Below are 71,481 nucleotides of genomic sequence, written 5' to 3' on the forward strand. Positions count from 1 at the left end.
GATGGACTGGCATGGAAGCACTTGGCGAGTGTCAAGGGATTTAAGTTCTTTGCTTGTGGAGAACATGAAGTCTGGGCTAAGGCTTTGTTTTAGGGTGAATCTGGTATAGAGGTGAGCTCCTGAGCGTGTGGCTATACCGAGTTGGGTGCATGGGGAAGAGTGTAAATCTCTTTTTCCAAGCCACACGAAGTCAGTAGGAGTTAGAGGCTGTGCCTGAAGGAATTTGGGCTTCAGCCATTTGTTCTGCAAAAGGGGAACCTTGTGAGTCATTACAGGTACACACAGATTGGGAACAGCAGAAACCTTCACGGGTGCAAAGCCCTGCCCTGGGCAGGCAGAGCCCCAGCAGCCATCCGGGCTGGACCTGCCTGGCCAGGGACAGCTCTGCAGGAAGGTCCCTGGGGACCGGGGGCAGCGAGCGGAGGGGAGCCCGCAGTGCCCTGGCAGCACCCAGGGCACCGGCATCACGGGTGGCATGAACAGGGTCATGGCCAGGATTAGCCACCTCTGCTCATTAGATCACATCTAGATGGTCTGTCCGGGTTTGGATATCGGCATTGACAAACTGGAGCGGAGGCCCTGAGGAGGTGGGAGACACCGGACAAGAACTGAAACAGGAGGGGTTCAGACTGGATGGAAGGAGAAGCTTTTTCCCCATGAGGATGCTCAAGCAGTGGCACAGGCTGCCCGGAGAGGATTTGTCATCTCCCTCCTCCAAGGTTTTTGCATCCTGACTGGATCAAGCCCTGGACAACCTGGTCTGATGCCAGACCTGTCCCTGCCTTGAGCAGAAGGTTGGACCAGAAACCTCCTGAGATCCATTCCAGCCTAAGTTATCCTGTGATCCTTAAGAAAAATGAGCTGAGTACTGAGATAGAAGCTGATTTTAATTTACTTCAATTGCTCAAGGTGAAAGAAATTCAGAAAAAAGGCAAACCAGTTGTAACTAATTCAATTCAAATTTCAAACTAAAAAAAAAATTAAATCACTTATTAACAGGCAGCTCTCTGTGTCACCTAGGTATTACAGATGGACAAACCGTAGGTATCCCCAGTTCTGATCCACCTGCAAATCCAGCAGTTGTCAACACATTGCTGTGATGATCCGATCCGATCCGACCCATCAGGGAGAGCGTCCCGAAGTCAGGAGCTATTGCAGTCACATCGGGATACGTGCTCCAGTCTGCTGCCAGACACACGTGAAAACACTCATCCCAGCAGTCACCTGTCAGAAACAGGAAAGTGGTCTAATTTCTATTTAAAATTGTCCATGAGCAAAGAAAAATTATAGGAAAAAAATCTGCGTGAATTATCTTTAGTTCAGCCCATTTTTTCCTCTTCAAATTACAGATCTGTCATTTATATAGGTTTTTAATTCAATTATCTTTAGCTCCACTTAACTGGAAACTCCTGGTCCGTGTAAAGGTACAGGACAAATATTGTCTTTTGGCAGCTCAGCCTCATCTCTCCTTGTCTTGACAAAGTGCTTAAAGAAACTACGGGTTTCAACCAGGCTCATTTATCTTGTTTATTACTTCAAGATACTCTGGGCAAGTTCATCAAAATGATTTCCAGATTTGACATTTTTTTGATCTTTCTTTCTCTTTCCTGCCTTAGCTGTGCTCACCATTGCAGGAACACACAGACATAAATTTAGGTATTTGTTTCTTTTATCGATGTGTGCTCATTTTTAAGCCGTGCTGGATTTTCCCTTGCTATAGCACACGACACTCAATAGTCAGAAGAGGAAAGCTTTATGTACTTTCCATTATTCGCTTTTCCTCCATTAAAAGTAGCTGCCCTGTACAACAAACTGCGGGACCAGCGTGGATTGCAAGGCATCATCACAGAGGTCTTCCGATTGTTCTGGCTTGTGTCCCCAGAAGCCTTTTTGCTCCCTAAATTTAGAAATTCCGCCCCCAGAAAAGAATTTTCATTCTGCAGAGGGTGCCAGCACTTTGAATGGGTTTTCATTTTTAAGGGAGACAAAAGGAAATGTTACATTTTCCCGTAAAAATGAAAGGATTGAAAAATGCCGCTTGCATTTATCAAAGTTTCCTCTTCGGTAATCTCCAAACATTTATTTTTTTTTCAGTGAAATGAAAAGAGTGTTGTTGCTGCTTTCGACTGAAGTGGTTACCCAGTCCGCAGCAGCAGCGGAGCTGTTTGGATAACCCATCCTATGATGTAATCCCGTTTATTTATGAGGACGGTACAAAATGTTCTGCCTTTGAACACGGGTAGAATAAAACAGCAGGAGACAGTGCTTTTTGCTCACCAGGCTGTCTCTCGCCGCCACTGCTGTGCAGATAAGCCCTGCTTTGTTTTGCTTTTTCCTTGGGGTCATGTTTTCCCGGCTGCCTCTGCTGCGTCTGTAGATGCTTAGCTCCTTCCCCGCAGCCTGTGCTGCCTGCACACAGCTCCACGGTCCGTTACCTTTGTTGTACAGTTCTCGGCAGAGATTCCCTAGGACACATCGGCTGTATTTGGAGTGTTGCTCTCATTCCCGCGGAGAAGCTACTCTCAGTAGGCTGGCGAAAAGCAGCAGTTCCCACAAGCATCCGTGGGGCTTAACCAACATCCTTTCCTTCACCTAGCAGTGTCATAAAATAAGGACTATTCAAATGTATAAAGTGTGCAATTATCTGCTACGCTAATTGCGTAATAGTATGTATCCTAATAAATAAAAATATACTTCCTGAAAACTGGCTAAGCCAGATACAAATTATATATATGCAGTACATAATTGCCTTTTCCTAGGTTGACCTAGCCAAGGGAGAGGGCCAGGGATCTGCTTCCTTTCCTCCCTGCCACCGCCTGTGGGTGGGGTCTAGATGTGTGTATTAAAACACATTTAAAATCCAGCTGCCTGTCAGGTTTGGGGGGCGCGGGAAGGCAGCGCAGTATCTTCATCCTCCAGCACGTCCTGTGAAATGACAGCGAGGGTTAACAGACTTTTGCGCACGAGGTATTCCAAATTGCTCTACGTGATCGGATGAATTTTGAAGTGCTTCCCCCCACATCATAACGGCTGCCATTTCCCGGAAAGGGCACGTTTGATCAAATATCTGTTACTCTCCTGCTGAACGGAGCTTGCAAATTACTAATGATTCTGGCAAAAGAACTTTAATTTTGTGCCAGTGGGAGATTTCAGGTTAATTAAATAGTCTCGTTGCTTCTGTGTTTCACCAAGTAACTGCTCTTGGCTGAGACCTAGAAACTTACAACTTGAAGCCCTAATAGTGTCTTGACCTGAACTTCATCAGGCCAAGCAAATGTCCCCAAGTGTCTGAGCAAGTTCTGAAACTCATTTTAAAGAACTTTAGGGCTATGCTAGGACAATAGTTTGCTCCAGGCGGTGAAAGACACCCCTTGAAGCTTGCAACCTTTGTTAGGCTTTAAGCAAATGTCCAAAAATGTAAGAAGAGCAGCAAAAACCTGCTGCTGAAGCAGACGTCATCAAAATCAGGATCCCAGCCTCACCTACGGTGGTGGGTGAACGAAAGAGAAAGGCCAGGAAATCCCTGAGCAGAAGGTAAAAAATCCGGAGCAAGCTTTTACCTGCAGGCAGCAAACGCTTTCCGTCTGCAGCGCAGACTCCTGCAGAGGAGACGGGTGCTGTGGGAAAAAACTGATATACGTGGTGTGGCCAGCGGACCTGCAATCAAATCCAGTCCTGCCTATACATTAACAGTGGTGCTCTATCACAGTGTGCTCTCAGTTACGATATGAGGCTCAAATATGATGGTACATCATGCAGGTCACACGTCATCTACATATCCCTGGGGATGGCTACAGGCCTTGGCCATAGGATTCGTAGAAGAAGTGTCACTGCCAGTGTTGCACTCAGCTATCTGCTTAGGAGGGAAGGTCCTCTTCTGGTTTTGCTAGATGATAATGAAGATGAATATGAATGAAATCATATAATGAATGGGAAGTATAGGGTTTTTTTTCCTGGTCATTCATCTATGGAAAAGATGAGTAATATAAACTGTTGTTTACCGACTTATGTGTTTCGTTGCTCTTAAATAGCACTGCTAAGTTGTTCTTACCATGGCATGATCCAGGTAGCACCTCCTTCCATTTCCATTAGTTCATGACCCAGAATTGGTCCAGGTCCTACCTCAATTCCTTGACCAGTATGTATGTCAGACCACGCAGCTGTGAAAGACTCTCAGAAAAAAAGGCTTTTTTTTGGGGAAAAAAAAGAACCATGACTGATTCTTTTTAGAAAAACAAGAACTCACAAATAAGATGCCTTGTTCGGTGGGGAATGATGATGGTCAGCCAGATGTGCTGATTCACCCACGTGGTGCCATCCTTGCAGTACAGGGGTTTGTGTTTCAGACACGGCTGAATATGGCATAAGCTTTAGTTGAAAATTGGCATTGAGTTGGCTAAAACCTCCGGTTTTCTGATTTGTACAGAAGACCCTGAATTTCTTTAGCTTTGTGTTTCTGGTAAATGGCCATAATTAAAAATTCATTTCATGCAATTTTTAAAAAAGACCAGTTAAATGCCAGCTCATGTCAAACCTTCTACCAGCTCATTGTCCACAAAAGTCCATGAAAGTGCAGTGAGGGAATTTCAAAGTCTTACAGTAAAATTTTGGTGGTTCTCTCCACCCTGTGCAGTGATGTTCTGACAGATTTGGGGGCCTGGGCGAGGAGAGTGGGGCCCGGAGAGATGGGAAGGGTCAGGACTGGGGGCTCGGAGAGCCACATTTGCATAGGGGGAAATCTGTGGCAAGATGAATGTCAGGAAGCATTGGGGAGACAAAATATTGGGATTTTTCTGGGATGACTGGGAGGTTTTGTGGACAGGGTGCCTGGAGGGATTGGGTATGAGAACAGAGGAAGGCAGATGAGAGACAGGCTCTGGGGCAGGGGAGGAGTGGCTAAAGAGCTCGGTGCTAATTAGTGATCTATAGGTGATGCTGAAAGTGCTCCCTCCGCTTCCCACCCCATAAGGGATGCTGGCCTCTCGCCCCTATTGCTGGTAGAAATACAGGAATCCCATGGGAGGACAGGCCTCCGCATCTGTTTTTACCTCCCGATTCAGATCTTCACGTGCATAAAGTAGACCGGCTGTTTAAATCTGAATCTCCGCCAGCCTCAGCCAGCAGTTACAGCCCCTCCCGGGTCTGTACCCCGCTAACGGGAAGCAGAACGGGGCTCCAGAGCTGTGGCTGGTTTGCCTGAAGATCCAGTAACAAACTCTTAAAAGTTTAGGCCAGAGTTTAGCACACATGGCTGTCTGAAGGTTTTAGATTGCATTTTGTAATGTCTCCAACCCTCGATGAAGCAGAACGGTGAATCAAGAACAACTGCAGAATATAAGAAAAATGTTGCTAAGATATCCAGAGGGACCTTTGTCTGTAATCTTTGCCACCGGTATTATTTTATTCTAATTTGGCAAAATCACATTTCAATTAACAAGAAAAAAAAAAGAATTTGGACTAAAATAATCATGATAAAAGCAATCCAGGTGCTGTTCTGAGAAATGCAGATGAAGAGAGGATTTAACGGGAAAAGGGCAGGAAAGTAAATAATAGAATAGATATCCCTGGTGAACAAACCCTGTTCCACCATTTACAGTGCAAGGGTAATAACAATAACAGTAAATATTCTATTCATTTTTTGTAGGCTTTTTGCTTATACTGAGACGAGAGATGGGAAGGGCTCAGAAACAAAAAAGACTGCATGCCATTTCTTTCTGCAGCTTTCTCGCTGTCTCCTGAAGAAAAAAAAAAAACAAACCTCTATATTGTGGGTCTCTGCCAACGATTCACCTCTTTGCATAACTAAGCCCTTCCATTAGTGCCTGTCTCTGTGCTGGCACGGTGGCTGCGCCTTAGGAAAGCGGTGAGCAGGATGAGAGGTGCTCTCACTCAACTCCACGGGGTGTGCAGCACGAAGACCTGCCGCGCCTGATTGCTCGTTAATACCGCGCCTTTAGGGCAGCACGGCTCCCGGCTGGCAGGTGACAAAATTGTTGGAGGTGCGTGTGGAAGCCGGAGCCAAGAAATGGAGGGGGACAGGTGGAGGTCTGTAAATAAGGACACTTGGAGCCTGCCCGTGTGGTGCAAAAGCCGTTGCCAGCCAAGGAGCGAGCGGCGCCCGTGCACGTCTTGTCCCTGCGCCGAGCAGCAGGTAACCGCGGCTCGGGCTGATGTTGCGAGCTGCGATCAAAAGGAGCTAATTTGGTCGGTTTTTGCTGGAGAAGTTCACAAGACACGCGAAGGCCCCGGGGCCGGCCCATTTCTGACCACTGCGGTTTGTACGAGTTCACGGCCATTTCGGATCCCCGTCCCCCCCACCGCGGTGCCTGCAGCCCGCGCTGCGCCGCTCTGGCACGCAGCGTCCCTCCTCTCAGCAAGACTTGCTCCTCAATCTGCCCGTTTGTAAACGTCAGATCTAGGCCTGACCTTAGGAAAAAAACCTCAGTGAGTGTAGGACTTGTGAACAGCACTGTCTGAACACGTTACGGTTGTTTTTCTGGAAGCCGGCTTGCATTTAGCTAGCTAAAAGTGGACTGAATATCTGTAATTCCAGTTTTTGCGGTGGCATTTCTGATGCCTTTGCTCTGGTAACTGGATTAACGTTGCTACGTCATATTTTCATCTTTTGGCATCTACCTTTGCTAATTGTTAAAAGTCAAGATCGACTGTTTGGATTTGAAGTGCAGAACAGCGCAGGACTGATTTTTCTTTGATGTCTGCCTCGTGAAATCTGCTGTGTTGGTTCAATATGACTTGTGGGCCATTTCAATTTGATAGTATTCTGTTGGGTTTTTTTTTTTCATTGATGTAGATGACTACATGCTGTGCATGGCAATGAAGAATTCAACCCGATCTGTATAATAGGCTCAGTAGGTATATTAGACCAATATTATCACACAATATGAATTTTTATGCAAGTCCATTAATGAAGTACGTGTATTTGCTCTGTTTATACATAGTGTTTTTCAGTGTGTCATAGATCATTCTCTGCATAACTGAAATGATTATTGCAGACGTGGAATCAAATAAATGTTCTTCTTAAAATTGGCCCACTTGATTTTCCTCATGAAATTTTCTTCTGTCTTAATGGGAATAAATTTCCAGTCAAGCCAGTCTCTGAGGACATTCAGTAAGGACACTGAAAAGGTCTATCCTTTGCTAGGAGTAAACTAGCTAACTAACAACAGTTCTTCAGAAAAGGAGCTGGGAATTACAGTGGATCGTGCTTTTAAAAAAAAGGCAAACATTATATGTGGATGTTGAAATAGGAGAATTGTTCATAAGAGAACTGGAATAAGGCTTTGCTGTGTTTAGTGGCAGTTGTTGAGCACCACACTTCGAGACAGATGAGAGCTAATCAGAGGGAGTCCAGAGGCAGAGAACAAGAGTACAGGTTTAGAAATCATGACCTACAAGGAAAGATTAATTGTGTTTGCTAACTTTTGAGAAGAAAAGACATAAGGGAGACATGATAGTCCAATCTTCCAGTACGTCTGCTGCTGCTGAGTAGTTTCTTCTCCACGCCAGGGCAAAAAGTTAACTGGCTTGGATGATAGCAAGGGAAATTTAGGCTAATCATAAGGCTACATTAGGCTTATCATAAGATTTCTAATGGTTTGAAATAGGTGTTGGAATAGATTGTCTGAAGAGGTTATATAATCTCTGTCACTGGACGTTTTTAAGACCAAGGGCTATATATGCAAGAGGAATACAGCAGAGGTGCAGGTGGTCCTTACTGGCCTAGGGACATGATTTTGCAGCCCTTCTTCAGTGTTTCCATGCATCTCATTCTGCAACTCATACATACCTCTTTGTACGTACAAAAATCATTTGTATTTTCACTTTTGTCTCCCCAATTTTGACACGTAGCTTTTCTTTGTGCTTTGTAAACTTTGCTCAGAGATCATTTCACTTAAATAACATTCTCAGTGGCCTTTTCAGAATGGCTTTTTCTGGGCAGAGGAGTTGATCTGTCCAGCTATTTGTGAAGAATGGAGAAGCTGTATTTCAGATTTTTGGAGGAGGGCTCTGGCCTTGTCTGTGTTGACTGTGTATTGTTGCTGCTACCGTGATAAAATAATTACATACAGATTTAGTGAAGAATCAATCATGCATAAGTTTCCATGTTGCTATCTTCATGAAAAAGAGTTTTGCTTAAATAATAAAGTGAATCTCATCTGACAGTAAGAAGCTATCTTATGATGACAGCAAACAATATGTTAATGTCTCCTCAGCTATTTGGAATATCTTTCTTGTATCTTTATCTTTTTTTCACCGATTAAAGTTTTCTTTCTCTGAGCACAAAAAATAAAATTTTCCGTTGTAATAACAAATTCTCTGATGACATGAAAACATTATTAAACAGCTTCAATAACCTCTAGAAACATAAAAGGAATATAGGAGAAACATTCCTTTACAAAAGTCAATTGGAGGTAGGTTTTTGATACTGTTTGTCAAATCTATCTTGTTTCTAAAGTGTGATGTGAGTTAATATTGATTGCCATTTTAAAGCGTAGCTTGTCGGCTTCTTTGTTCCACTAAGCTGCCAGCATTGTCATTCTCAAGGTTTATTTTTTCAGTGCTCTCGGATCACTGAGGCTACTGGAGCATGTCAGGGCTGGTAATAATACAACTAGCTGATAAACAAAAACTGTCAAATATCAGCAAGGGAGAATGAAGGGGAACAGTAAAATCTCCACCTGTGTCTAGACTGTGAACATATTAAAAGCACTAATTAAAATTTCTGTAAAGAAAAATACCTATAGTAACAGCACCAATCTTTCCATGGTTTTAACTCTTTCTCTAAGACGCCAATGATGAGTCACGTCTGTCAAGTATTTGATTTTGGATTTTGCTATCTGACTAGTAGAATTATAAATTCCAATAACAATAATAAAAAATAATCCTTACTACCTACCACTGTTCTTTTCAAGCATGAAAATCTGCTGCACTACCCTTAAATGGAAAGGATTTATCTTTTGGCAGTTCCTTGTTTTCTCCGGGCTCTCAGGTGCTTGTACCTGGAAGTGCCCTCGGTATGCCGTTCTATGAGTGGGGAAGCCATGCTAGACCTTTTTTGTTGTTTCACATTGCAGTATATCTGATTCGTGCACAGCTGGAGCCCTTGTGACTCAGACCCTCAGTTCTACAGGCAGAGGGGCATGAGAGATGCTTCCCGTACAGCATTTCACAAACTCTGATCTTATAACGAGCACTCCGTGAAGGCGGGAGGGCAATCAGAGCCCATTGTAGAATTTGGTCTAAAATGCCAGAAAGACAACAGACCCCAGACTTTGCAGTACCGCTTCCCTGGCAACCCACAAGTAAATAAATAGCTAGGGATGGTGCTAAAAATGTTGCAGTCCTGCATGTGGACCTGTAGATACGCAGGAACTGGGAGTTCCTTCTTCTCAGCCCCGAGTTGAAAGCATTTCCTTCATAGGTGAAATAAAAGATTCACAAATAAAACCATCTCTGCCTCACCCTGTCAAATGTCTTGATACACTCGACACGCACTCCTACAAAATGCTCAAAATGTTGTGCTTCTGTTGCATTCTGTTGTGCTTCTGTTTTTCAAGGGAAGGTTGTTCAGCTGGAAAATTTCTTGGCTGGCAGAACCTCAGGAGGTCATGCAGCACATCGCTGTCCGGCCAAGTTACAGCTTCAGCCTCTTTCCTCCCCAGATCTGTTTTGTTTTTTTTTTTTTTTCCATCCATCAGGAGAGTTTGCTTCTTATACAGGTAAGGTACAGGAAGGCGACACTTGCCTGTGCAATGTGAAGGCTTTATTAGCACATATACTTTGCACTGTCTGTTGATTAATGGGGCAAACAACCCTAAATTCCATATGGATGCAAACTTTATATTACTTTGCTGCCCTCGGAGAAACATCATCCTAAATGAAAAATATCACAACATGATCTGTGTATGCATAAAGTGATTTATTTAAAAGGCACAATGTATTAACAGTGCTTCAACCCATGTGCTCTTTCTTTGGCGGAGAGGAATTGCTAATCGGCAGATGGTCTTGTGAATGCAATTTGCACTTGCTTTGCCAAGTGACATGAAACTCAACTCTCTACCCTTGTCCCCCTGAGTTGTCTTGTTAAAGCGTATTTGGGCTGCAGGAGTTGATCTGCAGCAGTCAGCTGAGGCACCGGGATGATCAAATGTGTGTGAAAATATTGAGGAGTTTTCCTGCTTATGGGAACTTTTAAAGACACTGCCAACATTTGCTCTGTATGCTTAATCCTATTTAAATAGCAACGTGTCAAACATACCTAGTCATCAGCTAGCAGGTGTCCCTACAGAGATTTTCAGCTTTAAGTTTTCCTGCATCTTGGTGCAAGGATTTTTCCAAATATCGACTTTTAGTTTTCAAGGTTACCGATGATGTGCTCAGACACATGAGTTGTTCAGGCTACCTCAGAAAAAAAAGCTCATTAAGAAGACAAATGCGTTTATCAGGCAAATCATCTAGCTGACTATATACTTTCGGTTTTACCTGTAAGACATTAAGTTTGAATAAATTCACGTTTTCCTGTAATTACATATGCAAACACCTGTGAGTCCTTATCTTTCAGTTTCTCAAAGAAGTAGGTCTAATTTATGATGTTTACAGGGTAGTGCATGCGTGTTGGCATCAAACAGGCTTCAATCTGAATGTTAATCTCCCAAAAGAAAAAAAACAAATCTGATTTAATAACAACGAGAAACCTACAGAATCAATTGCCAGCAATCGTCTGACAGTACCTGGTGGTGTACTTCCAGCTACGGGTAAGCCAATTACTGTAAGTATGGAAAAGGATGGACTTCAGGCAGCTCTGCTCCGTCCTTTTGCTGCTGTGGTGCGGGAGAAAGGGAGGGCAAAGCTGGATTTCTAGATCAGACAAAATGACCTGCGCTGGCTGGTTTGGCTGCGACAATGCTGGGTTTTTTACACGATGTCACAACTTCTTTCAGGACACCTGTTTCATGATTTAATCATTCAGGTCATTTGGACTTCTATGGCTGAACTAAAAATAGATGCTGTGTTCGAGCCGTTAGTCTAGCTCTGTATGTCCCAGGGACCAACAGTCCAACAGTGCTGTGAAAAATGATGGTTTTTTGTTTCGTTGGGTTTTTTTAAACAACAACTGAACCAGTACAAAAAACCAAACCAAACCAAAAACAAACAAACCAACCCAGAAAAACACCTTTGCTTTGCGTACAGAGAATTTAAAGATATTCAAAGCAATAAGAAACTGTGAGGGAGGAAAAGTAGTTAAATCAAAGATATTTCTATGCTGCTGATAGCTGGAAAGCTAGCTCTGGCAGTGTTTAAAATGCTTGTTAGTCTTTTGTCTGAATATTTCACAATCATAAAAAGAAAGAAAAAGTACTGAGCCTTTTTTTTGTTAAATTAGGCCCACAATAATCGTTAGATGTATTAACTGTTGTGTGCTAGTTAATCAAATGCATTTTTTGCCCAGCTCTCACACATTTTGGATGTTGCTTTTGGGGTTTTTTTATAGGTGTGTTTATTTTCAGTGTTCGCCACAATGGTCACATCAGTCTCTGGCTTCCTGAACTGTTTGTCATTCAGGACGTGCTTCTCCTCGGTGACTTGACTACTCCCTGATCAGCCAGCTGAAATGATTATAGCCAAAGATAATTAAAATAACAAATGGCAAACAGTGACTAGCAAATAACGAGTATCGAGCCATTGTCTGTGCAGGTATAGTCGTGTTTGCATGTGGATACAGATATTTGTATAAATGGCAGTGGCCGAGGAGTTGTGCAAACAGGCTGTTTGCATGAGTGCTTATGGCTCAGAAACAAGAAGGGGCATGAAAACTGCTGAATTAGGTATTGTGAATTTGAGTAACGCAAACGTTGTTCTTGGGACAGCTCAGGTTGGCACTCTTATTCATATTGGTCAATGTGTGGTCACTTTACTTTGGAAATCAATTGGAGGTTTGCCAATTCAAGCAAGAATGCAACCAGTTTTCATAATAACATTTAGTCAATATCAGTCTTAATCTTACAGGATTGCATTTGTCAGCTGTTTCAATTAGATCCTTTTAATGTCTACGTTAATAAATGTTAGTTAGTTGGACAAAATTAAATTCGGATGGGAAAATGTATTCAGCGCTACCATTTAGATATAATACCACTGCAACATTTTTATATGAGTATATACATTCATTTGATGTATGAATTCAACATGAATAACAATTTTTCCAAATCAAAATGTTTTTTTTTTGATAGTCTGAATGTAATGAAAATGTTGCATTTGGCTTCAGTTCCCTTTATCTTCTTTTCATAATTTACCTTGATCAACCACACTCCTCAGTTCAGTTGTTCCAGGAACCTAACGGCAAAACCAAGGTGGGAAATTCCCAAGAAAAAAATGCGATGGGGTTGAGGAGCTCGGGCAAGCAGAGAATTGCCTGGCACTAGAGAAATTATTTCCATCACAGCAACTTGCAATAAATGGGCCATGAATATCACATTGGTAACAACAAGCCATCGAGGGGAAAGGGAAGGAGAAATGGTTCAGCTAGAAAGGGCTGGATTACAGTCTGCCCTGGCTTTGGGTTGGATTTCTATCCTGAGTTCATCTATCTCTTTTTAAAGTGATTTTTTTATTATTATTTTTTGATGCCTGGTAAATTAAAAGACCACAGACGACTATAAATCAGATCTCCAGCTCAATACAAGTTAGTGGTCAAACAGTGTAAGTTTATAACAAAGAGAGAACCCCTGAAGTCTGGCGTCGCCCCTTTCCTGCTCGCTCACTTGTTTTGCATACCCCATGGCGTTAAATCCAAGACGCGCTGGTGAAACCTCCATCACAGAACTGCCAGTATTAGGCATAACCAGCATGACTGGTGGAGGGGAGAAGGAATAATATAACAGCAAGGTTGTAAACCAGGACTGAAGTGCATTACCACCTATGCGTAACGTCTGCTGCCTGCCTGGCACCAGCACTTTGTGCAGGCTTGCCTCCTCTTGTAAGCTGCAGAACTTTTAAAAAGTGTAGTAAATAACCAAAGGTAATTTAAATCAATAACCTGGTTCTTGTATAACAGCTCTGGTATTGTATACATATTCATACACATCTTCAAAACTGATTTCTCTTTATTCTTTGGAGGGCGAGAGCCTCATTGCTAATCAGAACACTATTTCTGCTTATAAGTTCTAGCAAATTAATCTCAACCAGTTGTTTAAATTGAAATTTTTAGCTGCCAGTCAAGTCAGGTCAAATGGGAAATGAAAAAAATTAGGATCACTGACTAAAAAGAACAAATATAATCTATATGCATACACCGGTGGCATGATGTATTCTCCGGGAGGTTAGCTGCATCCAGATGGCAACTATTTACATGGCTTTCCTCCCTTAAAAAGTTATTTCAATACAAAGGAAAGAAATGCTTTTAAAATGCCATCCACTCACTGTAATTGACTGTGCCAGCAGGTTAAAATACCTCTAAAATGAATATTCCACTTCAAATTGGGATTTTTGATGACCAGGGTGACCCCGCTGCATCTGCAGCAGCTCTCTCCACAATTTCTCTGGACTAAACCCCAAACAAAACAACCAACAGCCCTAGTATGGAGAGAAACTTCTACTTGGTACTTATTGTGCTTTTATTTCTATAGTGGCAGGAACTACAGGCCCTAGACACTAAGGTCACCGTGTGCAAGATGCTTCACAAACCTAAAGATAAGTAGTCCTTGCCTTAATGAATTTTAAGTTGATGATGACTCCGCCAAATGCTTGAGAAGAAATAGAAACACAGAGGTCAAGTGGCTGGTGTAAGGACCTGGAGCGGGTTATTGGCAAAATAAGGATTAGAAGGCACTCCAGTCCCACACAGCACTACTTTAACTTAATAAATGCTGGATTGCAGTCTCCAGGTACTGTTAATGTAAGGCATTGAAAACAATCACCCAGTTGCGTGATAACCTCTGATATTTTGAACCATGCCATTTTATCTCATGGAAACACCTTTTTCAGCTGTAAGAATTATGTAGCGCTTGCCCTTAAAGTCTTGGTAATTGCTGGAGGTAACACCTTGGATAACTCAGCACTCGATTTACAGTGCTCCTAAACGTTCCTCTTGGAATAATATAGGGAAGCGAGGTCACACCGCCAACGCACGGACATTTATCTAAAACAAAGGTAGCAGGTCTCTGTATTTTTTGTCCTTACAGAGGAAGACAAGGACAAAGGACGTGGTAAAATTACAACCTGGTATAGTTAATAACTGTAGGTGGCTCTTGGAGTATGACGTGTTTCACTAAAATCTGAAGACCCCTCTGTCGCACATCTAGACACATTTTTACCTCTGTACATTTGAATCATCTCACTGGAATCAATGAAGTCATTAATTTACACTGGAAGGCACATACGAATGTCAACAGAGACAGAATCATCCCTATCACTGGAAAAGAGAGGATGCAAACGGCTCCTTTAGATATATTCTTCCTTTTTTTTTCTTTTCTGGGCCATCAATAAGCCAGTCTCTTCCCTTGTGTATAGTTGCCACAAAAGCTTCTGGAGACAGATGTGCTGAACTGAGTTAGTACCTGACTCTGGCTTTCCTGCTTTCATGCTGCAACTGTGAAAAAACAGGAAAGGATTTTGGTAATTGAAGTCACAGGCAGATTTGCTCCCAGTGCCATTGTAATTTACTTGTTCAGATAAATGTTTTCTACACATGGGTAATTTCTTTGCATTGTGCATGTTACTCATAGTTGAGTAAAGTTGAAAATCCTAAAAGATACTTAGCTCTTTCTACTTGGAATCTCTTAAAATATTTATGGGATTATTTTTTTCCTCGCTTTTTATTCATTCAGTCTCAGTTGGAAAAAAGAAGCTGCATGCAACAAAAAGAACGAAAAACACCCAAAACATACCCTCCAGCAAACCAAAGCAGGTTTATTGGTGAATGGCCATATTTGAGCAGGGCATGAAGTGGATTGTGTTGTGCTCTCTGTTGGTGTTTCAAGGGAATGTAGGGGTGAGATAGCCCCGAGAACAGAACCACACCACTCAAGGACATTACATTTATAATTTATTAAGTGGGATAGGTATAGCAGGTGGATTGTGATTTCTATGATAAGGTTTCTGTTGTATGACTTTTATTCTCCGACAGTCACAGATTTCACACTCCCCAGTCCTGGCCCTGCCCCCTGCCCTATTTGGGACCAGCACCACGGACCCAGGGGACCAGGACACGCACATCCCACTGCTCGACGTGTCCGGTCCTGGGATGCAGCTGGGACCCTGCGTGTAATGGTCCCACCGTGGGCTTGGACTCCTACATGACATTGGGTGGCTGTGTATAGATAATCCCACAAGGGGCTTGTTGTCCTCCCTATTTAGCGCTTTGTAACTTGGCTCGTTGGCACAATCAGGCAATGGACCTATTAACCACATAGACCTGGGCCAAGCTCTTGGATTTCCTCCCTACCCAAAGCCAATTAGCTGCTGTTATTTGGGTCACTATCACCCTCTAGCCTCCTGCCCAATATGTGTTATAGGGTGTAAAATTGCTGACGCCTACCTGAATCATTCGAGCAAGGCAGACACAGTCCAGAGCTTTTGGGTAGGCTTCCCCCATAAAAATTATCTGTGCTTTTGTTTCCCTGCACACGCCAGAATCAACTAATGAGTTTGAGCTGAGCAAACGTAGCCAAGGTCTCAGGTACCTGAGTGGTGCTTGCAGGGAAGGTTCACCCCATGACAGGAATTTATTACCTTTATCAATTACTTGGATGAGATGACTGAATTGGTGGAGAGGGGGAAAAAAAGGCACATAATGCAAAGAGTAAGGAGGAAAAGGGCGTTATGTACTTAAGTTGACTGATAGCTGATAAAAATTTAACCTTAATTTTTTAGTTGGCTGAGCAACGGCAAACAATATACATTATAACACATCTAAAGGAAAGGTCTTTCATCTAGTAATAAAAATGCAGGTGATGCCTGTTCTGGGAAGCAGTGACTTTGCGACGGGTCTGCGCACGGGGCGGGAATACTTAGGGAAAGGTGAGGAAGTGGCCGTACGTCAGCATCCAGTCCTGATGCCCAGCCCTCGTGTCGGCATTTTAAGGCGCTACAGCAAAATAGGAGTGAGTCGAAAGAAGAGCCGTGACATTGATGAAAGCCTTCGAAAGGAGGGACTGTAATAATACGCAGCATGTAAACATTTTTATTGTTGTAAACCAGAAATGAAACCAAGAGCCACTTCTCTCTTGAGGGGGCATAGTCTGTAACCTGCAACCTGCAACACAGGAAAGAGCAATTTTAATGAGAAATTTTGTTTCACAGGTGACTGTAACAAGACCTGATGTCCCAAAGTTGAAGCTAAACAAATGTACAACGTAGCTATATATGGTTTCTGCTTTTTGGGGGACTTTTTTCCTCCCTTTGTTTTTTTTTTTTTTTAAACAGGTAGGGTAATTAACCACTGGAATAGCTTACTGATGGCAGTAGACTCGACATCAGGGGAAATATTTATAGCAAGGGTGGATTGTTGTTTTCCTAGAGCCTCGAGTGTACAGCTATGTATTTGATGAAAGGAATTAGTTCAGGGAAATTTTATGACTTGTGCTCTTTATGACTTTAAAATCAACAAACCTTTTAAAAAGACTGGGATAGTGTTGTGAGAGGAGTCTTGCACAGGTGAAGGAAAGCAGAGCGGAAAGGAAAGCTCTTTTCTCAAAAGAAATGACCTAACTTAGAAACAAACCAACCCCAAACACCAAAGAGGTAAATTAATAGTATAAAATAACCTGAATAATAATTATATGCTGATTTGCTGTCAGTCTGGATCAGATCATGAGAGGATGCTAGGGTGATTATGTATTGCAAACTAAGCAAAAGGTTTAAACTGACCTATTTTATTATTCAGTGGCTGGAAAGTACATGCAAAGCACCCTATAGCTCTAGGAGGAAATACAGGTCTTATCCCGCCAGGTCCTGAGCATGCTGTCGACTCATCAGAAAACCTGAAGCAAATGAATAATTTAATGCCTCTCCTGCATCCGCTTCAGTGCAATACTAAAAGTGTGTTCCTCACTTTTGGGGAAGCCGGGTCAAAAACCGAAGATAGATGCAAACAAACCAGCCCGGAGCACTGCTTTTGCAACAGGCTTTAACAGCAAAACTTTAGAGAAGGGAGAAGAAAAGACGCCTTCCTTTGTCTGCACCGGCCTTTGAGCTTTGGGGCCGTTTGGAAAGATTACAGCCCGCTGCTGACACTGTATATTTAGCGCATCTCAAAATGGGGCAATCCTTTGTCTCAGTGACAGATCATCAACCAGTCGCGCTCAAAGGGCTGCTGGATACAGGGCCACTGAAGTCGTGGGAAAGGCCCCCTTCGGTTTCGGGGGGGCTTTGAGTCCGTCCCTGTCTGCCCTCAGGTGGTAGCTACATGCTGCCGCTTCTGACTTCGGTGAGAGCTGCAGACTCTAAACATCTTAGAAAATTGGCTCCAAAACTGTTATTTCCTCCCCCTTTTTTTTTTTTTCGACTTTACTCTTTTAAAAGCAATCTTTATGGCACAGCGCATTGCAGGTATGGTCCTGGCAAAACGATACCTTCAGCGTGCACCGTTTTGGGCAACATGCAAACATGTTTTGAGGTTGTAAAACTTAAGTGAGAATGTCTTCGTTAAGAAAAATGAAACTCCTTTTGTTTGATGAAAGGAATTAGTTCAGGGAAATTTTATGACTTGTGCTCTTTATGACCTTAAAATCAACAAACCTTTCAAAAAGACCAACAAACCATAAAAGCCCAGTCCTCTTTTGCTCTTGTGCACTACATCTTTCGCTCTGCAGTAAAATGAATTTTTTCTGTGCCTTCTAATTGGGCTTTTTACATCTGACCGTGGTACCAAGTGATGTTTACTTAACTACTTTTGTCTGAAAAGCATTATTTTCACAGCAACATCTTCCAGTTTGGATATTTTCCGTCTTTTGCTATGTATGCAATGTTACTGTTAAAGTTGTGCAGTGGCACTAAGGAAGAGAAAAGGGGAAAAAGGAGGAGTTGGAAAAGTGAGGCTGGTGGCACGGACATGGGGAAACCCCTCCGAGCTTGTATTGGGTTGTGATATACAGTTCAGTGATTGTAGCCTGCTCTTACCCACAGCGCATTAAATACTGGACTCCGCGCTGGCATACAAAATCCAGGCCTTTTTTCCAAATGCAGTTCAAATATTTTCAGTAATTTTGCTCAACGCGTTGGTAGTATTTGGATGAGGTTGTTACTGCTTTTGTTGGTCATTTTAGGGGTCTATCTACAGACTGACCACAACATGAGAATCCTTTGGTAGAGCAGTGAATTTCCAGGGACGTAATGTCCATAGCTGGCCAATACAGTAAATACAGCTCAGCTGAAATGTCCGTTTATGCTAGCTGACACTGTGGCCCATACACACAGGCACCCAGGCACAAATATGTGCACACGTATGTAAGAAACATTCTACTACTGATTAAGTAAGGCTGCTTGACAGCTGGTAGTGGCCATTAACCTTCTGCATTATCCTTCCATCTTCTGCATCCTTGATGGGTTGTAACTTGCATTCTTCTAAATATGAAAAGACTCAAAGTCAAAACAGGACGTCGTAAGACAACTTAAGGCATGACCAAACATTGCTTCATGATCAAAACTGCTTATCTCTATTTTTGTTTTAGTCAAAGAAGTTGTTTTGTCATGGCAGCACTGCTTAAATGGCATGAACCCTTTTTGGTCTGAGAATATATTTCAGTCGAAAAGCAATCAGGGGAAAATCTACTGCTTTGTAAATCTTCCCATAAATTTGAGATATCACTTACCTTGTAATGAAGCGTTATTTTGCAGAATGAAAAGGAACAGAGGCCCTACAGTTGCCATCTAACTTGAATTATATTTCACCTGGAGAATAAACTCTGCATAAGAGTTATGCTGCAACATTAAAGTGGACTATATATGCCAGCCTCTAAATGACTGTAAGGTCATTTACAGACTTCCACCAATTACTCTTGCGCTAACCCCAATAACCAGATTTTAGCTAAGTCATATATACCTGCACTTTCCCAGACTTTTCCCGAAGTCTTTGGGAGAGGAACAATTTACAATTGGTGGTTTACTGTAAACTCTGTAGATACATTTACCAATATAAAAAAATTAAACTAAGTAAAATCAAATACAGGTACCCATGCAGTCTTAGTGTTTGTGAAAATGAATATGATTAGGTAAACATTGAAAAATGAAATAATTCATGTAGAAATAAAACTACTTTCTCAGATTCTTACAATGGTTTTCAAGCCAAGAGTCATGAAAGATAGACTTGTGTAAGAAATTTTTAGTTCATATATTTAATTCTCTTTCTGTGTTGGAGAGAACTACTGGAAGCCTGTTCTTAAGTGTAAATGGATATAACTTTCAAAAACTTCATTAAAGTCTTCCTGATTATCAATAGCTGAGCTTTTTATTAATGTATGGTGAATTGAAGTTTCATTTCTTATGATTCTACTACTTTTTCCTCTTCCTTCTAGTTTCAGCAGATGGATCATTAGAGGGTCCCTATAGCATAAACTTATTTAAAGATATTCCTGACTGCTTTGGCAATAGAAAGAGACTTGGAATTTAGTTTCTAAAAGTCAGTATCCCCTCATTTAATGTAATTACAAAACCACATAATTTTTAAAAATGAGACATTAACTCTACATTTATGATATTTAATGTTCTCGGTGTGCAGATGGAATGCATGTAAATGTGAAATTTAAAAAATGGTATTTTAGAAATACTGTACTTCAAGACCTTCTGTACATGACTTAGGGGAATCGGCAGCAAATCCATTCAAAGGCATGAGTTATGGATGATAAAAATCCAGAGAACTTGTCTAATAAATAATGGCACTAAAAATCTCTTCCATAGTTCATATTTCTAACGTTAAAATGTACAGCTTGGTGTGACTGAAATATAAATTGCAGCTGTGTGCCTTGAGATCTTTTCTCTTGCAGGGAGGATGAAAGGATCCTCCTTGGCCAAACTGACATGAGCAGAAGGCGACTGTTTCTATTCTGAGAGACTGATGGCTCTGACACTGGTTACATCGATGTCCCCCTTGTCCTTGCAGCCAGGAGTGTTCAGAAGAATTAAATTAGAAGACAACAAGTGAGGGAGGAAGCAAAACATCTTAGCGACTTTCTGTCCCTGGCCAGAGCCAGCTTCTCTTGGCAAACCTTGTTGTCTTCCTGCAAGCAGTGGCTTTTTGTGTAGGTGTTACACACAAGGGCTTTTTTTGTCCATGACTCTATCTAAACTTTTTATAAAGTGACCTAAATTTTTGCCCACCGTTGTGAGTTTGTACCTGTGGAAAATCGCTCCCTTTTGATTTTTTTTTTTAAGCCTGTCGCCTTGTCGATTTTTGCAGTGCCTTCTGCTTTGTGCTGTAAGAGGACGTGAGCTGGTCCCTGTAAAACGGCGTCTGCTGCAGAGAGGACAACACTTCTGAGATCAGGATGGTCGTACAAGCCACGCAACTGAGCAGACTCACGCAGCTGGCCTCAATGCCACACCGTGCTAATTGCTAGCAAAAGGGATCCATTATAGTTCCAATATCATCCTGCAATCTGATCTGATTATAGCAGACATCTCAGGCTTTGCTCACTGGTGTTTTGGGTCACTGTATGGTTTCAGTCGCACGAAGTTGCCACTTATTTGCATTCAGGTCTGCTCTACATGTGATAACAGGAGCAAAACAAGCAATCACAATGCACTATCAAGAGAAAAGTAGTGCAGAAATAAAAGCCCAGGGGGTCTATGTTGTGCTGTTTCTCTTCTACATATTTCGTAGCCACTTTTGCAGTTGCTAATGTCCTATAACAAGAGAAGACACTGCCAATTTAAGATGACACTTGAAAACTTATTTGTCATCCTTTGGGTGGCCATTGGTATTTCTTGTAGTGAGAAAAGAAGTGGGCAGAAGTGACTAATATTCAATAATATCTATTGTAATACATAGATTTCCAGATTCTATATTCTGACAGATGCTTGAGCTGTAGAGGAAGGTTCATGGGTGAGATAGTCATAAAAAGAGAGGGAAATGAGATGTCAAGGGAAGTTTATGGGACCATCTTGATACTACTGCTCTCCTGGCTTTAGTCGACCACCAGCAAAAGTCTACTTGGAAAAACAGGTAAAATTGTTGGCAAAATTTTAAAGGCTCTATTTCCACCTCTACTGGCATAGGTGGTATTAAAAGGAAAGGGCAAAGGAGGCTACCATAGGCAGTTTACCTGTTAAATCCAAATCAAGAATTACAGATTTATAATACTTTTCAAGCTAAAAATAGGTTTTTATAATTTTTTTTAAACCTAGGGAATTTTTCATTTATTTTTCTGCTTATAAGTGGGAACAAAGCTTTCACTCAATATCCAAATGTCCTTTTTGTTTGGTTGTTGGATTATAAAAAACAAAACCAAACCCAAAGAATTCTGAGTTTGATATTTCCAGAGTAGTTTATATTTTTCTCCCCCTCTTTTCCTCTGTTTGGTCTTCATAGGGTAATGTAAAGAGGCTGAGAAAAGCAACTTTTATAATGAAATTAATTCACAAAAAAGTGAGCAAACCAGAACATCATATTTTCCACTAATAAGCTGTGCCTTTTTTCCACATCATTAATATCCCTTTTGATAAAGTTATTCAGATGAAAAATGGTTATCAATACTTTATTTTTTTATAATCAGAAGCATATTTATTTCTTATACACATAATATCTTCTGCCATCAGTCACTTTAATCTCACATTGTTTGGCTTTGGCACTGCTGTAATTATCTCCTCTTGTTTAATAAAGCAGTTTTATTCTGACGCAGAAATAAAGCCTAACAGATGACCAGAAGCAAAGAAAGGTGGAGTGGAAATTGGCATGTATTTGCATAAAATGTGAGCAAGGAGGCATTTACATTGTCTCTTATTTTACTCAAGCGGGGTGCCTGAAGTTTTTTTAGACTTGCACACTGCAATTAGACTTGCAGGGAGAACCATATATTCGGTGCATTTGAGCTGTGTGGGAGGACATCACTTTGCAAGGTGATAGTTTGCCAGGCACGGCGGTTACTTCCCACCCCGCAACCAAGTGACACGTGGTAGGAGTTTTCATTACGGAGTATTTCTGAAAGTGTTGTCTCCTGTTTCTTTTGTGAATAAGCAGGAATTGCGCTCTTACCAACTCCGGTGGAAGTCTTGTTGGGCCACACTGAAGTGTTGTTGCTACGAAAACCTTTTTAAACCATCCAACTACTTAATTTTATTGCTCATAAAACCGTTCCCTGCCCTCGTATTCTGTGGAGGGTGGTGAACAGCAGCCATCCAGAGAGCCATCCGGAGTTAATTTTTTTCAGGCAAGTATGAATCCGGAGGATAAGCTGCAGGATGGTTCACATGCTGAAGATGGTCCTGTTAGTAATGCCACAGATGCTGATGTTGCTTTGGATACTGACAGTGATGAGTGGTGTGTAATATCTGATAAAGATTAGAGGCCTCAAAATCAAAACAACGTTCCTGAACAGGAATCCCATGATACCAAAACACCATTTACAAGCCGTGACAGCAAGATAATTGGCCTGGGTGTGGCTTCTATTTACTGGAATAAACAATGATAAATAGTGAATCTGCCTGGACTTTGACTGGGGGAAAATGGAATACTCATAGATATATTTTTATATTATTGCTGCTGTCAGAAGACTGGAGAAGCGAATGTCTGTGCATTTTTGTGTGATCTGCGAGTAAAACAGAGCTGGCTGTGCACAAGCAAACGTACTCTTGCATTGCTTCATCGTGACTCCCACACCGTGTTCTTTCACCCTGTCATATCTTATGTGTCTCATCCATAAAACCCATACTAGATCCATTCCTTCTTCTGCCATCGCCCATATTCATTATTCTTGTCACCTCTGACTTTTCCATAACTTAAAAATTTTCTCTTGGCCTGAAAATTGGATTGTCATCTCTAGATGGATTGTGAAAGGAGGAAACACACGAAATAGTGGGGAATAATGTCAGGAAATGTGATGCTCCTCCATCTCAGAAAGCTGAGAACCATCAGCTTCTGCTGTCCTTTCCTGCAGTCACACCTATATGACCAAGCTACTCCAGGTCATGTACAACACACCACTGGCAAGGGGAAACTTCCTGGAAGAACAGTAAGTAGGGCAAGCAGGACAGATCTCTTTTTTCTTTACCGTCCTGACGTTTTCTTTTTTGAGCCCATTCAGGTCCTTTTTGGGGGTCTGCAAGGAAGATGACGTTGGGGAAAGGAACGGAAGAACCTTTTTGATAAACCCCATGTATAAGAAGGTATGACTTTGTCCTCAGCATGGCAAATGCAATTTTGGCTGCAAGGCTGGCTGAGAAGTTGGTCCTTATTATCTGACTTCAGGACTTTTGCATTAACCTTTCTATTTCAATTGACTTATGCTATTGAGCAGTGCATGAAGCTGAGAATTTATAGGGAGAGTATTGACATGACTTTGAATTGGGGTTTTAGACTTAAACTGCAGGAGTTGTCTTTAGCTCTAGGATAAGCACTGCATTTATAAAATTAAAAGAAGAATAGAGAAAAAAACCAGTTAACCTACAGGCCTATTCCCTTTAAAATTATGCCTGCATTCGCCACAAAAGGGGAAGAGGTACATTTGTCAATGTAGTGTTAAACACAAGGCACTGAGTTGCCAGGAGGAACTTATTTGTTATGACAGGCAAGATAAAGTATCCACTGTCTTTTAACCAAGTAAATATTGAAGGACTGCTCATTAAAAATTCAGCCATCTATCTTCATCGTACGTCCCACACTTCTGCAGCTCCAAATTTCTAGGTGATGAGTGACTAAAAAGCGGTTCAGATAGCAGAACCTTGTTTTAGGCATTGTGGATTTTCACTCTACAGGCTCTATCGGGGGATGCCCCATCACGATTAAAGACAAAATGCTTATCCTGTGCAATTCAAAATGAAAAGGAATGTTTCCAATTAAAGGAATATGGATAGAAAAGCGATTGCAGAGATGAGAGTGAAAAGAGAAGGAACCACTGTACGTTCACTTGTTTGGAGTGTAACTTAGATGTGATGAACTGAAAAGGGAATGGCTGACTTTCAGGAACAAGCACCATAATCTGAGTAAATAGTAAAAGGGGATCTACTGAAACTGCCCACGTTCCAGTTTTTCACAAAATACTCTTCCCACCCCTCTCCTGATCCTATCATTGGAGTAGAAATTAGGAAACCTTCTTTCTGGAAAAAACTTCTTCATCTAACATTTCAGGTTACTGCATCTTCTCTTTTTCCCCATTAAACATTCTATTCAAAAGCAAGGCAGATACTTCACCAGAGAAAAAAACCATGTCCTAGGGCCATGGCTGTTTTTTTAGCACTTGAATCCAACGGAGTAACAAAGGGAAGAATAAGATTCTTCAAGGCTTCGAATCATACGTTTTGCACAACCCTTCAGCCATCGCAGAGATCAGAACATGCTGACTAGGTTCAAGCATCACAACATACTTCTCATATAGTAGTACATTTATTAAATTGAAAGATGCCTCTTGCAGAATAAATCTCAAAAAGTGTATTGCCACTAACTACAATTATTTGTCTGTGTCTCCAATTGAAAATTCTTCTGAATTTTCTTATTAAGGTAAGTACTTCTGTGCCAGAGGAAAGTGTGCAGAATTCATATTGGTTCAGTCTGGCTATGTTTTTGTAATGTATTAATAGAATTAAATAGAGGTCGATTTGAAAAATATCCTTGCTAAAACTTCTATTAATTTTACAATAGCATTTGTCAGCACTAAGGAAGGAAAGAAAACTTTCATAATGACAGTAAAGGTAGGTTATTTTGCCTAACTTGCTGTCACAGAGTGAGCTGACGTGTCCATCTGAAGCCATCTGTGAAAGGCTTCTCTATCAAGGAAATTAATGCATCTAGATGTTGGACTTTTGGGGTTTTTTTTTTGAAGAAGAAGTATGGTGATCCTTTCAAAGTACAGGTAGATGCTTAGAAAAGGTAAAGGTATGATAGTATCTGAAAATACCTTTATGTGCGTTTAGATTAAAGGTAAGATTAACATCTTCAGATGGAACAGTCTTTTCACAGAGAATCCAGTTTCATCCAGCTCAGAGGTTTCTAGGGAAACCTACCACTTTCCGCAAATTGATTTTAAATAAACAAACAAACAAATAAATAAATAAAGTATTGGTTTTTGCAAAAGACTACTATGCTGATTTATTTCACATGGCACCCTGAGTTTACTCCTGAGAGCAGAGAGTTACAATTTTGCTTTTGAAGAGCTGGGCAGGACTCACAGAGACAGTGGTGGTGGTACAATCTCTTCGCTGTGCTTTGAGTCCTCAGGTAATGATATGAGCGTCTGACTTGAGGGACCTTCTGACCCTAAGAGGGTCCAAACATGCAGGTTGCACTTGCTGGAGACTACCAGGCCATTCTTGTAAAGCCCAGGTCTCTTGACATACCAGTTTGTTGGAGGAGATGAAAAACTTGTGCATCTCTGCATCCTAGTACTTAAAATACTCTTTTAGTGTGGGGAAGCAGTCAGGATATGCGGTCCCTGCTCCGTGCACGACTTCTGGGTTTCATCCTCTGCAAAGCACATACGCAGGGATAAAAGGCTTAAGGTCCTGCCCTCCTCTTCGACTCCTGTAAAAAGATAGAGCCCTGGCAGCTTTTACATTTTAGGGCCAGGATATTCATGGAGCAGATGTGGATGTTTCTCAGAGTTACCTAGCTTGGGTTATTCGTAGCTTGGAAAGACAGCCTTCTCATCAGAGCAGAGCTGGAGGGTGGTGCTAAGCACAGCCCGTGTAGGTGCCGCAACAGAGGTGCCAACATCCATGAAGATAAAGCTTATCTATTGCTTGCCTTTTTTTTTTTTTTTTTAAGGTCTTCACAGCAGCAGCTGTGAAAGACACTCCAGGATCCCCCTGTCGTCAGCTCCTCTTCTTGACAGACAGCCTGTGCCAAGTAACGGGGATGTCAAAACAGTGTTATTTTGTGAGGAACACCAGGTGCCTGCAGAGGAAGAAATTGCTAGTTTACCTGCTGTTTAAGGCATATTAATAATACAGTAACTTCTATTTCTTAAAGTCTAACTAAAGGCTGTATTCAAAAACTGCTGTCTTCAGTGCCTTTGCAATTGAATCACAGTCCTCCCCCCTCCATACTTTTGGCTCTTAAATAATTCTCTTTTGTGATTGTTTGACAAGAATCAGACGTCCTCCCACCCCATGCCAATGCTTTATTTTTTTTTTTGGTTCTTCTTGTATTAGTCATTTGAGTGTTTGACAGGTATGCATCTGTGGCCCTTTTTATGTATTTTTATTCATCTATTCATGGGCTCAGTGCAGGTACTAATATCCATCATTGTTGTTGCCTGAAATTAAAGCTAAACTCTTTTCTCTTGTGGGTTAGCACAAACAGAGATACTGGTGATCATTTATTTAAACCAAACTTTTCTCTTCACCAGCATGAGCACTGTCTTCCAGAACTCAGATTCATCCAGCTAATCTTCAGTTGGCAGCACATCTCCAGTACGTTATTGTCTCACAGGATGGGAGCGTGGAATGGGAAATTACCCACATACCAATGACGCTGCATCTCTTACAACCTCCCTTGAGGATGGCCTGAGTGCATAAATTGCCTTTTGCGTACTTTGAACCTTTCTCAGCACCGGAGCTGCTAGAGCATTGTCTGCCTTGATACTCGGTGGTGTGCATTCAGTGCCTTGCTTTTATGGCAAATTTTAATTTCCTTGTCAAGGTTTCACAGCAGTCTACCTCTGGATTTTCTGTTGCATTTGGAGTTGGGTACCTTCGTACGGACGTAGCCCTTCACAATTGCAAGATTGACTCAGGAGGACTGAATAAGTCAAAAAGTTTTTCATGGCTTGTGCTCCTGCTGCCTGCTGAATATCTGGCTTTATGAGCAGCAGAAGACAGGCTTGCTTTCTGATGGGTTAGTGTCTTGTTAGCAGCAGCGGTTTAAGGCTGCTTGGCAGTATAGGTGAAATTCAATTTTGTAGCATAGCGGAGAAGGAGGGAAGGTTTTGGGGTGGGGGGGTGTCACTTTGGCCCTGTCACATCAGAAAGGGGAAAGGGGCTGGGGGGCAGAGGGTCTCCTCCTGTTGGCTGATTAATCACGGGGGTTTTTTTGTAACACTGGTGCTTGGGGAAATGCTGGGAGGGAAGGTCTGGAGTGGAAGTGGTGAGCGCTGAGGGTGGGGATGTCCAAGGTCTGCCTAGGCTGAAAGAAAATGGGTGATGCCCATTCCCTGACCCCACTAATCCCCATCTCTCCAGACTCATTTTATCTGCCTCTGTGTGAGATAAATGCCTCCTCCTCTCTGGTGCTCCTACTGCCTCTCCCCATCACAGCTTCTCCTTACTTTCCCAAAAACCTCGGGCTGCTGCCATGCAAGATGAGAAACAGCCCCATGGCAGGGTGTCTGGAAGGGGCATGGGTCAGGTTCCCTACTTTTGCTCTCGCTGACGGTGTTGGCCGCAGGGGCAGCGGTTTGCGTCCGTAACGCGGCCCCTCCTGCGTGTCAGAAGGAGGGAGGGTGCCCAGGCCAGGGGTGCCCCCGGCTCCGCGGGCAGGACGCAGGTGACAGACGCCGGTTTTGACTCGGTCACTTCTGACCTCTAGCATGGGCAAAACAGAGGTGGGGATCCTGGTGATGGCTGAGGGTCTTTGACTGTTCCTGAAGTCTGACATCTGCGTGCAAATGCCTGCTTGGTGCGTGCCAGTGCCCTGTGTGAGCTTGGCTGGCTTTTGATCATATAACCATCCTTACCCTCAGAATTCCTATTTTAGTTCTGCATGAAACACGGCTGGAAACCTCACCTGGAGACCCCTCCATCAAAACCGGAGCAAGTCAGCCAATGAGTTCAAGCACTAATCGGGGTACAAGGCACACCATGATCATCTCACAAGAACAGCTAACTCCAATCAAATCAGCCATCCAATTAACCCGGTGTCCTGCCTCCAACTGGTGCCAACAGCAGGTGCCTGGGGAAGGAGGTAAGAATAGAAAAAGCATTTAGTGACACTTTCCCAGGATACTTGTGCAGCCTCTGGCAGTTTGCAATGGCCTTCTTTCCCTATGGAACCTGATGAAAATCTGTCAGTCTCAGACTTCATTACTGTGAGGAGCGTAGTCAGCCTTCCCGGCATGAACTGTTAAACGCATGAAGTGCTCTTGAATCAGCAGTTACCAGAAACATGGCTCCCTTCCAGCCATCACCCCTGTCCCTTTGCTTGCAGACATGGGCTGAAGCAGTTTAAATCTTTTCCCTGTTTTCGTGCTGTTTTCTGCACGTCCAGAGCTTCGCTGTGATCCTCCGTATTCATTTAAGTGCTCTCAAAACCTCAGCTTTCCTCTCGCTCTGGTTGTGCATGAGGAGAGGAGCTTTGGCGAGCCGTCAGGGTCTGCACCTGGGAAAGGAGGTCTGCAAAGGACCAAGCCCAGACGGCCGCAGAAGCTGGGGAGGGGTCTGCGGCAGTGAAATGGCACGGGCGTTCCATGGTTTTCCTCTCAGGGTGAAGGTGGAGACAGCAGTCTTCAACCTCGTGGGGTGGAATTGCTCTTAGAGACGGTCTTCGGTGTAAAGAGAAAGACACTGACAGCGGAGATCACAGTAGCAGATCTCCGGTGATGCAGATATAGAGTTAGAAGATAACTAATACAATTGTGGACAGATTTTTCTTGGAAGGTGTAAGCATCTTTTATGCAGTAGACGAATAACAAGGGATAAGAAATATTATTATTTTATAGGCTTTACACTCTATATGGTAAATATATTGTCTAGATACGTTGGTAATGGACTAAATGTTCTGCTGCAGAGAAGCAGTGTGGCTCCACTGAAGATGCTAAAATAGGCATGAGAAGTAAACACAAACATATTTGGGACTTTAAGTTTTAGGCAACCAACCTTGCGTTGCATATAAAGTGGCAAAATATGCCAAAGCACACCTAAATAAAGTCAAATACGCATATGCTGATAAAGGTAAGACATGATCTAATTTTAGTGCCTCTTTGTTCTGTACAGTGAGTTCCAAATATCTTTAAAATCTCCATTGATCTCTCCACCACACACAAGGAACGACTCTTTTAAAGAACTGCTTTTAAGCAATATGAAAATACATATTTTAGGAAATACTTTTGGAAATGCTGTTGTTTCTGGATGCAGCTACGGCTTTCTAATGTGGAAACATATATTTGATTTACTGAATCTTGAAAGTTATATGCAGTTTTCCATGCTTCAGTCATATCTGTTAAGTAGGTTCTGAATTGTTTTAGATGTCAATAAATACTTTTTTGGCAGTCTTTGATGTTAAGATGCATTTAGTGAGAGCTCCTTACTCAGTAAGGAGTCTTACATTTTTATTTTTTTCTCCCTTGATGAAGCTATTTTGATCGACATTGAGTAAGAATGAGGCTTTAAATTTACACAGTTGCCTCCACATATAGGAAATGACCAAATGACTTAGGAAAGTAAATACAGGTAACTGTTAAAACAGAGGATCTAGTTCCTCACTTTTTGGAGGAGATTGGGAGCAATGCTACAAAACTCAATACTTACAGTGATATAAAATTATCAAAATTAGGATGTGAAATTGCTTTAGGGCCTTTTTTATTTTATGTTTGTATGGGATCTGGCAAATTAAAGATGATAGCAGATGCCTAATTTCAGGACAAATTGGATCAGTTGTGTTTCTCTGAGATTACTCAGCTATTGATTTCTTTTACCTTATCTGGCTTATGCTGAATTCTCTCTACTACTTCAAGCACAAATCTCTATTAATTTCTAAATTCTTATTAAGACAGATGAGTGTGAGAATTTTAAGGCTTTTTCTGGGGGTATGACACTGTCCTAGAACCTGAAAAATTGGAGAGGCATTACTAACCATCCAGATACTTTAGCTAAAATTATTGCAATGGCTTTCCCCCTGTATTTTGGGGGATGGAAATGAAGACGCACTGTCCAAAATAAGCAAACAATATCTCCAAGAATAAAAACTTCTATTTTTCACTGGACAAAAGTTGGAAAATCTGTCTTTTAGTGAAAAGAGGGTTTTTTTAAGTTAGCAATATTTTCCTGTTTGAGGAATCATTTTTCCAATCCCAATTTTCCATACATAAACAGTTTCAACAGTTCCCTTAACCCCCTTCATTTCTTTTGCTACAATATGCAAAATAAAAGCTGCTGGAAACAGTTTTATATCATCTGTGTTGATAGAAAAAAATAGAGCAAAAGCCTGCTCTCTGATTCACATTCTGCTAGGAACAATGTTTTCTTCTAATATTTCATTTGGTTTCCTGTCCTTTAGCAGGGGTTGCCACTCTCTGTCTACATCTCATCAGCCAGGATGTAGCGTCGTCCAAACTTGCTGATACATTGTGGTACATATTGAGTAATTCCATTGACAGAAATTGATTTACATAGAAAAACCGAGATCCTGCGGCTTTATTTGTCTAAGCGGCAACCCCCTCCAGAGTGGCTTGCATCTGTTGAAAACTCATCCTTGAATTTTTATTTTTCTCTTTTCCCTTTCCTTTTCTTCTTTGTTTTGAAACAGAGACCAACTGGTTTATTTTAGTCATCTTTTTTATCATGAGATGATTGTGAGCAACATATCTTTTAAGAACATTTGTCCTGTTTAACAAATACCAAATACCAGATTCTACTTAGAGTATAATGAAATTCAGATGGGTGCTACTGAGCATTGAATTATTAGCATTTTGTATCCACTTTTATAATTGAGCGTTGTTCCAAGTTTACTGATATTTTCCTTTTTTCTTTTTTTTTTTTTTTCCCCTCTTTTCCCTTTACTATGCTTATTTTGTCACTACCCATCACGGTGAAAGCAAGACAAATACAGTGAGGGAATTCGATATTAGCACAGCAAGTTATCGTCGTATAAAGGAAGCAAATGCCAGTCTGTGATAAATTCAAAGGATGACTTCTATGATCAGGAAAGCAACATTTTTTTCTGTCTCTGTCTTACTCAGAGTGCGGCTGGGATGCTGCACTTGGTGTTAGTGTCTGCAGCACAGAAAGCACCTAGAGAGACTGGAGACTTAGCAGAAAGCTTAAAGAGTTTGAAGAACCACTGGCTAAAGAGACCAAAGGTTTATGTGTGCACTATTTGTTGCATACCAAAGGGGGTACATACACTTGAGTATATCTATTTTATTTATACTTTCCTCATTCTTACGATTGTTTTACAGAGCTATTGATCATGGGAAAATGGGCTGCTCCGACCATCTCCTCCTTCCTTTGACATGAATTTACTGCTGCAGAGGGAGGTCCATGACATTGAACCCTTTCTTTCCACGGAAGACATGTGTGATCTGGCCCTTTTCTTCAGTGGTTTAGTCAAATGCATCCAGACGGCTGGATAACTGTGAAATCTATAAGTCTAATTTAACTGATTTAAATGCCTTCAATTTCTCTTCCTATCCAGTTGATCTCTCATGTAGAAAGCCTCACATGCACCATGTCTGTTTTGAAGTCCAGACAACTATTTGTCTTCTCACATCTAGTTCATTACAGCGTAGCTCCACTGGCTCTGTGAAGTTCCACTTGATTTATGCAAATAATTATGCAAAATTTCCATAAAAGTGAAATCGAAATGGGATCTCTGAGAAGGAATAGGATAGCCTGGAGTCCCCAGGCTTACAATCTGTGGCTGGTGACAATGACGTTGTGTCATTCTATTGACTTCCGTGAACTTTGGTGGTAAAAAGAGAATGGCTTCTGTTTTACAAAGACCTTATTTACTCTGACACATCTTGAATGCTAATGCATCCCTACATTTCTTTTTTCTTCAACATGACACTACGTTTCCCCCCTTCTGTGTTATGCAATTTAATTATATGCAGACCTTGAATGTAATTTTCTAATCCTCTGTGGTTCATTTGAAAGTCTTGTAAAATAAAAATAATTGGTGTGTTCATTAAAATGTCAGAAATATTTTTAAGTTCAATTAGATAATACAGCAGTTTTATCCAAAGTGTGCTTATAGTACAATAACTATGTCAGAAGGATGTAATTAACAGCCATTTAAATGAACAATTGTCTTAAATTTTTCTGGCTCTTCATGCATGATAACTTAATCAAACAGCAAAGTTCTTACAGGCTTATCCGTTTGAGAGAAAGGTGAAACGCTATAAACTCGTATTTAAAAAGTCAAATTGAAAGCCGTAAAACTACTGAACTAAAGAAGTCAACTATATAAAAATGAAATGCAGAAGTATACTTTACTTCAATGTCAGCACATTACAGCTAAAATCCAGTCAGAAAAGGGAGAATCTAAGGCATGGTCACCAATTTTTGGGAAAGACTAACATTCACATTGAATGAAGGTCAAAAGTCAGAATCACAGACTCATAGAATGGTTTGGCTTGGAAGGGACCTTTAAAGATCATCCAGTCTACTTCCCTGCCTTGGGCAGGGACAGCTTCCACTGGACCACGTTGCTCAAAGCCCCGTCCAAACTGAGCTTCAACACTTCCAGGAATGGGGCATCCACAACTTCTTTGGGCAACCTGTTCCAGCATCCCACCACCATCATCGGAAACAATTTCTTCCTTATGTCCAATCTAAACCTGCCCTCTTTCTGTTTAAAACCACTGCCCCTTGTCACTACAGGGCTTGCTAAAAAGTCTCTCTCCATCTTTCTTATAAACCCTCTTTATATATTGAAAGGCCGCAATAAGGCCTCCCTGGAGCCTTCTCTTCTCCAGGCTGAACAAGGCCAACTCTCTTGGCCTTTCTCCGTAGGAGAGCTGTTCCAGCACTCTCACCATCTCACCCTCCTCTGGACCGGCTCTGACAGGTCCATGTCTTCCTTGTACTGGTGACCCCAGAGCTGGATGCAGTACTCCAGCTGAGGTCTCACTGATGTGCTCCATAGTTTTGTTTACATTAGAATATTGAAGACATTGGGGCCGCCTTCTCTATTTGCCTGTTATTTTGACATAAAATATCATTCACTCTGCAGTGAAGGTTACGTTTGTTTCTGGCTTCAGTGGCCTTAAACGCAATTGTGCGAAAACTACGTATTAGACAACGTATTAGACAGGATTGATCCTACTGGTCCTAGTGGGTAAGGAGGCCATGGCTTCCAAAAGGGTTTAGCAAGTACCGCTTTGTTTTGGAAATGCAGAATCACACTGAGTAATATCACATACAGTTTTATAAAAATTATTGGACTTGGTTAGAATTATTTTTATTATCCATTTTCACTCAAATATGTTAAAATAGACGTTTTGTGGTAAAGTCTGTTTTTGTTGTGCATTTTGATTGGGGTTTTTTTTGTTTCCATTTCAGGATTACTTAAAAACACTTGACAAGATTAATATAAATTTTCTTGATTCACTTATGACTTCATTCTGAACTGCAAGCTAATTGCAGTACCTGTGCGAAAAATATGGGAAAGAAGGTTCACACTCAAACAAAACCTTTCCCTTGGCCTGAAGTTTGTCAGGAAGTGAATTTATAGATGATAAAAATATTTCTGTCTGATTAGGTGAAAAGATAAAGTCTAAAACCATCAAAAGGCTCCTGAAATGGTGAAAAGCATTCCTTGCCCACATTCAGAGATCACAGCTTCAGCTGAAACAATGAAAACCACTCAGAACACGATCAAAGCTGCTCCTGCAGCTCCTGGAGCTTTAAATAAAGCTCTGCAACAGCTGGAGCATGCAGTGTAAGTGCTGACGCTCACCTTTGTGTCAGGCGGGATGGTCGGCACCTGAATATGCGGCTGTTTTGTGATGGGCACGTGAAACTCCTTGCTCTGACCGTTACTGAAAGAGCCAGCGCTGTGCTTTGGTCCTGCCAGGCGCTGAGGGCTTTGTTCAGGCAGGGAAGTACGAGTACGATAAGCTGCAGAGAGATGGGAGAGTCCAATTTTTCTCAGCAAAACCTGCCTCTCATCGTAGCTCCGTGGCCAGCTCGCGTTGGCGGTAGCTCGTGGTCGCACAGCGAGTCAGGCGGTGGCTTGACAAAGGAGCCCGTTGCACCGGGGCCCTCGGCAGCCCAGGTTGTCCAGGTTGCGGTGTCTCAGTCTGTATCAGTGGGTTTGCTGGTGGTGTTTGTTGGCTGATCCTGTGTGCTCCAGACAACATAATGACCTACGTGCCATCTCTGGTGTTGACAGAGCTTATGTGCTCATCAAGTCTACATCACTTTGGGAAGCTGATGTGGTGGCAGGAAAACTTACTCTTGACACAGTCTGGGCCCCTGGGGACTCTCCTGTTACCCCTGTGGTGGGAGAGCATTTTGTGACCGGGTCACTGCTCTCGACACAGCCATGTGACGATAGCCAGCTGGGCTCTCCTGGCATTGACCGCCCTTGGCCATTGAGACTTGGTTCTGACACGGTTCTTCCACCTCTTGCAGCACCAAACCAAACCAGCATCTCCTGGTTTATGACAAAGCCTCCCCTGTAGCCCCCCACTGAGGCGGGGACTTTGTGTTTTAAAAAATGTGCATCCTTAATACTATTTTGTTGTTATTCTCCTAGTAACTTAAGCACACTCCAGACTCACCGTTCGAAGACAGGAGGAGGAAACCAGGTAAAAGAATAGTGACTGTGATGCACAAACCGCTGTACGAGTTTTATGGCTTCCTCTTCCCCTGAAGCAAGAACATAAATAAAAGACCAGCTCTGTAAAATATTCCTCAGCAGGGTACAACAGAAGAGAGATTAAGTTTCAGTAGGCCACCTTTGTACTCGGATGTGGTGTTTGCTGTCTCTTCTCTTAGCTGTTCTGCAAGCTATAAAGGAATTTTCGGCTGCTTTGTCTTGCTGGCTTTCATTGCTGTTTTTTAATTAAAGCTTAAGGAATTAAATGAACCAGGGCTGCTGGGGTTACACACGGATGAGAAAAGATCAGGCAGTCAAATCCATCGAGGTGCAACGGGGCACAGGCTGATTCTCGGATTATCATACTGAATGATTGTTTTTTCCAGTTTAAAACATAAACATTAATGCATTTTAAGCATCTGGGTCAGGCTGACAACGTACAACTGTCTGGGAGAATTAGATCTGAAACAGATTGGGAGCTACTTTATTAAGATTTTGGGTGTGATTTGCAAAAGATGTTACAGCAGAAGGCTTCTTTCTGTTATATCATTTTGCACTGGGAATGGAGAAATTAATAATCAAATGCTTGTAAGAGATACACCTATCTGGAAGCGAACAGCTATTGCATGAGGCGTTATTCTAACGGATACAGCGGTATATCTATTTATTAGGCACAAACATTTATAACATTGATTGTTTTGTTTACAAACTGTGGCCACATTGTGTAATTTAGCTGTAAGCTGCCATATTTAATTGAGGTAGGGAAGGAAATGAAGCTATCAGCCACGGTCCTAATATTTACAGACATGGAGCTCTACTTTTCCATTACTCTTGTAATGGATGCGGTTTTGAATTAATTTTTAGAACTGCCAGGAATAGCAGCATATTGGATTCTCTCGCTATTTTATTTTATGTTCTGTGTCCCTGCAGTGTCTCTTGATTGCTACTCATTAGAAACAGGCTACACTTGTGTTTACCAGAACAAAAATATTCCCCTTCCTCATTGCACCTTGCAATCCAAACTTTGCCTTTGATTTAAAAAGATGCAAATTAAATATTTAAAAGTTTCAAAGACTGTACCTTCTACCATTTTAAACAATGATGAGCCTTTACGATGAGCTGGGAGGATTTTAAAATGAATTTCATATGCCATAGGCAACAGAACAGTGGTTATTCCTTTGCCTCATTTTCTTTTATGGGAATAAAAGAAAATTTGTATTTATCTGGAGACGAATATCAGGATTTTATTTCCGTGGTTTGGTGGGATAATGACTAGATAGGTGAAGTGCTAAACTGGGACTTGGGAGAGCCATGATCTGTTTCTGTCTCTGTTGCAAAGCTGTGAGTTTTGCCCTGCACTAGACTTTTAATATATGCCTGTCCAGACCACTTAGTTTTGTATTAAGCCTACACAAGCAGCTAAGATGCCCTCGATCTCCCGTGAATCACTGCGATGCTTGGTAGCACTGAAGGCTGGTAGAGCATGGCTGGGTCTAGGTGATGGCTGTGCACCACAGGTGCGTGTGGGGGACTTGGAGGGCTCACGGTGGGCTCTTTGGTTTCATCTAACTGCTGGTAACTCACTGCTGGGGTGGGCGAAGTCCTCTGATTCATGACTTGTGTCAGCAAACAAACTGCATGACTGGAGTGCGGCAGGCTCAGAGATCCTCTGAAGCTGAGCACCACTGAACCGTACTCAACTTTGCTGGCGCGAATGGGTATAAACACGCTGGCTTTGAAGTTTTCCCCATTTATACCACCAAGATGAGGATTCTGTTGAAGGACCCAAAGAAGTGTCACATCAATGACAGTCCAATTCTGGGGAGTTTCCGAGAACATTTTGCCAGCCTTCTGGGATCATTCCTCTTCAAAGCCCAGCTACTGCAACTCGATGGATGCCTACGTAAAAGTGATGGCAGTGGGACCTGAGAGTGCTCTTCACGCAGCTGAACCGAGCCATTTTATTTTGAAGGCATTTGGGCTGTGTTATGTTTGGATAACTATATTGGAGCACTGCTTCTAACGGATTTTGCAGAATACGCAGCAGCTCCACGTGTATCGTATGTATGTCTTTGTGTAAACTTGCAAGCGAAATGTTATTATAACATGGCAACTACAAAGAGAGAAAAACCAGGGGGATCTCAGGAACTCCTTGGCATTTAGTACCATTAGGACCCGAAAGGAGTTTAGGTTTACAGAGTCTTAAGAGAAATGTTTCTATAGATGCATCCAGTCTTGAATCTGTCTACGGCATCAAGCTCTGGTCTCACAACGGGTCTCCTTTAAAACAGCTCGCTCAGAGTCACTGGGGAGCTGATCTACACTTCACTAATGGCCTGGCGGTGAAAATGCTCAGATCCTAGTAGCAATCATCTGAACTAAATTGCGTCTCATACACAGCACTATTGAAATATCAACACAGGACTAATTACTAACTGTAATATCCCAGTTACATAGATGGACAGAAATTATTTATCCCTGTAACTGCCAGTTACTTGTTTGGTAATCCAGCTAGAGCATAAGTTTTAATTAAGCCAAATTTCAAATTTACTGTGGAAAATAATGTGACATTGTTATATTCTAAGTCTTTATTTGGAGCTGGAGAAGCTCAGTTGCTAAGAGACAACATTTAAAAAAAAAAAAAGTGACTCTTCTTCATAGTTTCCTAATTAATAGTCGATGTCTAGTGTTTATATAAAGCTATTCTCAGCAGATCATACAGAGACTGAATCTTGTTTCCTCATTGTACAGAGAGGAGGAATGAGGTAGGGGAAAATGAAGCAACCTCTCCAAAGACGGCAGCAGGGCAGCGGCTGAACGGGGAGCGATGTCCTCTGGCCTTTACCTCCTCCAGCAGCTCAGATCTTCTGCAGGGTGGAAGCCATGCTGCATTGCAGATCCGCTGAAAGTACAAATACGCAGACGGCAGAAGGAACGTTTCCAAGTATCCTTGTTAGTGAAGTTTCCACTGGCAGCCGCCTTTCCATTGACAGGAATGGGGCCATTCGTATAGATCTCGTGAGTCACCATCTCCTCTTTCTGAAGGCTCTTATTTATATAAAACAGCATACCATGAATACTATTCTTGTCCCAAGTAATCCTGTCATTTTTTCCCCAGTGCCAGTCATTGAATCAACTTCATTGCCCATTCTTTTATGTGGCCTTCCAATAATTCACTTAGCTGCTTGCCTATCTCTCAAAGTACACCACTCTAGATAGACACACTGCATAAAGGCAGCTTCTAGATAAATGTATGGACATCTTTCCATTGTGTGAGCAGTAGTCAAAAGCTTTACAGTCAGACTTCAGAGCGCAAGCAGTGAAGCAGCGATGCTGTGAGGGTATGTTCCCACTCTTACGCGTTTTTTTTCTCCCTGGAGGCTCTTGACTGCAGCCAAAGAAATATCTTCATTGTACCTGGGAAATAATAAAATACTATTAACACTTATCACTGCCTTAGCTTCGTGAAACCCATTTTAAGCTTGCAGTGTAATGCTGAATAGGACAAACAGGATGAGAGATGCTTTAATTAGTGTATAGGCAGTTAAGCTCAATAAGTCTGGTTTCAATGAAAATGTTGCGGTAGCGCAGCAATGCTCATTTAAATTGCCCACATTTTTTTTAAAAAACCCTCCTCACTAACATTTGGTGTGGCTTTTAAAATAAACTTTTTAAAAGTGAAATGTTATTTTTGCATGGACTCAGAGGTAGAATGTAAAACCTCTGTGTATTGTACAGGACCATCTCTGTTTTAAACTTGATAGAAATAAATCATACAATCAAGTCTACCCAAAAAGGATCACACTAGAGAACCAACATGTCTAATATTTTGCATATGCTTTGGTTCAGTTAAACTTCCACTCCAGAAAACCACTTAAGAACAGGTCCCCTATTAAGCCACTTTGCCTTTAATATGACTGTGACTTGCCAGCTTCATTTTATATTTCTGTTATCATCCTTATGGATCACAACATTAAAGAATATTTTGAGTGGTGCAACCAATTTTATCTTGTCACTTGGGTTAATTTTGTGACTTTATTGCCTGCTTGTGTGTTGGTCTTTTATTTTTTTTAAGGCTCCCTCGTAGTAATATCCTCTTTATTTTTATCTCTGACACTTCATTTGTCTTGCACTGATTTCTTTGCTGGCAATGAAAGTGAAGAATGCTGCACGAATACCTCTGCATATGCACATCCACATGCAGCGTCACCTATACTCCACAAAAATGCATACATCGATGGGCTTTGCAGCTATTTATACATTCATTTTCTCCCCTTTCCCCTGCGAGCTTTCCCTATGAATGCTAATAAGACAGCTTCAGGTGTGTGGCGTGGACAGGATGCTCTTCTCAAGTATCTCCTGGGTGAACAACCACTGTTTCTCATCATGACCCCTGCCTGCTGCAATCAAACTCCAGAATCATTCTGTTCTGCACTTTGATTGAATCCTCACATTCGCAGCAGTGCCTGGCCACGAACTCGGCATCGCAGCCTGCAGGGTCAGTCACTGATGTGCTGAGCCCTTCTGCCAGGACCGCTAAGTGTAATTTACATGTTTCAACACTTTCTCAGCCTGAACGCTGGAAAATAAAAGTCTCAGGGAAATCTGGCAACCGGTACTGTGATTCTCAGCGAGAGATTTGTCCACCAATTAATCAGCAAAAGGATGCTCTGGTGGTATATTCATGGCGTACATATATTCAGGCTGTTACGACATGGAGTGTTTTCCTTTCCTTTTTGTCTATTGCATGTCGGTTCTCAGCTTCTTTGTTCCTTTATTTCTGAAATTTAAGGTATTGAAAAACACATAGTTACCATATAGAATATATACATATATATTTGAAATCTCTCCAATTCAGAGCTTGAAGAGCAAGAAATGGAGTAATTTAGCTCAAAGGATAAATCACAAAGCTCCTATTGTGCATACTGTCACTGTTTCTTTTTTTTCTTCCTCGGCCACAGCAATGAAGTTTTTTACAATGATTTTGAAGAAGGCAAATAATTTCTCCAAACCAACGTTTGAAGCTGTCCTGCTTTGAGAAAGATGATATTTTCCTTAGCAGTGCGGTCACTGAAATCAGGTTGAAATTATTTAGGGATAGTGTATGGCTTGTCTCACACAAGGAAAAACTAGGTTAATCAATATTATGGCTTCTGGCAGACCTATAGAAAAAAAATGTCATGGAAACCTCTGCAAAGCTCATAGAAAAGATCCATGAGCTGCTTAAAACCTCTCATAACCCGTGTTATAAGGAGTATACGAGGACAGTTTCCTTGGTGGTTTCTGCAGCATTTTCTCCCGCACAACAGCTTACCCTAGAAGCTGCAAGTGATGACTAAAGACATGGGAGAGGCCGAAGCAAAATTAATGCTCTTTCATCACAATGTTGTTGTCTTCTTCAAGGAAAATACATTGTCCTGTTCATATTCAGGTTGTGATTTGACCTGTCTCCTGAAGGTATCTGTTGATGGGGAAGGCAGCAACATGGACTTCTGGACTTGAGAACAGCGGGCATAGGGGTATGGGATGTGGCTGACAAACAGATAATTGGAGTGTCCCAGGTGGAGCCAACCTGGTTTAGCTTTAAACCAAAGAATCCTGGGGACTAGTCAACAAGGGGGATATATCATCATAGCATCATCAACAGGACTGATGATATAACTGCATGGTCTTTAGTCCGTGACACCAGTCCCTGGTAAATCTGTGCTGAGAACCACTATGAGTTTGTACTGCTGAGAACTTACCTAGATGCCAACTATGTAGATCTGCAACTTGCAGCGCTAGCCGCAAGTGTAATATGAAGGTAGCAGAAAATGTGGACATAACATTTATAATCCACATAGGTTTTTACCGATGTTTTCTTTTCTGGTGTCTGACATTTTAGCCATGCATTGAATTGGATTGTTGGCAACATCAACAACTCTTCTGAATTCTAGATCTGGACACAATAAAAAAGTCTCCAGCACACATGACAAGCTATTAATATAGATTTTTTTAAAATTCTGTTTTGTAAAAATTATCCTGCAAAACACCCCTCTCTTATGGGAGAAATTATTTGCAAGTGTATCCATGCACACATTTAGCTTAGCTCAGAAATAAAGGGACTCTTCATGACTCACTTTTGCTATTATATTTAAAAATAGGACGCTTTAACTCATTAATTGCTTTTGTTCTTTTAAAATTATTGTCTTTATTCCTTTTCCACTTTGTGTTCTTCTCACTGAAACATTATTTTTCGAGCAATATTTCGCAAAAGATATTGCCAATTCATGCAATATATTGAAGTCTGAAAACATGGAAGCTCTTGCTCTTGAAGTCACAAAGCAGTAAATACAGAAACATTGCAAATTTCCCACCTCATCAGACTCTGTTTTAAATCAAGAATAGTTATGAGGATGATTTCTAGAGCAGGTAATTCTGACTGTGAAGACAGCTTCGTAAGTCTCAGATTGATTGCCCTTGAATTTTTCATCACCAGATATTGTATGATACTGCATATTTGAGCCATTTGTTTAGTCACAGCATTTAAATCCAGAACACAACCATCCTAAAAGCTGAGAATATTCAGATATCTTTTCCAATGTTATCTACACTTGTATTACCCAGTTGGGGATATAAGAGGTTTAACCAGAGGGAAGTGTAATGTGCTATAAGCTGCTTCAGGTCCAGCTTTGAAAGAAAGGGGTTGTGTGGTTGGAGGTAGGAGAAGTAAGAAAAGAAGGCTGTTTTATGAAGATGTTATCATCGTATGGATGCTTGGTAAAGGGATGAATAAAGTGTGAGGTCAGGACTGCCACATGTTGCAGTTTCCAACATGGGATTTGTGTTATATCAAGTTATTCTAAAAATAAAGTTGTCCTGAAGGGTTTTGTATCTTATGTTAAGGATCCCACACATTTTCAGTTAAATTCTTAGATTGGGGAGTTTAGCGCTGCAAGCTCTCAATTCTGAAACATTTTTTTTCCACTGATGCATCACCCTGGTCATAAACTCATGCATACTAATAACTCCTTGCTTCTCTTGCTCACATGAGTTAATAAGCCACATACTTGGGCAGGATATTTTTCACAAAATAAAACAAAAAGCCTGCACCGTCCTTTGTCAGATGCAGTCTGACAATATGATGAAGGGTAATTATTTTGGTATTCCTTCTGAAAGATTCAGATCTGTACACTTCAAAGGGTTAAACACTTTCTGTCTGTGCAACAGTTAGAGCTATGAAGTGTTGGGAGTTGCTATAGAAACAGTGTGTATTTGATTCAAATGAAAAAGAGTAAACAACCTCTTTTTATATCTCAGAGCTAAATGAAATGTGGCCCCCAACTTTGTGAGAAGTTATTATAAATACTTTTAAATCACTCCAGAAAGATTTAATATTTTTTATAAACTAAAGAAACCAATAAAAAAAAAAGGAAGAAAAAGGGAGAAAAGCCTGCAGCAATGATTCCTCCATTGAAGACCTCACAGGGCATGGAGGGTCATGATGGCTTCGGAAGAGGACCCAACGCCTTGGCCAGCCGTGCAGCACAGCCAGGGCTCCTGCGACTTGGGGCGATGCTGCTCCCCAGGCACCCATACTGATCTTCTGCCCATTGCCATCGGGGAGAGATGATCAATGAAGTGCTGGGTACAGCAAGTTTTGACCTCCTGATCTCATTAAAAAGCTTGTGGGCTGCTATCCTGGTTCGCTTGCTATCCAAAGACTTCTGAGGCCCTTTCATCAGGGTTCGGTTTATGTGTACACACAACCAAAGCAAACTGATGAAGGCGAGAAAAGGGACAATACAGTAATTACCGTTATCAATTTTTCCCTTCTAACTAGTGAAGAGGGAAGAGACCACCTTTCAAATTCCCATCCCTCTCCTTTTGCAGCCATGTCACATCAGCTATGTGACAGGCAGAGACCTTTAAAGGCTGGTAAGTTGGAGTTGGGGTGCATCCACCCTGCCCTGTCTCCCACCCCTCTTCTGCCCCACAGGACGCTCTGCCTGCTCTTGGTGGGCCTGCAGCTGGCCGTCGGCTTCGCTCTGGCTGCTGCGGTGCTCTACGCCTCCCGCTGCGACCCCGAGTTCTTCTACCGCCTGCTGTTGCATGGGCTCCCTGAGGAGACCTACACCCGCCTGGCATATGCGCTGGGGGAGATCCTGCCCGTGGTCAGCGAGGGGCTGCTGCCCTTTTGACAGCCCCCCCAATAAAGCCTTCTCTGTCTCCACCTCCTGTGCTTGGCGTGTTTGTTGGGGCGCAGGGAGAGGGTCATGTGCTGGACAAGCTAGAACTGCAATACGAACTGGAGTCAAAGGCAGCCAAGTGGTACGCCACCACTGACATCGCTAACGCGTTCTTCTCCATCCCTTTGGCGGCAGAGTGCAGGCCACAGTTTGCTTTCACTTGGAGGGGCGTCCAGTGCACCTGGAACCGACTGCCCCAGGGGTGGAAACACAGCCCTACCATTTGCCATGGACTGATCCACACCGCACTGGAACAGGGTGAGGCTCCAGAACACCTGCAATACATTGATGACATCATCGTGTGGGGCGACACAGCAGAAGAAGTTTTTGAGAAAGGGGAGAGAATAGTCCAAATCCTTCTGAAGGCCGGTTTTGCCATAAAACAAAGTAAGGTCAAGGGACCTGCACAGGAGATCCAGTTTTTAGGAATAAAATGGCAAGATGGACGTTGTCAGATCCCATGGATGTGATCAACAAAATAACAGCCATGTCCCCACCAACTAGCAAAAGGGAAACACAAGCTTTCTTAGGCATTGTGGGCTTTTGGAGAATGCATATTCCAAATTACAGCCTGATTGTAAGCCCCCTCTATCAAGTGACCAGGAAGAAGAACGACTTCAGATGGGGCCCTGAGCAACGACAAGCCTTGGAACAAATTAAACGGGAGATAGTTCAGGCAGTAGCCCTTGGGCCAGTCCGGGCAGGACAAGATGTAAAGAATGTGCTCTACACCGCAGCCGGGGAGAATGCACCAGCCTCTGGGAAAATCGAACGATACAACGGGCTGTTAAAGACAACACTGAGGGCAATGGGTGGTGGGACATTCAAGCATTGGGACACACATTTAGCAAAAGCCACCTGGTTAGTCAACACCAGGGGATCTGTCACTCGAGCTGGCCCTGCCCAATCAAGACTCTTACGTACTGTAGATGGAGATAAAGTCCCTGTCGTGCATATGAGAAATATGCTGGGGAAGACAGTCTGGGTTACTCCTGCCTCTGGCAAGGGAAAACCCATCTGTGGGATTGCTTTTGCTCAAGGACCTGGGTGCACTTGGTGGGTAATGCGAAAGGATGGGGAGGTCCGGTGTGTACCTCAAGGGGATTTAATTTTGGGTGAAAATACCAATGAACTGAATTGTATGATGTCAATTTTTATATGATATCATATATCATTATTTCTATGGTTGCTATCAATGGTATAGCAGTAAAAATCACCCAGATTAATGAAGAATGAACTAACCTTGATGAAACCGACCAAAGTGCAATGATGATAGAACCGGACGAGCGCAGCAGTACCGAAATGAGAACTGGCTTCAGGATGCAACAGTCCAACACCACACACCACCTCTCCTGCCCTGAAAGACTGTTATGATGGATGGAGCCCAAAGTCGTGGACTAAATGAACTCAATGGTCTTTTTAGAGGGATGGCCCATAGACTAAGGGAATGATATCTCTGTGTGTGTGTGTGTGTATATATATCTCTCAATGTTGATAAATTGGATGTATTGAAAAATGTGAGACCTAGGCGTGACGTTAATGGTATAGAATAAGGGGTGGATACTGTCCTGGTTTTGGCTGGGATAGGGTTAAATTCCTTCCTAGTGCCGTGTTTTGGATTTAGTACGAGAAGAATGTTGATAACACACTGATGTTTTCAGGTGTTGCTAAGTACACTGTCAAGGACAGCTTCCATGCTACCAAGCAGAGGCTGGGAGGGAGCATAGCCAGGACAGCCAGCCCAGCTGGCCAACAGGGCATTCTATACCATGTGGCGTCATGCTCAGTATATGAACGGTAGGCGTGATCCAGGAAGTAACGATCAGTCAGCACGGGTGGTGAGCAATTGCATTGTGCATCACTCATTTTGTATATTCTATCATTATTACTATTATTTTCCCTTTTCTGTTCTATTAAATTGTCTTTATCTCAACCCAGGAGTTTTTCTCACTCTTACCCTTCCGATTCTCTCCCCATCCCACTGCGGGGGCGGGGGCAGTGAGCGAACGGCTGCGCGATATTTGGCTGCCTGCCAGGTTCAACCACGACAGCATCCGAGACGACTCAGGCTCCAGTAGCCAGGATCACATTTACACGGAGGCCAGCAGACCCCACAGACCCCTAGACCCCTAGACACCCACAGACCCCTAGACCGCCTCAAGCCCCCTGCCTTCCTCCCCACAGCTCCCCATGTCCCCACAGCGGCCCGCCTGCCCTCTCACTCCACGGTACCTATGGCCCCCACGCTGCCCCTCTCACGCCACAGTCCCCCAACCCTGCCCTTATCCGTCCCCACAGTCCCAGGACCCCAGTCTCCTCTGCTCCCTGGTGGCCCCACAGCCCAGTGGCCCCCTGTCCCCATCCCAGCGGTGCTGTGCCTGTGACCCCCTTGCCAGGTCCATGGGGCCCACACGTGTGTCTCTGAGCGTCTGCACGTGCCTGCTGGGAGTACGTGCGCAGGCTGGCTCATGCCTAGTCCTGGGGTGGGGAGCTGTGGGAGCCGGATGGTCAAGGAACAGGCAAACCCCGCAGGGAGACACCGACAGGCGGCGCCCGCGGTCGCTCCCGCCCGTGCGCTAAGCGTGGGCCCCGAGAGCGATGCCCCCTTTCCCCGGTGGCCGTGGCTGGGCCCCACGTCAGCTCCTGGCGCCAGCCCCAGCGAGGTGCTTGCCGTGTCACAGTGGGCAGCGGTGGCCGTGTCACCGTGATGTCACTGTGGGCTTGTGACATGGGCGCCCCGGCGGGTACAAAGGGCGCTGCTCCCGGAGGCAGGGGAGCATCTGGAGGAGAACCTCGGTGCTGCAGGGCAGGAGTTTGGAAAGCGCTGGCCAATGACCTGTCCTGTGTCCGCCGTGCAGTGGAAGGCCCCCGACGGGAGAGAGGAGGGTGAGGGCAGGGTGTCTCCACGGTGCCGGCAGCCCTCGCTTGGGCGAGGGGGGTGGCCGGGGCTCTGCGTGAGGCTGCGAGCGGTGGGGGAAGGCAGTAGCCTGAGCCGAGGCAGGGCCAGGTGGGGAGGACGCGTGTGCTGCTGGGGCTGGTGGGGGAGCAGAAGGAAGGGGGTCCCAGGGGTGGGGGGCGTGTTGACCTCACAGGGCGGGATGTTGACGCTGGAGGTGCCATTGCAGAGGCCCCAAGGCAGGGCCCCACGGGCACGAGGGGCCCCGTCAGCGCCCGGCACAGCACGGATGGGGAAGCTCCTTCTCTCCCCAGCGGTCACTGGAGCCCCCACCACCTCCGGCCACCTGCCCAGCACCCGCCTAGCACAGGCCCAGCCGGGCACAGGGCGAGGGGGCGTGCAGGACCGCTGGCCGGGAGCGGGTGTGCAGATGGCGGATGGGTGCTGGGACATGGGGAGCTGGGGCAGCGCCACGGGCGAGAGGGGTATGTCTGTGACAGGGAATCTGATGGCTCCCCATTCCTGCAGGCCGCAGAGGCTCCGGGGGCTGATCGAGGAGCCCGCAGAGCTTCTGTGCAGAGCTCCTGTGCAGAGCTCCACACAAATGGTAAGCAGCAAGGAGCGTATGGCAGGTGTGGAGTGGCTCCTGGTCCGCGGGGGCTGGGGCTGCAGACCCTGAGCCCCTGCTCTCCTTTCCGCCTGCAGGAGGAGATCTGTCAGCACCTGCATGATGCCACCCAGAAGCTCAACAGTGAGGTTGGTGTCCTCTCCCTCTGCCCATGTCCCTGAGCTGTGTTGGCTGGGGATGAGAGGTCTGAAGGGACTTCTGGAGGTTGTCTTGTCCAACTCCCTGCTCAAGGAGGGTCACCTCGCGCCGGTCGCCCACTGCCTGTGGGCAGAAGCGTGACTGGGGAGGACACTTTGCCCACAATATGGGGGTGTCCATCACTCCCCTATGCCTGGCCTTGTGAGTCACCCGGTCTCCCAGTGCCCTGGAGCAGCGGGGGAGCGAGCGGGCATGGCCCTGGGGCTGGGGAGGGGCGAGGGTGCCCAGGTCCCAGCCCAGCCGCCCGCATGGGACGCCCGTTGTTTTGCAGCTGGAAAAGCACTACGCCCAGATGGTGGCCTGGCTGCAGGAGGATAAGCAGCAGAACGAGGTAGTGCCGGAAGGGCTGGGGGAAAACGGGTGGGTGCCCACGGGCCAGGGGTGGGGGGGTCGGAGGAGGGCCGCAGCAGACTCAGGGACTCGGACCCTTCCTTCTCCCAGGTGCTGCGTCAGGAAATAAAGAAGCGTGAAGAGGCACTGGAGCAGGAGGAGACCTGGTGAGTTGACCCCTCGTCCCACACGGGTGTCCAGGGGGGTCTGTGCAGCCCCCGGCGTGATGTGCACCACGTGGTGTGCCAGGGGAGCCCATCCCTGCCTGGCGTGGCGTATGTTTGGAAGGGGTCCCCTCGCATGGCCGTGGAGGTCTGTAACTCGTCCAACCAAGCCCTGTTGCCTGCAGGCAGCAGCAGAGGAGGAAGGAGGCAGAGGTGCCCGGGACTGCGCTGCCGGAGGTGGTGGAAGCACGCCTGGTAAGGGGGAGAGCCTGTGCCAGCCCCCGCCCCGGCCAGCGTGGGTCTCCCTGGGGAGAGGGCTCCAGGGAGGTCACAGCCACGCATGGGCTATACTCCTGCGCAAGGCGCAGGCCAGGGGCACCGTGCAACTCCAGCCGTCCCGACCGTGCGGCAGTGCTTGACAAGTGTCCTTCTCTGGGTTGACCTGCAGGAGAGAGACATGCTGGCGAGGAGACGCGGCTTCATTTACTGGCTGCAGTGAGTGTCCCCACTGGGTCCCCTGTGCCCTGCTCCCGGGCAGCAGGTGGCATGGGCCGGGCACCTGCTCCAGCCGGCGGGGCTCACAAGGCCAGGCTGCTGGGGAGCTGCTGGCCGGCGGTGGGCTTTGCAGCTGGGAAGTGCTCAGCTCAGTCGGTTTTCCTGGGCCGGGGTGTTTTCCCAGGCTTGTGGAGTCTCACGCCCCACCCTGCCTGAGGGAGCACTGAGAAAGGAGCCTTGGGGCTCCCAGAACGACCCCCTCCGTCCCAAAGGCGAGATGGGGTTGGGGTGCATCCACCCTGCCCTGTCTCCCACCCCTCTTCTGCCCCACAGGACGCTCTGCCTGCTCTTGGTGGGCCTGCAGCTGGCCGTCGGCTTCGCTCTGGCTGCTGCGGTGCTCTACGCCTCCCGCTGCGACCCCGAGCTCTTCTACCGCCTGCTGTTGCATGGGCTCCCTGAGGAGACCTACACCCGCCTGGCATATGCGCTGGGGGAGATCCTGCCCGTGGTCAGCGAGGGGCTGCTGCCCTTTTGACAGCCCCCCCAATAAAGCCTTCTCTGTCTCCACCTCCTGTGCTTGGCGTGTTTGTTGGGGCGCAGGGAGAGGGTCTTGCCCCGCGTGCCGGTCCCCGCAGCCCCTCGAGGCCAGGCCCAGTCTCACCTGCTGGGCCCTGGGTGCCACCCCCCGCCTGCCGCAAGCCAGCCCCCTGCGTTCAGCCTCACCTGCCCTCCCTCCCTCCGTCCCCGGAGCATTCCTGATGCTCTGCCATCAGGTGGAACCCCCGTCTGCTCAGGCCACGGCAGTTGTCTTACTCCACCTTTTTGGCACCCGTTTGGCACCGTGCAGGCCAACCCCCGGCAGCGCGTCTCTAAGGCTCAGTAGCCAGGGACACGTTTACACGGGGGCCAGCAAATGTTATCACCCACAGCCCCCTAGACCCCCCATGCCCCCTCCTTTCCTCCCCACAGCCCCCCACAACCCCGGTCTCCCCCCTCCCCAGGCTCCTTCCCTGGTGGCCCCACAGCCCGCTGGCCCCCGGTTGCACCCCATCCCATGGGGCCCATTCTAGCAATCCCGTAGCCGGTGGCCCTGTCCCCAGGGCCCTGTCCCTCCTCGCCCCACAGCCACCGGCCGGCACAGCCCCTGCTGCTCCCTGCCACCTTCCCCAGCCGCGCGCAGGTTCCGCTGCCGGGGGGAAAGGCCCTGTCGGATGGAGGCCGGAGCGACCCGGCCTGCCAACTCCTGAATGCGGCGTTGCTGCACGCAGCGCTCGAGGGGTCGCAGCTGCAGCACGTGGGTCACTGCCTGCCTGCCGCGTGCCCCCAGCCCTTCCTCCTGGTCTCCCCCCGCGTGCCGGCAGCCGCAGCTCTCTGAGCAAGTGAGAGACCCCATTTCTCTCGAGCAAGCATGGCGATTGCCCGGGCTAGCGCAGAGGGCTAGTCTTTATTTCTCCCCTTCCTGCTCTACAACTACCTGAAGGGAGGTTGTAGCGAGGTGGGGGTTGGTCTCTTCTCCCAAGGAACAGCGATAGGACGAGAGGAAATGGCCTCAAGTTGCGCCAAGGGAGGTTTAGACTGGACGTTAGGAGAAATTTCTTTACTGAAAGAGTGGTCAGGCCTTGGAACCGTCTGCCCAGGGGAGTGGTGGAGTCCCCATCCCTGGAAGTATTTAAAAGATGTGTAGATGAGGCCCTTAGGGACATGGTGTCGTGGGCATGGTGGTGTTGGGTTGACGGTTGGACTCGATGATCTTAGAGGTCTTTTCCAACCTGTATGATTCTATGATTCTATGATTCTCTGATTCTATAACTCGGTGGCTTGAGCCCTGTGCTGGAGCCCACGTGGAGTGGCCGCCCGTGCACGTGCTCACACCCGTGGTGCACACGTGTGTCTCTGAGCGTCTGCACGTGCCTGCTGGGAGTACGTGCGCAGGCTGGCTCATGCCTAGTCCTGGGGTGGGGAGCTGTGGGAGCCGGATGGTCAAGGAACAGGCAAACCCCGCAGGGAGACACCGACAGGCGGCGCCCGCGGTCGCTCCCGCCCGTGCGCTAAGCGTGGGCCCCGAGAGTGATGCCCCCTTTCCCCGGTGGCCGTGGCTGGGCCCCACGTCAGCTCCTGGCGCCAGCCCCAGCGAGGTGCTTGCCGTGTCACAGTGGGCAGCGGTGGCCCTGTCACCGTGATGTCACTGTGGGCTTGTGACATGGGCGCCCCGGCGGGTACAAAGGGCGCTGCTCCCGGAGGCAGGGGAGCATCTGGAGGAGAACCTCGGTGCTGCAGGGCAGGAGTTTGGAAAGCGCTGGCCAACGACCTGTCCTGTGTCCGCCGTGCAGTGGAAGGCCCCCGACGGGAGAGAGGAGGGTGAGGGCAGGGTGTCTCCACGGTGCCGGCAGCCCTCGCTTGGGCGAGGGGGGTGGCCGGGGCTCTGCGTGAGGCTGCGAGCGGTGGGGGAAGGCAGTAGCCTGAGCCGAGGCAGGGCCAGGTGGGGAGGACGCGTGTGCTGCTGGGGCTGGTGGGGGAGCAAAAGGAAGGGGGTCCCAGGGCTGGGGGGCGTGTTGACCTCACAGGGCGGGATGTTGACGCTGGAGGTGCCATTGCAGAGGCCCCAGGGCAGGGCCCCACGGGCACGAGGGGCCCCGTCAGCGCCCGGCACAGCACGGATGGGGAAGCTCCTTCTCTCCCCAGCGGTCACTCGAGCCCCCACCACCTCCGGCCACCTGCCCAGCACCCGGCTAGCACAGGCCCAGCCGGGCACAGGGCGAGGGGGCGTGCAGGACCGCTGGCCGGGAGCGGCTGTGCAGATGGCGGATGGGCGCTGGGACATGGGGAGCTGGGGCAGCGCCACGGGCGAGAGGGGTATGTCTGTGACAGGGAATCTGATGGCTCCCCATTCCTGCAGGCCGCAGAGGCTCCGGGGGCTGATCGAGGAGCCAGCAGAGCTTCTGTGCAGAGCTCCTGTGCAGAGCTCCACACAAATGGTAAGCAGCAAGGAGCGTATGGCAGGTGTGGAGTGGCTCCTGGTCCGCGGGGGCTGGGGCTGCAGACCCTGAGCCCCTGCTCTCCTTTCCGCCTGCAGGAGGAGATCTGTCAGCACCTGCATGATGCCACCCAGAAGCTCAACAGTGAGGTTGGTGTCCTCTCCCTCTGCCCATGTCCCTGAGCTGTGTCGGCTGGGGCTGAGAGGTCTGAAGGGACTTCTGGAGGTTGTCTTGTCCAACCCCCTGCTCAAGGAGGGTCACCTCGCGCCGGTCGCCCACTGCCTGTGCGCAGAAGCGTGACTGGGGAGGACACTTTGCCCACAATATGGGGGTGTCCATCACTTCCCTATGCCTGGCCTTGTGAGTCACCCGGTCTCCCAGTGCCCTGGAGCAGCGGGGGAGCGAGCGGGCATGGCCCTGGGGCTGGGGAGGGGCGAGGGTGCCCAGGTCCCAGCCCAGCCGCCCGCATGGGACGCCCATTGTTTTGCAGCTGGAAAAGCACTACGCCCAGATGGTGGCCTGGCTGCAGGAGGATAAGCAGCAGAACGAGGTAGTGCCGGAAGGGCTGGGGGAAAACGGGTGGGTGCCCACGGGCCCTGGGGTGGGGGGGTCGGAGGAGGGCCGCAGCGGGCTCAGGGACTCGGACCCTTCCTTCTCCCAGGTGCTGCGTCAGGAGATAAAGAAGCGTGAAGAGGCACTGGAGCAGGAGGAGACCTGGTGAGTTGAGCCCCTCGCCCCACACGGGTGTCCAGGGGGGTCTGTGCAGCCCCCGGCGTGATGTGCAGCATGTGGTGTGCCAGGGGAGCCCAATCCCTGCCTGGCGTGGCGTATGTTTGGAAGGGGCCCCCTCGCATGGCCGTGGAGGTCTGTAACTCGTCCAACCAAGCCCTGTTGCCTGCAGGCAGCAGCAGAGGAGGAAGGAGGCAGAGGTGCCCGGGACTGCGCTGCCGGAGGTGGTGGAAGCACGCCTGGTAAGGGGGAGAGCCTGTGCCAGCCCCCGCCCCGGCCAGCGTGGGTCTCCCTGGGGAGAGGGCTCCAGGGAGGTCACAGCCACGCATGGGCTATACTCCTGCGCAAGGCGCAGGCCAGGGGCACCGTGCAACTCCAGCCGTCCCGACCGTGCGGCAGTGCTTGACAAGTGTCCTTCTCTGGGTTGACCTGCAGGAGAGAGACATGCTGGCGAGGAGACGCGGCTTCATTTACTGGCTGCAGTGAGTGTCCCCACTGGGTCCCCTGTGCCCTGCTCCCGGGCAGCAGGTGGCATGGGCCGGGCACCTGCTCCAGCCGGCGGGGCTCACAAGGCCAGGCTGCTGGGGAGCTGGGGGCCGGCGGTGGGCTTTGCAGCTGGGAAGTGCTCAGCTCGGTCGGTTTTCCTGGGCCGGGGTGTTTTCCCAGGCTTGTGGAGTCTCACGCCCCACCCTGCCTGAGGGAGCACTGAGAAAGGAGCCTTGGGGCTCCCAGAACGACCCCCTCCGTCCCAAAGGCGAGATGGGGTTGGGGTGCATCCACCCTGCCCTGTCTCCCACCCCTCTTCTGCCCCACAGGACGCTCTGCCTGCTCTTGGTGGGCCTGCAGCTGGCCGTCGGCTTCGCTCTGGCTGCTGCGGTGCTCTACGCCTCCCGCTGCGACCCCGAGCTCTTCTACCGCCTGCTGTTGCATGCGCTCCCTGAGGAGACCTACACCCGCCTGGCATATGCACTGGGGGAGATCCTGCCCGTGGTCAGCGAGGGGCTGCTGCCCTTTTGACAGCCCCCCCAATAAAGCCTTCTCTGTCTCCACCTCCTGTGCTTGGCGTGTTTGTTGGGGCGCAGGGAGAGGGTCTTGCCCCGCGTGCCGGTCCCCGCAGCCCCTCGAGGCCAGGCCCAGTCTCACCTGCTGGGCCCTGGGTGCCACCCCCCGCCTGCCGCAAGCCAGCCCCCTGCGTTCAGCCTCACCTGCCCTCCCTCCCTCCGTCCCCGGAGCATTCCTGATGCTCTGCCATCAGGTGGAACCCCCGTCTGCTCAGGCCACGGCAGTTGTCTTACTCCACCTTTTTGGCACCCGTTTGGCACCGTGCAGGCCAACCCCCGGCAGCGCGTCTCTAAGGCTCAGTAGCCAGGGACACGTTTACACAGGGGCCAGCAAATGTTATCACCCACAGCCCCCTAGACCCCCCATGCCCCCTCCTTTCCTCCCCACAGCCCCCCACAACCCCGGTCTCCCCCCTCCCCAGGCTCCTTCCCTGGTGGCCCCACAGCCCTCTGGCCCCCGGTTGCACCCCATCCCATGGGGCCCATTCTAGCAATCCCGTAGCCGGTGGCCCTCTCCCCAGGGCCCTGTCCCTCCTCGCCCCACAGCCACCGGCCGGCACAGCCCCTGCTGCTCCCTGCCACCTTCCCCAGCCGCGCGCAGGTTCCGCTGCCGGGGGGAAAGGCCCTGTCGGATGGAGGCCGGAGCGACCCGGCCTGCCAACTCCTGAATGCGGCGTTGCTGCACGCAGCGCTCGAGGGGTCGCAGCTGCAGCACGTGGGTCACTGCCTGCCTGCCGCGTGCCCCCAGCCCTTCCTCCTGGTCTCCCCCCGCGTGCCGGCAGCCGCAGCTCTCTGAGCAAGTGAGAGACCCCATTTCTCTCGATCAATAATGGCGATTGCCCGGGCTAGCGCAGAGGGCTAGTCTTTATTTCTCCCCTTCCTGCTCTACAGCTACCTGAAGGGAGGTTGTAGCGAGGTGGGGGTTGGTCTCTTCTCCCAAGGAACAGCGATAGGACGAGAGGAAATGGCCTCAAGTTGCGTCAAGGGAGGTTTAGATTGGACATTAGGAGAAATTTCTTTACTGAAAGAGTGGTCAGGCCTTGGAACCGTCTGCCCAGGGGAGTGGTGGAGTCACCATCCCTGGAGGTATTTAAAAGACGTGTAGATGAGGCCCTTAGGGACATGGTGTCGTGGGCATGGTGTGTTGGGTTGACGGTTGGACACGATGATCTTAGAGGTCTTTTCCAACCTGTATGATTCTATGATTCTATGATTCTCTGATTCTATAACTCGGTGGCTTGAGCCCTGTGCTGGAGCCCACGTGGAGTGGCCGCCCGTGCACGTGCTCACACCCGTGGTGCACACGTGTGTCTCTGAGCGTCTGCACGTGCCTGCTGGGAGTACGTGCGCAGGCTGGCTCATGCCTAGTCCTGGGGTGGGGAGCTGTGGGAGCCGGATGGTCAAGGAACAGGCAAACCCCGCAGGGAGACACCGACAGGCGGCGCCCGCGGTCGCTCCCGCCCGTGCGCTAAGCGTGGGCCCCGAGAGCGATGCCCCCTTTCCCCGGTGGCCGTGGCTGGGCCCCACGTCAGCTCCTGGCGCCAGCCCCAGCGAGGTGCTTGCTGTGTCACAGTGGGCAGCGGTGGCCGTGTCACCGTGATGTCACTGTGGGCTTGTGACATGGGCGCCCCGGCGGGTACAAAGGGCGCTGCTCCCGGAGGCAGGGGAGCATCTGGAGGAGAACCTCGGTGCTGCAGGGCAGGAGTTTGGAAAGCGCTGGCCAACGACCTGTCCTGTGTCCGCCGTGCAGTGGAAGGCCCCCGACGGGAGAGAGGAGGGTGAGGGCAGGGTGTCTCCACGGTGCCGGCAGCCCTCGCTTGGGCGAGGGGGGTGGCCGGGGCTCTGCGTGAGGCTGCGAGCGGTGGGGGAAGGCAGTAGCCTGAGCCGAGGCAGGGCCAGGTGGGGAGGACGCGTGTGCTGCTGGGGCTGGTGGGGGAGCAGAAGGAAGGGGGTCCCAGGGCTGGGGGGCGTGTTGACCTCACAGGGCGGGATGTTGACGCTGGAGGTGCCATTGCAGAGGCCCCAGGGCAGGGCCCCACGGGCACGAGGGGCCCCGTCAGCGCCCGGCACAGCATGGATGGGGAAGCTCCTTCTCTCCCCAGCGGTCACTCGAGCCCCCACCACCTCCAGCCACCTGCCCAGCACCCGCCTAGCACAGGCCCAGCCGGGCACAGGGCGAGGGGGCGTGCAGGACCGCTGGCCGGGAGCGGCTGTGCAGATGGCGGATGGGCGCTGGGACATGGGGAGCTGGGGCAGCGCCACGGGCGAGAGGGGTATGTCTGTGACAGGGAATCTGATGGCTCCCCATTCCTGCAGGCCGCAGAGGCTCCGGGGGCTGATCGAGGAGCCAGCAGAGCTTCTGTGCAGAGCTCCTGTGCAGAGCTCCACACAAATGGTAAGCAGCAAGGAGCGTATGGCAGGTGTGGAGTGGCTCCTGGTCCGCGGGGGCTGGGGCTGCAGACCCTGAGCCCCTGCTCTCCTTTCCGCCTGCAGGAGGAGATCTGTCAGCACCTGCATGATGCCACCCAGCAGCTCAACAGTGAGGTTGGTGTCCTCTCCCTCTGCCCATGTCCCTGAGCTGTGTCGGCTGGGGCTGAGAGGTCTGAAGGGACTTCTGGAGGTTGTCTTGTCCAACCCCCTGCTCAAGGAGGGTCACCTCGCGCCGGTCGCCCACTGCCTGTGGGCAGAAGCGTGACTGGGGAGGACACTTTGCCCACAATATGGGGGTGTCCATCACTTCCCTATGCCTGACCTTGTGAGTCACCCGGTCTCCCAGTGCCCTGGAGCAGCGGGGGAGCGAGCGGGCACGGCCCTGGGGCTGGGGAGGGGCGAGGGTGCCCAGGTCCCAGCCCAGCCGCCCGCATGGGACGCCCATTGTTTTGCAGCTGGAAAAGCACTACGCCCAGATGGTGGCCTGGCTGCAGGAGGATAAGCAGCAGAACGAGGTAGTGCCGGAAGGGCTGGGGGAAAACGGGTGGGTGCCCACGGGCCAGGGGTGGGGGGGTCGGAGGAGGGCCGCAGCGGGCTCAGGGACTCGGACCCTTCCTTCTCCCAGGTGCTGCGTCAGGAGATAAAGAAGCGTGAAGAGGCACTGGAGCAGGAGGAGACCTGGTGAGTTGAGCCCTCGCCCCACACGGGTGTCCAGGGGGGTCTGTGCAGCCCCCGGCGTGATGTGCAGCACGTGGTGTGCCAGGGGAGCCCAATCCCTGCCTGGCGTGGCGTATGTTTGGAAGGGGCCCCTCGCATGGCCGTGGAGGTCTGTAACTCATCCAACCAAGCCCTGTTGCCTGCAGGCAGCAGCAGAGGAGGAAGGAGGCAGAGGTGCCCGGGACTGCGCTGCCGGAGGTGGTGGAAGCACGCCTGGTAAGGGGGAGAGCCTGTGCCAGCCCCCGCCCCGGCCAGCGTGGGTCTCCCTGGGGAGAGGGCTCCAGGGAGGTCACAGCCACGCATGGGCTATACTCCTGCGCAAGGCGCAGGCCAGGGGCACCGTGCAACTCCAGCCGTCCCGACCGTGCGGCAGTGCTTGACAAGTGTCCTTCTCTGGGTTGACCTGCAGGAGAGAGACATGCTGGCGAGGAGACGCGGCTTCATTTACTGGCTGCAGTGAGTGTCCCCACTGGGTCCCCTGTGCCCTGCTCCCGGGCAGCAGGTGGCATGGGCCGGGCACCTGCTCCAGCCGGCGGGGCTCACAAGGCCAGGCTGCTGGGGAGCTGGGGGCCGGCGGTGGGCTTTGCAGCTGGGAAGTGCTCAGCTCAGTCGGTTTTCCTGGGCCGGGGTGTTTTCCCAGGCTTGTGGAGTCTCACGCCCCACCCTGCCTGAGGGAGCACTGAGAAAGGAGCCTTGGGGCTCCCAGAACGACCCCCTCCGTCCCAAAGGCGAGATGGGGTTGGGGTGCATCCACCCTGCCCTGTCTCCCACCCCTCTTCTGCCCCACAGGACGCTCTGCCTGCTCTTGGTGGGCCTGCAGCTGGCCGTCGGCTTCGCTCTGGCTGCTGCGGTGCTCTACGCCTCCCGCTGCGACCCCGAGCTCTTCTACCGCCTGCTGTTGCATGCGCTCCCTGAGGAGACCTACACCCGCCTGGCATATGCGCTGGGGGAGATCCTGCCCGTGGTCAGCGAGGGGCTGCTGCCCTTTTGACAGCCCCCCCAATAAAGCCTTCTCTGTCTCCACCTCCTGTGCTTGGCGTGTTTGTTGGGGCGCAGGGAGAGGGTCTTGCCCCGCGTGCCGGTCCCCGCAGCCCCTCGAGGCCAGGCCCAGTCTCACCTGCTGGGCCCTGGGTGCCACCCCCCGCCTGCCGCAAGCCAGCCTCCTGCGTTCAGCCTCACCTGCCCTCCCTCCCTCCGTCCCCGGAGCATTCCTGATGCTCTGCCATCAGGTGGAACCCCCGTCTGCTCAGGCCACGGCAGTTGTCTTACTCCACCTTTTTGGCACCCGTTTGGCACCGTGCAGGCCAACCCCCGGCAGCGCGTCTCTAAGGCTCAGTAGCCAGGGACACGTTTACACGGGGGCCAGCAAATGTTATCACCCACAGCCCCCTAGACCCCCCATGCCCCCTCCTTTCCTCCCCACAGCCCCCCACAACCCCGGTCTCCCCCCTCCCCAGGCTCCTTCCCTGGTGGCCCCACAGCCCTCTGGCCCCCGGTTGCACCCCATCCCATGGGGCCCATTCTAGCAATCCCGTAGCCGGTGGCCCTGTCCCCAGGGCCCTGTCCCTCCTCGCCCCACAGCCACCGGCCGGCACAGCCCCTGCTGCTCCCTGCCACCTTCCCCAGCCGCTCGCAGGTTCCGCTGCCGGGGGGAAAGGCCCTGTCGGATGGAGGCCGGAGCGACCCGGCCTGCCAACTCCTGAATGCGGCGTTGCTGCACGCAGCGCTCGAGGGGTCGCAGCTGCAGCACGTGGGTCACTGCCTGCCTGCCGCGTGCCCCCAGCCCTTCCTCCTGGTCTCCCCCCGCGTGCCGGCAGCCGCAGCTCTCTGAGCAAGTGAGAGACCCCATTTCTCTCGAGCAAGCATGGCGATTGCCCGGGCTAGCGCAGAGGGCTAGTCTTTATTTCTCCCCTTCCTGCTCTACAACTACCTGAAGGGAGGTTGTAGCGAGGTGGGGGTTGGTCTCTTCTCCCAAGGAACAGCGATAGGACGAGAGGAAATGGCCTCAAGTTGCGCCAAGGGAGGTTTAGACTGGACGTTAGGAGAAATTTCTTTACTGAAAGAGTGGTCAGGCCTTGGAACAGGCTGCCCAGGGAAGTGGTGGAGTCCCCATCCCTGGAAGTATTTAAAAGATGTGTAGATGAGGCCCTTAGGGACATGGTGTCGTGGGCATGGTGGTGTTGGGTTGACGGTTGGACTCGATGATCTTAGAGGTCTTTTCCAACCTGTATGATTCTCTGATTCTATGATTCTCTGATTCTATAACTCGGTGGCTTGATCCCTGTGCTGGAGCCCACGTGGAGTGGCCGCCCGTGCACGTGCTCACACCCGTGGTGCACACGTGTGTCTCTGAGCGTCTGCACGTGCCTGCTGGGAGTACGTGCGCAGGCTGGCTCATGCCTAGTCCTGGGGTGGGGAGCTGTGGGAGCCGGATGGTCAAGGAACAGGCAAACCCCGCAGGGAGACACCGACAGGCGGCGCCCGCGGTCGCTCCCGCCCGTGCGCTAAGCGTGGGCCCCGAGAGCGATGCCCCCTTTCCCCGGTGGCCGTGGCTGGGCCCCACGTCAGCTCCTGGCGCCAGCCCCAGCGAGGTGCTTGCCGTGTCACAGTGGGCAGCGGTGGCCGTGTCACCGTGATGTCACTGTGGGCTTGTGACATGGGCGCCCCGGCGGGTACAAAGGGCGCTGCTCCCGGAGGCAGGGGAGCATCTGGAGGAGAACCTCGGTGCTGCAGGGCAGGAGTTTGGAAAGCGCTGGCCAACGACCTGTCCTGTGTCCGCCGTGCAGTGGAAGGCCCCCGACGGGAGAGAGGAGGGTGAGGGCAGGGTGTCTCCATGGTGCCGGCAGCCCTCGCTTGGGCGAGGGGGGTGGCCGGGGCTCTGCGTGAGGCTGCGAGCGGTGGGGGAAGGCAGTAGCCTGAGCCGAGGCAGGGCCAGGTGGGGAGGACGCGTGTGCTGCTGGGGCTGGTGGGGGAGCAGAAGGAAGGGGGTCCCAGGGCTGGGGGGCGTGTTGACCTCACAGGGCGGGATGTTGACGCTGGAGGTGCCATTGCAGAGGCCCCAGGGCAGGGCCCCACGGGCACGAGGGGCCCCGTCAGCGCCCGGCACAGCATGGATGGGGAAGCTCCTTCTCTCCCCAGCGGTCACTCGAGCCCCCACCACCTCCGGCCACCTGCCCAGCACCCGCCTAGCACAGGCCCAGCCGGGCACAGGGCGAGGGGGCGTGCAGGACCGCTGGCCGGGAGCGGCTGTGCAGATGGCGGATGGGCGCTGGGACATGGGGAGCTGGGGCAGCGCCACGGGCGAGAGGGGTATGTCTGTGACAGGGAATCTGATGGCTCCCCATTCCTGCAGGCCGCAGAGGCTCCGGGGGCTGATCGAGGAGCCAGCAGAGCTTCTGTGCAGAGCTCCTGTGCAGAGCTCCACACAAATGGTAAGCAGCAAGGAGCGTATGGCAGGTGTGGAGTGGCTCCTGGTCCGCGGGGGCTGGGGCTGCAGACCCTGAGCCCCTGCTCTCCTTTCCGCCTGCAGGAGGAGATCTGTCAGCACCTGCATGATGCCACCCAGAAGCTCAACAGTGAGGTTGGTGTCCTCTCCCTCTGCCCATGTCCCTGAGCTGTGTCGGCTGGGGCTGAGAGGTCTGAAGGGACTTCTGGAGGTTGTCTTGTCCAACCCCCTGCTCAAGGAGGGTCACCTCGCGCCGGTCGCCCACTGCCTGTGCGCAGAAGCGTGACTGGGGAGGACACTTTGCCCACAATATGGGGGTGTCCATCACTTCCCTATGCCTGGCCTTGTGAGTCACCCGGTCTCCCAGTGCCCTGGAGCAGCGGGGGAGCGAGCGGGCATGGCCCTGGGGCTGGGGAGGGGCGAGGGTGCCCAGGTCCCAGCCCAGCCGCCCGCATGGGACGCCCATTGTTTTGCAGCTGGAAAAGCACTACGCCCAGATGGTGGCCTGGCTGCAGGAGGATAAGCAGCAGAACGAGGTAGTGCCGGAAGGGCTGGGGGAAAACGGGTGGGTGCCCACGGGCCCTGGGGTGGGGGGGTCGGAGGAGGGCCGCAGCGGGCTCAGGGACTCGGACCCTTCCTTCTCCCAGGTGCTGCGTCAGGAGATAAAGAAGCGTGAAGAGGCACTGGAGCAGGAGGAGACCTGGTGAGTTGAGCCCCTCGCCCCACACGGGTGTCCAGGGGGGTCTGTGCAGCCCCCGGCGTGATGTGCAGCATGTGGTGTGCCAGGGGAGCCCAATCCCTGCCTGGCGTGGCGTATGTTTGGAAGGGGCCCCCTCGCATGGCCGTGGAGGTCTGTAACTCGTCCAACCAAGCCCTGTTGCCTGCAGGCAGCAGCAGAGGAGGAAGGAGGCAGAGGTGCCCGGGACTGCGCTGCCGGAGGTGGTGGAAGCACGCCTGGTAAGGGGGAGAGCCTGTGCCAGCCCCCGCCCCGGCCAGCGTGGGTCTCCCTGGGGAGAGGGCTCCAGGGAGGTCACAGCCACGCATGGGCTATACTCCTGCGCAAGGCGCAGGCCAGGGGCACCGTGCAACTCCAGCCGTCCCGACCGTGCGGCAGTGCTTGACAAGTGTCCTTCTCTGGGTTGACCTGCAGGAGAGAGACATGCTGGCGAGGAGACGCGGCTTCATTTACTGGCTGCAGTGAGTGTCCCCACTGGGTCCCCTGTGCCCTGCTCCCGGGCAGCAGGTGGCATGGGCCGGGCACCTGCTCCAGCCGGCGGGGCTCACAAGGCCAGGCTGCTGGGGAGCTGGGGGCCGGCGGTGGGCTTTGCAGCTGGGAAGTGCTCAGCTCGGTCGGTTTTCCTGGGCCGGGGTGTTTTCCCAGGCTTGTGGAGTCTCACGCCCCACCCTGCCTGAGGGAGCACTGAGAAAGGAGCCTTGGGGCTCCCAGAACGACCCCCTCCGTCCCAAAGGCGAGATGGGGTTGGGGTGCATCCACCCTGCCCTGTCTCCCACCCCTCTTCTGCCCCACAGGACGCTCTGCCTGCTCTTGGTGGGCCTGCAGCTGGCCGTCGGCTTCGCTCTGGCTGCTGCGGTGCTCTACGCCTCCCGCTGCGACCCCGAGCTCTTCTACCGCCTGCTGTTGCATGCGCTCCCTGAGGAGACCTACACCCGCCTGGCATATGCGCTGGGGGAGATCCTGCCCGTGGTCAGCGAGGGGCTGCTGCCCTTTTGACAGCCCCCCCAATAAAGCCTTCTCTGTCTCCACCTCCTGTGCTTGGCGTGTTTGTTGGGGCGCAGGGAGAGGGTCTTGCCCCGCGTGCCGGTCCCCGCAGCCCCTCGAGGCCAGGCCCAGTCTCACCTGCTGGGCCCTGGGTGCCACCCCCCGCCTGCCGCAAGCCAGCCCCCTGCGTTCAGCCTCACCTGCCCTCCCTCCCTCCGTCCCCGGAGCATTCCTGATGCTCTGCCATCAGGTGGAACCCCCGTCTGCTCAGGCCACGGCAGTTGTCTTACTCCACCTTTTTGGCACCCGCTTGGCACCGTGCAGGCCAACCCCCGGCAGCGCGTCTCTAAGGCTCAGTAGCCAGGGACACGTCTACACGGGGGCCAGCAAATGTTATCACCCACAGCCCCCTAGACCCCCCATGCCCCCTCCTTTCCTCCCCACAGCCCCCCACAACCCCGGTCTCCCTCCTCCCCAAGCTCCTTCCCTGGTGGCCCCACAGCCCAGTGGCCCCCGGCTGCACCCCATCCCATGGGGCCCATTCTAGCAATCCCGTAGCCGGTGGCCCTGTCCCCAGGGCCCTGTCCCTCCTCGCCCCACAGCCACCGGCCGGCACAGCCCCTGCTGCTCCCTGCCACCTTCCCCAGCCGCGCGCAGGTTCCGCTGCCGGGGGGAAAGGCCCTGTCGGATGGAGGCCGGAGCGACCCGGCCTGCCAACTCCTGAATGCGGCGTTGCTGCACGCAGCGCTCGAGGGGTCGCAGCTGCAGCACGTGGGTCACTGCCTGCCTGCCGCGTGCCCCCAGCCCTTCCTCCTGGTCTCCCCCCGCGTGCCGGCAGCCGCAGCTCTCTGAGCAAGTGAGAGACCCCATTTCTCTCGAGCAAGCATGGCGATTGCCGGGGCTAGCGCAGAGGGCTAGTCTTTATTTCTCCCCTTCCTGCTCTACAACTACCTGAAGGGAGGTTGTAGCGAGGTGGGGGTTGGTCTCTTCTCCCAAGGAACAGCGATAGGACGAGAGGAAATGGCCTCAAGTTGCGCCAAGGGAGGTTTAGACTGGACATTAGGAGAAATTTCTTTACTGAAAGAGTGGTCAGGCCTTGGAACCGGCTGCCCAGGGAAGTGGTGGAGTCACCATCCCTGGAGGTATTTAAAAGACGTGTAGATGAGGCCCCTAGGGACATGGTGTAGTGGGCATGGGGGTGTTGGGTTGACGGTTGGACTCGATGATCTTATAGGTCTTTTCCAACCTGTATGATTCTCTGATTCTCTGATTCTCTGATTCTATAACTCGGTGGCTTGAGCCCTGTGCTGGAGCCCACGTGGAGTGGCCGCCCGTGCACGTGCTCACACCCGTGGTGCACACGTGTGTCTCTGAGCGTCTGCACGTGCCTGCTGGGAGTACGTGCGCAGGCTGGCTCATGCCTAGTCCTGGGGTGGGGAGCTGTGGGAGCCGGATGGTCAAGGAACAGGCAAACCCCGCAGGGAGACACCGACAGGCGGCGCCCGCGGTCGCTCCCGCCCGTGCGCTAAGCGTGGGCCCCGAGAGCGATGCCCCCTTTCCCCGGTGGCCGTGGCTGGGCCCCACGTCAGCTCCTGGCGCCAGCCCCAGCGAGGTGCTTGCCGTGTCACAGTGGGCAGCGGTGGCCCTGTCACCGTGATGTCACTGTGGGCTTGTGACATGGGCGCCCCGGCGGGTACAAAGGGCGCTGCTCCCGGAGGCAGGGGAGCATCTGGAGGAGAACCTCGGTGCTGCAGGGCAGGAGTTTGGAAAGCGCTGGCCAACGACCTGTCCTGTGTCCGCCGTGCAGTGGAAGGCCCCCGACGGGAGAGAGGAGGGTGAGGGCAGGGTGTCTCCACGGTGCCGGCAGCCCTCGCTTGGGCGAGGGGGGTGGCCGGGGCTCTGCGTGAGGCTGCGAGCGGTGGGGGAAGGCAGTAGCCTGAGCCGAGGCAGGGCCAGGTGGGGAGGACGCGTGTGCTGCTGGGGCTGGTGGGGGAGCAGAAGGAAGGGGGTCCCAGGGGTGGGGGGCGTGTTGACCTCACAGGGCGGGATGTTGACGCTGGAGGTGCCATTGCAGAGGCCCCAGGGCAGGGCCCCACGGGCACGAGGGGCCCCGTCAGCGCCCGGCACAGCACGGATGGGGAAGCTCCTTCTCTCCCCAGCGGTCCCTGGAGCCCCCACCACCTCCTGCCACCTGCCCAGCACCCGGCTAGCACAGGCCCAGCCGGGCACAGGGCGAGGGGGCGTGCAGGACCGCTGGCCGGGAGCGGCTGTGCAGATGGCGGATGGGCGCTGGGACATGGGGAGCTGGGGCAGCGCCACGGGCGAGAGGGGTATGTCTGTGACAGGGAATCTGATGGCTCCCCATTCCTGCAGGCCGCAGAGGCTCCGGGGGCTGATCGAGGAGCCAGCAGAGCTTCTGTGCAGAGCTCCTGTGCAGAGCTCCACACAAATGGTAAGCAGCAAGGAGCGTATGGCAGGTGTGGAGTGGCTCCTGGTCCGCGGGGGCTGGGGCTGCAGACCCTGAGCCCCTGCTCTCCTTTCCGCCTGCAGGAGGAGATCTGTCAGCACCTGCATGATGCCACCCAGAAGCTCAACAGTGAGGTTGGTGTCCTCTCCCTCTGCCCATGTCCCTGAGCTGTGTCGGCTGGGGCTGAGAGGTCTGAAGGGACTTCTGGAGGTTGTCTTGTCCAACCCCCTGCTCAAGGAGGGTCACCTCGCGCCGGTTGCCCAGTGCCTGTGGGCAGAGGCGTGACTGGGGAGGACACTTTGCCCACAATATGGGGGCGTCCATCACTTCCCTATGCCTGGCCTTGTGAGTCACCCGGTCTCCCAGTGCCCTGGAGCAGCGGGGGAGCGAGCGGGCACGGCCCTGGGGCTGGGGAGGGGCGAGGGTGCCCAGGTCCCAGCCCAGCCGCCCGCATGGGACGCCCATTGTTTTGCAGCTGGAAAAGCACTACGCCCAGATGGTGGCCTGGCTGCAGGAGGATAAGCAGCAGAACGAGGTAGTGCCGGAAGGGCTGGGGGAAAACGGGTGGGTGCCCACGGGCCAGGGGTGGGGGGGTCGGAGGAGGGCCGCAGCGGCCTCAGGGACTCGGACCCTTCCTTCTCCCAGGTGCTGCGTCAGGAAATAAAGAAGCGTGAAGAGGCACTGGAGCAGGAGGAGACCTGGTGAGTTGAGCCCTCGCCCCACACGGGTGTCCAGGGGGGTCTGTGCAGCCCCCGGCGTGATGTGCAGCACGTGGTGTGCCAGGGGAGCCCATCCCTGCCTGGCGTGGCGTATGTTTGGAAGGAGCCCCCTCGCATGGCCGTGGAGGTCTGTAACTCGTCCAACCAAGCCCTGTTGCCTGCAGGCAGCAGCAGAGGAGGAAGGAGGCAGAGGTGCCCGGGACTGCGCTGCCGGAGGTGGTGGAAGCACGCCTGGTAAGGGGGAGAGCCTGTGCCAGCCCCCGCCCCGGCCAGCGTGGGTCTCCCTGGGGAGAGGGCTCCAGGGAGGTCACAGCCACGCATGGGCTATACTCCTGCGCAAGGCGCAGGCCAGGGGCACCGTGCAACTCCAGCCGTCCCGACCGTGCGGCAGTGCTTGACAAGTGTCCTTCTCTGGGTTGACCTGCAGGAGAGAGACATGCTGGCGAGGAGACGCGGCTTCATTTACTGGCTGCAGTGAGTGTCCCCACTGGGTCCCCTGTGCCCTGCTCCCGGGCAGCAGGTGGCATGGGCCGGGCACCTGCTCCAGCCGGCGGGGCTCACAAGGCCAGGCTGCTGGGGAGCTGGGGGCCGGCGGTGGGCTTTGCAGCTGGGAAGTGCTCAGCTCAGTCGGTTTTCCTGGGCCGGGGTGTTTTCCCAGGCTTGTGGAGTCTCACGCCCCACCCTGCCTGAGGGAGCACTGAGAAAGGAGCCTTGGGGCTCCCAGAACGACCCCCTCCGTCCCAAAGGCGAGATGGGGTTGGGGTGCATCCACCCTGCCCTGTCTCCCACCCCTCTTCTGCCCCACAGGACGCTCTGCCTGCTCTTGGTGGGCCTGCAGCTGGCCGTCGGCTTCGCTCTGGCTGCTGCGGTGCTCTACGCCTCCCGCTGCGACCCCGAGCTCTTCTACCGCCTGCTGTTGCATGCGCTCCCTGAGGAGACCTACACCCGCCTGGCATATGCGCTGGGGGAGATCCTGCCCGTGGTCAGCGAGGGGCTGCTGCCCTTTTGACAGCCCCCCCAATAAAGCCTTCTCTGTCTCCACCTCCTGTGCTTGGCGTGTTTGTTGGGGCGCAGGGAGAGGGTCTTGCCCCGCGTGCCGGTCCCCGCAGCCCCTCGAGGCCAGGCCCAGTCTCACCTGCTGGGCCCTGGGTGCCACCCCCCGCCTGCCGCAAGCCAGCCCCCTGCGTTCAGCCTCACCTGCCCTCCCTCCCTCCGTCCCCGGAGCATTCCTGATGCTCTGCCATCAGGTGGAACCCCCGTCTGCTCAGGCCACGGCAGTTGTCTTACTCCACCTTTTTGGCACCCGTTTGGCACCGTGCAGGCCAACCCCCGGCAGCGCGTCTCTAAGGCTCAGTAGCCAGGGACACGTCTACACGGGGGCCAGCAAGTGTTATCACCCACAGCCCCCTAGGCCCCCCATGCCCCCTCCTTTCCTCCCCACAGCCCCCCACACCCCGGTCTCCCTCCTCCCCAGGCTCCTTCCCTGGTGGCCCCACAGCCCGCTGGCCCCCGGCTGCACCCCATCCCATGGGGCCCATTCTAGCAATCCCGTAGCCGGTGGCCCTGTCCCCAGGGCCCTGTCCCTCCTCGCCCCACAGCCACCGGCCGGCACAGCCCCTGCTGCTCCCTGCCACCTTCCCCAGCCGCGCGCAGGTTCCGCTGCCGGGGGGAAAGGCCCTGTCGGATGGAGGCCGGAGCGACCCGGCCTGCCAACTCCTGAATGCGGCGTTGCTGCACGCAGCGCTCGAGGGGTCGCAGCTGCAGCACGTGGGTCACTGCCTGCCTGCCGCGTGCCCCCAGCCCTTCCTCCTGGTCTCCCCCCGCGTGCCGGCAGCCGCAGCTCTCTGAGCAAGTGAGAGACCCCATTTCTCTCGAGCAAGCATGGCGATTGCCGGGGCTAGCGCAGAGGGCTAGTCTTTATTTCTCCCCTTCCTGCTCTACAACTACCTGAAGGGAGGTTGTAGCGAGGTGGGGGTTGGTCTCTTCTCCCAAGGAACAGCGATAGGACGAGAGGAAATGGCCTCAAGTTGCGCCAAGGGAGGTTTAGACTGGACATTAGGAGAAATTTCTTTACTGAAAGAGTGGTCAGGCCTTGGAACCGGCTGCCCAGGGAAGTGGTGGAGTCACCATCCCTGGAGGTATTTAAAAGACGTGTAGATGAGGCCCTCAGGGACATGGTGTAGTGGGCATGGTGGTGTTGGGTTGACGGTTGGACTCGATGATCTTATAGGTCTTTTCCAACCTGTATGATTCTCTGATTCTATGATTCTCTGATTCTATAACTCGGTGGCTTGAGCCCTGTGCTGGAGCCCACGTGGAGTGGCCGCCCGTGCACGTGCTCACACCCGTGGTGCACACGTGTGTCTCTGAGCGTCTGCACGTGCCTGCTGGGAGTACGTGCGCAGGCTGGCTCATGCCTAGTCCTGGGGTGGGGAGCTGTGGGAGCCGGATGGTCAAGGAACAGGCAAACCCCGCAGGGAGACACCGACAGGCGGCGCCCGCGGTCGCTCCCGCCCGTGCGCTAAGCGTGGGCCCCGAGAGCGATGCCCCCTTTCCCCGGTGGCCGTGGCTGGGCCCCACGTCAGCTCCTGGCGCCAGCCCCAGCGAGGTGCTTGCCGTGTCACAGTGGGCAGCGGTGGCCGTGTCACCGTGATGTCACTGTGGGCTTGTGACATGGGCGCCCCGGCGGGTACAAAGGGCGCTGCTCCCGGAGGCAGGGGAGCATCTGGAGGAGAACCTCGGTGCTGCAGGGCAGGAGTTTGGAAAGCGCTGGCCAACGACCTGTCCTGTGTCCGCCGTGCAGTGGAAGGCCCCCGACGGGAGAGAGGAGGGTGAGGGCAGGGTGTCTCCACGGTGCCGGCAGCCCTCGCTTGGGCGAGGGGGGTGGCCGGGGCTCTGCGTGAGGCTGCGAGCGGTGGGGGAAGGCAGTAGCCTGAGCCGAGGCAGGGCCAGGTGGGGAGGACGCGTGTGCTGCTGGGGCTGGTGGGGGAGCAAAAGGAAGGGGGTCCCAGGGGTGGGGGGCGTGTTGACCTCACAGGGCGGGATGTTGACGCTGGAGGTGCCATTGCAGAGGCCCCAGGGCAGGGCCCCACGGGCACGAGGGGCCCCGTCAGCGCCCGGCACAGCACGGATGGGGAAGCTCCTTCTCTCCCCAGCGGTCCCTGGAGCCCCCACCACCTCCGGCCACCTGCCCAGCACCCGGCTAGCACAGGCCCAGCCGGGCACAGGGCGAGGGGGCGTGCAGGACCGCTGGCCGGGAGCGGGTGTGCAGATGGCGGATGGGCGCTGGGACATGGGGAGCTGGGGCAGCGCCACGGGCGAGAGGGGTATGTCTGTGACAGGGAATCTGATGGCTCCCCATTCCTGCAGGCCGCAGAGGCTCCGGGGGCTGATCGAGGAGCCAGCAGAGCTTCTGTGCAGAGCTCCTGTGCAGAGCTCCACACAAATGGTAAGCAGCAAGGAGCGTATGGCAGGTGTGGAGTGGCTCCTGGTCCGCGGGGGCTGGGGCTGCAGACCCTGAGCCCCTGCTCTCCTTTCCGCCTGCAGGAGGAGATCTGTCAGCACCTGCATGATGCCACCCAGAAGCTCAACAGTGAGGTTGGTGTCCTCTCCCTCTGCCCATGTCCCTGAGCTGTGTCGGCTGGGGCTGAGAGGTCTGAAGGGACTTCTGGAGGTTGTCTTGTCCAACCCCCTGCTCAAGGAGGGTCACCTCGCGCCGGTTGCCCAGTGCCTGTGCGCAGAGGCGTGACTGGGGAGGACACTTTGCCCACAATATGGGGGCGTCCATCACTTCCCTATGCCTGGCCTTGTGAGTCACCCGGTCTCCCAGTGCCCTGGAGCAGCGGGGGAGCGAGCGGGCACGGCCCTGGGGCTGGGGAGGGGCGAGGGTGCCCAGGTCCCAGCCCAGCCGCCCGCATGGGACGCCCATTGTTTTGCAGCTGGAAAAGCACTACGCCCAGATGGTGGCCTGGCTGCAGGAGGATAAGCAGCAGAACGAGGTAGTGCCGGAAGGGCTGGGGGAAAACGGGTGGGTGCCCACGGGCCAGGGGTGGGGGGGTCGGAGGAGGGCCGCAGCGGCCTCAGGGACTCGGACCCTTCCTTCTCCCAGGTGCTGCGTCAGGAAATAAAGAAGCGTGAAGAGGCACTGGAGCAGGAGGAGACCTGGTGAGTTGAGCCCTCGCCCCACACGGGTGTCCAGGGGGGTCTGTGCAGCCCCCGGCGTGATGTGCAGCACGTGGTGTGCCAGGGGAGCCCATCCCTGCCTGGCGTGGCGTATGTTTGGAAGGAGCCCCCTCGCATGGCCGTGGAGGTCTGTAACTCGTCCAACCAAGCCCTGTTGCCTGCAGGCAGCAGCAGAGGAGGAAGGAGGCAGAGGTGCCCGGGACTGCGCTGCCGGAGGTGGTGGAAGCACGCCTGGTAAGGGGGAGAGCCTGTGCCAGCCCCCGCCCCGGCCAGCGTGGGTCTCCCTGGGGAGAGGGCTCCAGGGAGGTCACAGCCACGCATGGGCTATACTCCTGCGCAAGGCGCAGGCCAGGGGCACCGTGCAACTCCAGCCGTCCCGACCGTGCGGCAGTGCTTGACAAGTGTCCTTCTCTGGGTTGACCTGCAGGAGAGAGACATGCTGGCGAGGAGACGCGGCTTCATTTACTGGCTGCAGTGAGTGTCCCCACTGGGTCCCCTGTGCCCTGCTCCCGGGCAGCAGGTGGCATGGGCCGGGCACCTGCTCCAGCCGGCGGGGCTCACAAGGCCAGGCTGCTGGGGAGCTGGGGGCCGGCGGTGGGCTTTGCAGCTGGGAAGTGCTCAGCTCAGTCGGTTTTCCTGGGCCGGGGTGTTTTCCCAGGCTTGTGGAGTCTCACGCCCCACCCTGCCTGAGGGAGCACTGAGAAAGGAGCCTTGGGGCTCCCAGAACGACCCCCTCCGTCCCAAAGGCGAGATGGGGTTGGGGTGCATCCACCCTGCCCTGTCTCCCACCCCTCTTCTGCCCCACAGGACGCTCTGCCTGCTCTTGGTGGGCCTGCAGCTGGCCGTCGGCTTCGCTCTGGCTGCTGCGGTGCTCTACGCCTCCCGCTGCGACCCCGAGCTCTTCTACCGCCTGCTGTTGCATGCGCTCCCTGAGGAGACCTACACCCGCCTGGCATATGCGCTGGGGGAGATCCTGCCCGTGGTCAGCGAGGGGCTGCTGCCCTTTTGACAGCCCCCCCAATAAAGCCTTCTCTGTCTCCACCTCCTGTGCTTGGCGTGTTTGTTGGGGCGCAGGGAGAGGGTCTTGCCCCGCGTGCCGGTCCCCGCAGCCCCTCGAGGCCAGGCCCAGTCTCACCTGCTGGGCCCTGGGTGCCACCCCCCGCCTGCCGCAAGCCAGCCCCCTGCGTTCAGCCTCACCTGCCCTCCCTCCCTCCGTCCCCGGAGCATTCCTGATGCTCTGCCATCAGGTGGAACCCCCGTCTGCTCAGGCCACGGCAGTTGTCTTACTCCACCTTTTTGGCACCCGTTTGGCACCGTGCAGGCCAACCCCCGGCAGCGCGTCTCTAAGGCTCAGTAGCCAGGGACACGTCTACACGGGGGCCAGCAAGTGTTATCACCCACAGCCCCCTAGGCCCCCCATGCCCCCTCCTTTCCTCCCCACAGCCCCCCACACCCCGGTCTCCCTCCTCCCCAGGCTCCTTCCCTGGTGGCCCCACAGCCCGCTGGCCCCCGGCTGCACCCCATCCCATGGGGCCCATTCTAGCAATCCCGTAGCCGGTGGCCCTGTCCCCAGGGCCCTGTCCCTCCTCGCCCCACAGCCACCGGCCGGCACAGCCCCTGCTGCTCCCTGCCACCTTCCCCAGCCGCGCGCAGGTTCCGCTGCCGGGGGGAAAGGCCCTGTCGGATGGAGGCCGGAGCGACCCGGCCTGCCAACTCCTGAATGCGGCGTTGCTGCACGCAGCGCTCGAGGGGTCGCAGCTGCAGCACGTGGGTCACTGCCTGCCTGCCGCGTGCCCCCAGCCCTTCCTCCTGGTCTCCCCCCGCGTGCCGGCAGCCGCAGCTCTCTGAGCAAGTGAGAGACCCCATTTCTCTCGAGCAAGCATGGCGATTGCCGGGGCTAGCGCAGAGGGCTAGTCTTTATTTCTCCCCTTCCTGCTCTACAACTACCTGAAGGGAGGTTGTAGCGAGGTGGGGGTTGGTCTCTTCTCCCAAGGAACAGCGATAGGACGAGAGGAAATGGCCTCAAGTTGCGCCAAGGGAGGTTTAGACTGGACATTAGGAGAAATTTCTTTACTGAAAGAGTGGTCAGGCCTTGGAACCGGCTGCCCAGGGAAGTGGTGGAGTCACCATCCCTGGAGGTATTTAAAAGACGTGTAGATGAGGCCCTCAGGGACATGGTGTAGTGGGCATGGTGGTGTTGGGTTGACGGTTGGACTCGATGATCTTATAGGTCTTTTCCAACCTGTATGATTCTCTGATTCTATGATTCTCTGATTCTATAACTCGGTGGCTTGAGCCCTGTGCTGGAGCCCACGTGGAGTGGCCGCCCGTGCACGTGCTCACACCCGTGGTGCACACGTGTGTCTCTGAGCGTCTGCACGTGCCTGCTGGGAGTACGTGCGCAGGCTGGCTCATGCCTAGTCCTGGGGTGGGGAGCTGTGGGAGCCGGATGGTCAAGGAACAGGCAAACCCCGCAGGGAGACACCGACAGGCGGCGCCCGCGGTCGCTCCCGCCCGTGCGCTAAGCGTGGGCCCCGAGAGCGATGCCCCCTTTCCCCGGTGGCCGTGGCTGGGCCCCACGTCAGCTCCTGGCGCCAGCCCCAGCGAGGTGCTTGCCGTGTCACAGTGGGCAGCGGTGGCCGTGTCACCGTGATGTCACTGTGGGCTTGTGACATGGGCGCCCCGGCGGGTACAAAGGGCGCTGCTCCCGGAGGCAGGGGAGCATCTGGAGGAGAACCTCGGTGCTGCAGGGCAGGAGTTTGGAAAGCGCTGGCCAACGACCTGTCCTGTGTCCGCCGTGCAGTGGAAGGCCCCCGACGGGAGAGAGGAGGGTGAGGGCAGGGTGTCTCCACGGTGCCGGCAGCCCTCGCTTGGGCGAGGGGGGTGGCCGGGGCTCTGCGTGAGGCTGCGAGCGGTGGGGGAAGGCAGTAGCCTGAGCCGAGGCAGGGCCAGGTGGGGAGGACGCGTGTGCTGCTGGGGCTGGTGGGGGAGCAAAAGGAAGGGGGTCCCAGGGGTGGGGGGCGTGTTGACCTCACAGGGCGGGATGTTGACGCTGGAGGTGCCATTGCAGAGGCCCCAGGGCAGGGCCCCACGGGCACGAGGGGCCCCGTCAGCGCCCGGCACAGCACGGATGGGGAAGCTCCTTCTCTCCCCAGCGGTCCCTGGAGCCCCCACCACCTCCGGCCACCTGCCCAGCACCCGGCTAGCACAGGCCCAGCCGGGCACAGGGCGAGGGGGCGTGCAGGACCGCTGGCCGGGAGCGGGTGTGCAGATGGCGGATGGGCGCTGGGACATGGGGAGCTGGGGCAGCGCCACGGGCGAAAGGGGTATGTCTGTGACAGGGAATCTGATGGCTCCCCATTCCTGCAGGCCGCAGAGGCTCCGGGGGCTGATCGAGGAGCCAGCAGAGCTTCTGTGCAGAGCTCCTGTGCAGAGCTCCACACAAATGGTAAGCAGCA

This window comes from Calonectris borealis, chromosome 8 (assembly GCF_964195595.1).
Source record: "Calonectris borealis chromosome 8, bCalBor7.hap1.2, whole genome shotgun sequence".
NCBI classification, from domain to species: domain Eukaryota; kingdom Metazoa; phylum Chordata; class Aves; order Procellariiformes; family Procellariidae; genus Calonectris; species Calonectris borealis.